The sequence below is a fragment of the Pezoporus flaviventris genome, unplaced genomic scaffold (genome assembly GCF_033815535.1).
Source record: "Pezoporus flaviventris isolate CSIRO_AGI_PZ_B2104156 unplaced genomic scaffold, CSIRO_AGI_Pfla_v1 ptg000045l, whole genome shotgun sequence".
Lineage (NCBI taxonomy): Eukaryota > Metazoa > Chordata > Aves > Psittaciformes > Psittacidae > Pezoporus > Pezoporus flaviventris.
Window position 1 is genome coordinate 27,173,740 of NW_026892593.1, and position 72,089 is coordinate 27,245,828.

At 40.8% G+C, this 72,089-nt stretch overlaps 1 long non-coding RNA gene across 1 annotated transcript; it reads left to right on the plus strand.

Annotated features, from left to right (window-relative positions):
• The first annotated feature begins 15,569 nt into the window (after nt 1-15,569).
• LOC133276382 (uncharacterized) lies at nt 15,570-27,077 on the plus strand. The gene is made up of 3 exons (XR_009745860.1): nt 15,570-15,715; nt 25,703-25,746; nt 26,736-27,077. It is a non-coding gene; the product is annotated as an uncharacterized LOC133276382 (long non-coding RNA).
• Nucleotides 27,078-72,089: the final 45,012 nt, after the last annotated feature.

Sequence of the window (72,089 nt, forward strand, 5' to 3'; positions counted from 1 at the left end):
TTTAATCTCCCTCTTGCTTGAGTAAGAGATAATGGTCAGCTGCCTGGCCAGCAGCTCTGCTTCTCTGGATGTGGTGATCCTGAATGCTGGGATCCTGGGACACTTCAAGCCCTCGAGCCACAGACATATTTCTCAGGGCAGGTCTTGGTGACTGGGTAACAATGCAGCAGCCTGTGGAGTCCTGTGAAGGATGTATTTCCCAGCGACTGGCCGGTAAGCCAAGAATCCTTAGCCTGCGGCAAACTGGGACACAAGATGTCCCCATCCAAAGGTCTCTCCACAGCTCCCATTGCTTTGTCTGACAAGTCAGGGGTGACTGGAGTAGAGAACAGCAATTTAATACAGCTGGGAGGAGTTAGATGTCCTTTGCTGCCAGATAATTAAAGCAATTATTTCTTTCTCCTGGTCTCCTGGAGCCACAGGCCCTACATGTGTGTCATAACAGCCTATCAATCATTCGGGTGTATTTCTGGACAAATGGAACCATTATGTGTACATGCTCCTCTCTGCTGCACACCGGGAGTAGTTCCTGCAGCAGCCCTGAATCTGTAGCCTACACCTTGTGCTCTTCCTCTCCTCATCTCACCAAACCCCTCAACACCACTGTGATATGGACAGGATTTACAGAGGCAACAGGACAGAGAGTTGCTGGCAACCGGATCATTTTCATCCCATGCTCGTGGTGTAGGTGGGCCAGAGTTGGGATGGATTTTTTCTGAGGGTGAGGAATGACTTTTAGATGCTAAAGCTCTCCAACAGCCCATTAGGCAAAGGTAGGTCTGCCAGGTCAAACCAGAGCTCGAAGCAAATGCCACTTCCTGGCACTGTAAGACACAAATTTTTCTTCAAGCTTGCTTTGAATCTACTAAAGCTATGCCAGTTCTAAAAGCTGCTGCTGGAGCTGAAGCAAAGTCTTGGCTTCTGCACTGCTTGAGAGTGTGACATTGTGTCTTTGGCAACCAGGAAGAATTTCGGCAGAGGGGAAGCTGACCTAACGGCCTGACCTCGGCAGCCTCTCCCCTGCTGCATGCGTCGCAGAGAGCTGCATTTTAGGTGAAATACATTTTAGGTGAAATGCACCTGGAAGTGCTGGTGGGAAGCTGTCTCTTTCTCTATGGCAACAGTCAGGTCCCAACTTCATCACCCACAGGCTTTGGTTATTTTAGAAACCAGAATTAAGTAAGAACATCAGCTGATGTTTAATGTCAGAAAAACAGTTCTTATTCTACCGATTATGGTGAGAAAATAATTGAAGAAACAGTATAAGGGTCTGGCCCTTAGTAAATCTATTTGTTCCCTTGTCAGAATGACCCTAATGAAGCACACTGCACTAGGAAATTCACCCTCTCACACATGTCAAGAAGTTTTGCTCAGATACAAGTTGCAAGAACAGACAAGTTATTTCAGAAATAAACCATCTGGTTTATGTATTTCTTGCAGGGATGCCCTGCTTTATTCAGAAGCAACGTAAAATGCATTTTAATACAAAGATTCACCAGTTAAATATGCAAGCGTCAAACAAGGCTTAACTTCTAGAATTCCAGAGCCTTTCTATCCCTGTGAACTCAAATGAATCATAGCCCTAGGATACATTTTGTTGCATGCATATGTTTAGAATATTAAAAAAATTAACCCTTGGACTGCCGTTGCTTTGACAGGCAAAGGCATCCTATATGTGAAATGGGAGTGCAAATATTTTATGCTTGTTTGTTATGGTAGTCACAGTGTTAAAATGAAAACCACTAACTAAGAGCAGAACAATTGCAGTGTTATTTCATTTTGTAAAGAATGTGTTACTTGACACAGGAAGTTCAGATTATAGTGCACAGAATGTGGAAAGCAAGAGACAAGATCTATACGATCAGGATTAGATGAAAGCTTAATGAGGTTCCTAACACATGATTAACAGATCTGCCCTTAATATAGACTCTCTCTTCTAAGCCCTCAGGTGAACCTGTGCTGCTTCCTTTCCACTTGGTTCTGTGTTTTTCTACAAATGCACTTGCTCGATCTGCTGTGCCCTCCCACGGAACTGGCACAGCAGCTCAGTGCAGAGAAGTTACTCCTTCTGCTTTCTGTGCCTGAACTGTCACTGCTGGCCCATAGCTCACATGTCTATGGTCCTTAATCTGACCCCAGGTGAGGCACAGGACATCATTCCTAATGGAAAATAATAAAGACAACCATCAAATACAGTGGGACAGTTATTTTCTCTTTCTCAAAGTTGTCCTTGATGGAAAGAATGAGCATTGAGTAGCTGACAACGTATCAGGAAGGATGAACTGAGACATGTATTATCCCCAGACCGGCTTCTTACACTAGATCCAATATTCTTCTTCACAGTCTGAACTTCTGTCTTTATTTTCTATGAATTGTTTCTCCATTATTCCAGGGGCTCTACCCATATGTAAACACCTTCCAGCTCCTGGATACTGTATGCACACTGTCATGAGAGCATGCCGAGGGTTTTGTGTTGCTGTCCTAGTCCCCCTTGTTGCTGACCGAAAGATAGTGCAGGTCAGATCACAGGGCCTACAAACTCCGTGTACCCAAATCACATCAGATATGGATGTGAGGGGTCTCAAGATGTCACACCACGTGCTTGACTGCAGCTGTACACTATGAAAGCATGGTTCTGGAGAACAAGGCAACTCATGTGAGCCCTCTCGCTTGTGTGAACTGCCAAATAACCAGACTGGGGAGAGAGGAGGCAGTGCCGTGAGGTCTGGAGAATATGGAGGCCTCAGTCAGCCTCTGCTAGGGCCATGGTCTTAATGCTACCAGATTCTCCAGCAGCATGAGTACTAGGAGTTGTAGAGAGCTAGCCCAACTCACTGAGAGCATCAGGAGCATACCTCAGAAACACTCAAACCTGCAGCACATTAACAAAACAGTCTGATTTGTGAAGCTGTCATGAGCTTTGAAACCTGCTTGCAGACATCTGCAGCCATGTCTTTCATAGAGCAGGAAGCACTGCTGTCTGACAATAGCTCTGTTTTCAATTTGGTACCTCCTTTAGTTTGGAGCTCTGAGAAAAAAAATGCCCATTGTACTGGAAACAACAAGACTTTCACAATGGCTTATGCCCTGTCCTGTCTTGTATTTGTAGGTGCCAGATTACAGATGTAGAAAGGGTGTTCCTTTTAAGAATGCTGCTTTCTGGAACTCAGGCATGCTGAATTTTTCTCTTCGGAGTTTCAGCTCTTTTTTCCCCTCACTTAATAGTCTCTGAATCACAGAACCATAGAATAGTTAGTGTTGGAAAGGACCTTAAGATCATCTAGTTCCACCCCCCCCTGCCATGGGCAGGGACACCTCACACTAAACCATGTCACCCAAGGCTCTGTCCAACCTGGTCTTGAGCACTGCCAGGGATGGAGCATTCACAGCTTCATTAGGCAACCCGTTCCAGAGCCTCACCACCCTCACAGGAAAGAACTTCCTTCTTATATCCAATCTAACCTTCCCCTGTTTAAGTTTGAACCCATTACCCCTTGTCCTATCACTACAGTCCTTAACGAATATTCCCTCCCTGTAGCTCCTCTTCAGATGCTGGAAGGCTGCTATGAGGTCTCCACGCAGCCTTCTCTTCTCCAGGCTGAACAGACCCAACTTTCTCAGCCTATCTTCATACAGGAGGTGCTCCAGTCCCCTGATCATCCTCGTGGCCCTTCTCTGGACTTGTTCCAACAGTTCCATGTCCTTTTTATGTTGAGGACACCAGAACTGCACACAATACTCCAGGTGAGGTCTCAGGAGAGCAGAGGAGAGGGGCAGGATCACCTCCTTCGACCTGCTGGTCATGCTTCTTTTGATGCAGCCCAGGATACGGTTGGCTTTCTGGGCTGCAAGCGCACACTAAAGCTGGCTCATGTTCATTTTCTCATCAACCAACACCCCCAAGTCCTTCTCCTCCTTGCTGCTCTGAATCTCTTCTCTGCCCAACCTGTAGCTGTGCCTGGGATTGCTCCCACCCAGGTGTAGGACCTTGCACTTGTCATGGTTAAACTTCATGAGGTTGGCATCAGCCCACCTCACAAGCGTGTCAGGGTCCCTCTGGATGGCATTCCTTCCCTCCAGGGTATCAACCGAACCACACAGCTTGGTGTCATCGGCGAACTTGCTGAGGGCGCACTCAATCCCACTGTCCATGTCACCAACAAAGATGCTGAACAAGATTGGTCCCGACACCGAATGAATGTTGCAGTGATGTTCAGATCTTTTTGTCCTCAGCCATTAGGCCTTTGAAATATACTGGAAGGTGAGAAGTAGGCAAAATAAAACCGAAGTTCCTGTGTTTTCCTCCGACCTCCCTGTTTTCATACTTTTCACTCAAAAAGGTAATCCTCATTTTCACTCTCTGGTCTTTCTTTCACAGATACAGTTTGGAGGGTCGGGGGGGGGGGGGCAGAATATAAATAAAAAAACCCAGCTTGGTAAAGTTCTGCTTAAACCCATGTAGCTGGCTTAGCTAATGATCTAAGTCTGAGATGCATTAAATCCTGAGAACATAAAAGTTGTGTTATATATTGCTATGTTTTTTCTAGATGTTATAGGAAGGCAAAACTCAGCTCACATCAATTTATGTCCCACTTAGAAGGGCAAATATTTTCAGCATCACCTTTCTTGGTGATCTCTGCCAGATGGGCTCTAACAGAGCCAACAGTGCTTTCAAGCGACTGCTGTCTGTGCCACGCTCCCATAGGCAGGAGCTCATCTAACTCAAATGGAGGTGTCTAAAAATTAGATTTCTAAATCACAGTTAATGACTCTCTGCTCCTTTTATAATCAGCAGAGAGAAAAAGGAACTTTTGCAGAGAAACACATCTAACTTAAACACATATTTTGAAGTGAGATTAGTAACAGGTTGTTTTACAGGTGGCTATTTCTGTCCAGTGAAAGCTGATGGACCACAGTGTTCCTCCAATGATGTGCAGCAGGGGCTGGTGTAGGTCTTCTTTACCTTACCTCTCTTTCACTGCTGCAAAACTAAATTAGGACTTAAATAAAGATACACAAATTTTCTGTACAAGACAGAAGCTTGGTAGGGTGCATTTGATTCAGCATAATTATAACACTATCTAACCTTAAGCAGGCTTTTAAGAAACTTTAAAAGTAGTTTGGTTTTTGATTTTTGTTGTAGTTGTTAAGCACTACCACAACAAGGAAAAACATGGTATTATATGCAAATTATTGATGTGCAACTATCCAGGGAAGACAAAAACTCTTCTTACATATACATTGGTCTTTCCCACTATGTTTTTTGTTTTATTTTGTTGATACGTGTTGTTATCTTACTGGTATTTAAATGTGTTTGTTTGCGAAATATCCTTGGCGGATATGAGTGGGCAGAGGTCTACTGGCTTTAGCGTTACATTGACAGGCCAGTATTTGTCCATTTGTTTCTACCTGGCTTAGCAACAAATTCTGTAAATTTTTAGAAAGAAAACAGTACTGTAGTATAAGGATAGGTCAAAATGAAATGTTAACAGTCTGTTGCAAGGACAAATGGGACCACTTTGCTGTTTAACCACATGCCTCATTACAAAACATATCTTTACAGACTTTGTGCTAGTAATTAAAAACGTCTGTTTCAGCATTTGATGCGTTTTAGGCAAAGTTTCAAGTCATGCAGTCTTCAGCAGAAATGAATGTCCCCCACAATTAAAACACTCTTTGGATTCTGAGGAAAAGTGGAGAACATTTAATTAGACATGCCTTCATATTGTCTTGTGAATAAAAGAAAACAACCCTCTAATACTGGAAGATACTGCTTTAGAATTTGATATGATTGATGTATCTCCTATATATTCATGCTAGACAGCTATGTAGGAACTACTAAGCACTAAACACCAGGAACAGACCATGGGCACAGATTTTTCATAAGAGTGCGTGGATATGCTTCTGAGACAAATGTGTTAATAATTTAGAGCTTCCAGCCTGTTGGAGTTTGGCTCCTGAGGTCTTTCCTGAGGATGGAATCCCATCTCTGGGAGATGTTTGTGTTATCTCAAGTTGCTTCTTGTCTCCTTACTTATATGTTTTGACTTTTTTTTTCCCCTATTCTTTTCTCTTTGATTTCCAAGCAGCTTTGTTTCACACAACAACTGACATTTCTATTTTTCAAAGCCTATTTTGAAGGCATGGCTGGGCCTGCCACATCTCAGAGTAAGGAGACTGCTAATATTTTAGCAATGGATAGCTACACCCAAGTTGCAAACAAGGCCGTGCTTCCCAAACTGTGGTCAATAGACCACAGGAGGAAAAAGGTGCAGTGTGCAGATTATAGCTAGTGATCCTATAGACCATATGATTTAAATCTTTCTGTACAGCTTGAAACAAAGCATGATGAGGATTGGGGAGGAATCTCAGGGCTGAAAAAGTTCAAAGAAAAGGAAAAGAGAATTAGTTATGAACTAGAATATTCATTTGCAGTGCATCACTAATGTCTTCCTCAAAATTAATTCTGTGCACTCTGTGCCTCTGTGGTACTTCCTGGGTAAACAATGTTATTTTAATCAGTATATGTGCAATAAACCATTGCTAACAGGAACTTATATCTAAGTTGACCAGTATAGAATTAACACAACTACAAACTTATTTGAAAGGAACACTGTGTGTATGCACATTCAACTGTGTAATTAAGGGTTTGATACCTTACATATGCATCTTTGAACTTTTATCTTGATTTGTGGGCCTGTTACTACCAGACTCTCTTCAGATTAAAGTATTTCAAAATTAGATGAAACTACGTTCCTCATGTTACCTTGCTTCCAGTATAATGATGATACCTTTTTGTTGAAGCCACAGACAATATACAACTCCTTGCTCAAATTGGAAGTGCTTTTCTGCTTAACTGTGCACTTCAGACATATTAATATTCCTTGCACGTTTGATCCTGTTTGGAAGTAAATAAAAAGTTTAAACTGCACTGGACATTTCCTCTTGGAAAAGTCAAAGCAAGTTCAGTTTATATATAAAAAATTTACATTTAATATTGTACATTACCATACTTTGACTTAGCTGAAATGGAAATTCTGCCCCGTTATTGCAGGTCTGGATCATGACAGGGCTTTTTCTAATATTTCATAATAATGCTAACCTGAGTTTTATATGTCTATACCAAGAATGTTCCATCAGATTACCCATCACTCAACTGAAGTATGCTTTCCCAGGGCATATTCCTATCAGCCTTCGTGCAGTCGAATTTGCATTTCCTAGAGGACCAGTGAAGAGGCACAGTTTAATTTGAAGATATCCATAAGCTCCATAGGGAGTTCTCCTGAAAGCCATATTCTCTCTGAAAAGTCCTTTCCCCTTCAGAAGCTGTTTGAGTTAAATAATATTTAAAAGACGTTTTTAAACCTTATGTGGCATGTGCAGCCATGGCTGGAAGACGCTGCTCAGGTACTCAGTGTAGCTCCAGCAGCTGCCTGATATTCATCAGTTGTGAAACTGCAACTTCTGACTCAGAGAGGCAGGATGGGGTTAAACTTTGGGCTGAGAATATGAGATGAGTCCTTACTCTGAAAGTAAGGCATGCTCTGAAGACAGAATACAATCTCTTCCTGCTCTCAAGGAGCTGGGGGGGAATATTTACCTAGACAACAAGCTATCCGTAGCCAAAGAAGCTTCTGCCTCCTCACTTCTTTGCTTCTTGTTCCCTGCTTGAGGTACCAAGGATTATTCCACCATCTTTTGAATTGGACTCACGTTTAGTATCTGCCTGTGCAGCTCCATGATGTGCAGGCAATCCTGTGGATGTTGTCTGTGGCTGCAAGCCAGCCTCAAATCCTTTAGCAGTTGCAATGGTCCACAGTGAAGTTGTTGCTTCATTGATGATTGCACCCTATTGTTATGGTGAAGCAATGCTGGAATTTCCCTTGTTAGAACTACATCCACTAAAATGTACCTATTTGCCTCCTGAAGCAACAAGAGCGAAATAAAAAATAGCATAATACAAGAGTTTTGTAGTAGATAATGAGTATTTTAATAACAACGGGAGGCAGAATGAAAGAGCCTAATTACAGTATGTGCAGGAAATGCATATTTTAACATGTTGTAGATGTGTGGGCAGGAAGCTATTTCAGCTGAGCCTTTGCATTGTGATGTTTCCCCAGTCAGAGGTCTCATGTTAGCTACTGAACAACCGAAATCAAACACAGGAAATAATCAAGGACACTTAAAAGCTTAAAAGTAGAAAATAATACCTTGGCTACATATGATCCCAGACTATAGCTCATTTACTGAACTGGTTTTATGTATCTGGGGCAAGCATGGTTTGAACACAGTCAAGTCTAGCAGTTATATTTCTTTTTGGTTTCATAGGTTAGGCCAAAGAAAGAGGAAAGTGTCAGAGTGGACTTTTTGGGCTGAATTTTGCCTTCATGTGTCTCATCTTCATAGCTCTCAACTATTTCAAAGAAAACTGGCACTCCTCTTTCAAAGAAAAGTCAACAAGCAAGCCATGGCACTTCATCAGCCACCCAAAACCATTTCATAGTTGCAATGAAGTTACAGGTAGGCGCAAGAAGTTACAAGATAGGCGCAATGAAGTTACAAGATAGGCGCAAGAACTGACCAAGGACAAGAATTAGGTGCATGGGTAACATGTTCTGGAAAATTGGATGAGTAACTAATGTTTGTCCAGGCAGACCTCACTGGTGTAAACAGTACTTGCTCAGGATATCTGTACAGGCATCACTGCCCTCAGTGGCACTTCAGGGATCAGACTTCCGCAGTGAAAGTGCTTTTAGCTGCTTCTTGGCAAGAACCCTGCAAAGCCAACAAGCTAGGGTGTAGGGATCAACAAGGGAGGCAAAGTATATGCATGGCCATTAAAAACTGTCTACAACTGGCTTCCCACGCGGAGTCTTTTGTGCAAGGACATCTCAGGAGAAGCTGGAGAACTGGGTTTGTCATGCTAGCAGGTGACACAGTAAACCTCTCTGAGACTGGAATCTCACATCAGATAGAGAACCGACCTCTCTTGTTTTCCTGTACACATGGAGAAAAGATGAATTGTTGGTGCTGTGAAACTGTTTCACAGCTCTTAGCTTTCTCCCTTTACAGTTATAAAATTTCACAATATAACTAGATTCCTGAGGTCACGATGCAGAAATAAAAGCCACTTAAACAGAAGTAGACAAGAACTAAGCAAGACAGCCACTGAAACAGAATCTTGTTTCTTAAAGTATTTGGCTTTAAAAAAAGAAAACCCAAAACAGGGATTGACTTTGATTTATGCTGTACTACTTCATGTATGTATAACTTCTTTGTTTACGTATTCATGGGTTTTTTTCCCTAGAAAAATCAGCATCAAAGTCATGCCCCAAGGACATGTAGAAAATTTAAAACCAGCGCAGACAAGAATAAACAATATCCATGTGTATCTGTCAGTCACTTGCAGGATGCTCAGGAGATGGTGTCTGTAAATATTCTCTCAGAAGAGTAGGATTTATCCAAAAAGTAGCTAAAGAATATTGTCCATAAGTGCATGTAGCAAATGGGTATGCTCTAGCCCTTCCTGGTGTGAGCTTGGCTGTTCTTGGGAACCGATGCTCTTGCCTCTGAGGCATTCCTCTGAAAATGCTCCTGGGAAAGAAGAAACAGCAGCTACATTGAGTCCATTTCGGCTGGAGCTAATGCGTTGATCTGTCCTGGCATCTCTGGAGGAAGGGCAGCCTTTGGAAGCCCTCACTGCAATGGGGCCCTGCCACTGGCACGGAGGAGCCCAAGGCCTGGCACCCCTCCAAGGCTGTGTTATTCAAAATCAATGCTAATGCTTTTTTCCAGGTAGTGCTTTCACGTGAGTCAGGACAGGGGAGATAATTTCATGCTTATGTCTTTGGATCAAAATATCACCTTAACACAGATCTGCACAAAACTGTGCCTTACCAAAATGCTGAGTGTGCAATAGCCCAATAAGGTTATTTGCACAGATCAAAGTCTCTGCATCAGACCCATAGAATTTATTTTGGATGACTGTATGAGAAGTTTACTGAAAAAGTCTCTTGTATCTGTACATAATGGCGTTCAACCTACATTTACTGCGATTTTTAGTCTTGAAACATTTAACTGTCTTCAGAGGTAATTATTCTTAAGTAAGTAATAAATAATCTGCAACTCACTGACCAAGAAATGAGTGCTGTTTTGTAGGGAAATTCTTAAAGAGCTCCTGTAGTTACAAAGAAGAGGTTGTATTGCCCTAAAAGAGAGGTAGCATACAGGTATGGCCTGTAAATTTGCCATGTAAAACCACACTCAGTCACTTTTCAAATACAGATCAGACTGTTACTGTTCTGCTATTGTTAGGCTTAATTCTGCACTTCACTAGGTCAGCTTTATGACACTGTAAATGCACTGAATTAATAGTGGTATAGTGGTGGTACCTCAGCATGACATCAGAATAAAGGAGTAGAGAGTCACAGGGATTTAAGACTGGTTTTACCAGATTAGACCAAAAGTCCACCCATAACATAGTCCCATCTGTGACAGTTTCCAGCAGCAGGATATTACACATAGGGAAGTGATAAAATATCTCAAACCTCAACATTTTATTTGATACAATTATTTCCCAAAATTATTTCCTAAGACAGCCTTATAGTTTATTAACTTCTAATGCTTCCAAATTCAAGTGAGATGTGACAAAGTAGTTCTAGGCATACCAGTGATACACATGGTACTGGGAGGTGGTCCATAGGCCTTTCATGCAGGCCCCAAAGAGCTGACAACTCTTACATATGATTGCCAACAACAAGTGCTGCAGGATGCATTTAGTTCAGGGACTTCACAGGCTCTCTTAAGGTCTCCAATGAGATAGACACACTTCTGGACACTTGTGACACGTGTAGACACTCATCTATTCACATGCCAAATCAGGTCCCAAGAATCTACAAAGTGCTCCAGAGTCCTTCAATTTCACTCTCAGCATCCACATGGGCATGTTTCAGAGGCTGGTGGCTACACCAAAGTACAGCAGAAGATGCTCATCTGTGGCTTCACATACATTCTATTCCACCAAGCTGGTTGCTGACTTCTCTAGAGCAAAAGCAGCAGCTGGATCCCCAGCCTAGGGGTTACCCCAGCAGAGTCATAATCTGTATTTCAAATAACTCTCTGTGGAACACTGAAAGTTTTATAGACACTTAGGGTCTATCAACTTTATGACTTCCAGCTGAAAGTCCCATATGAAAGGTATCTTTTCTCTCCAGACAGCTTTCTGTTGAGTCCTTGATATTAAATAATTGATAACCAAATAAGGATGGACAGGATCCTAAAGCAAGCCTGCACATCAGTTTATTGCAAGTACTCTATTTGATCAAGTGCGGAAAGAGGCACCAGCAAGAGTGTGAGGAAAGCAGACAATGAGGCTACAATGCAAATTTCCAGAGCAGAGTGTCATAAATCATTCAGTTTAATCAGATGTCTACAAGAAGAAACACTTGGATAGCTGACTTGGACATGGGTGTCTGCAAAGATGCTTTGTACCATGAGTAATAGTAATGCATATCAAGTACTACTTCTGCTATACAAGTGCATGCTTGCTTGCTCTGGAAAGGTGACTAAAACCACCAAACATTTTTTCCCTATGACCTAAGCTGGACAAGGGAACAGGTTTTTGGATTTGGAAGAGTGATGAGTTTTCTACACACTTTTTTCCTTCCCCCAGTGCAAAGGGAAGACAAACCTCATCAGATCAAAGAAACAAGCTTCATAATGGATTTGATATCAAGAGAAAAAATCTTGCATCCCATGCAAAGAACAGAAGCAATTCTGTGTTAGTGTTAAATCTAGTGATAGAAAAACTTTGGCTCACTAGAGAAATTAAGAACAGAGTCCAGTGATTGAAGGGAGTAAGTATTCCACCTTTACCTCCAAAGCCCAAGAGACAAGTAACACTTGGCTGCACATAAAGGAGCCTGTTGTAGAAGAAATGAAGAGTGAGAAATGAAGAGTGAGAAAATGAAGAGTGAGAAAATTGTGGTCTTCTTAAAGACTGCAGTGGTCTTCTTAGATGTGCAGCTAAACAGACTTCAGCATTTAACATCTCAATTTGCATCATTATTGAAATCATATAAAAAAAGACAAGCCTGGAGAAAAATACTGTGACAAAACATTGGTGATGGGGAAATGAGAACTGAAGAATCTGTGATAACCTCTTTCAGCAGTACACCATTAAAGGAGCAAATTCATGCTTCCCTGGCCAAAAGATGTCAGTGGAATAGGCAGAAAGAGGTATGCCTAAGTTTCCTAAGAGATATCCCATGTTATCAGAGATAGAGCACCCCAAGAACTCAGCCAGATCATACCTGATACAAGAGGAAAAGAATGAGAGCAGTCAAGACCGAGACAAGATTATTATACATCTTGTAACCAATACTAGAGTGACTTCTTATAAAAAAAAAACCTTATTTTTCCCTACAATTGTGAAAAAATGAAAGACAAAATACATGCAGCCAATTGTATATCTAACAGTGCTGGTTATAAATAAAAAAATCCCCAAAATATGTAAATCCTATAGTATGAATGATTGGTGTGGTTAAACTGTTTAACTCCCTTGACAAATATAACTTAACCTATCAGCACTTTCAGTTCCCACTTCTGTAATCCTCACAGAAGTCCAGATTCACAGAGTCTAAATTCCATTTTTGTCTTATTGGCTGGTTTTCAGCCTTCAAAGCTGCTTGGATAAGTAGGAAGGAGAACTTATGTGGGATGGTAGGGCATGTGAATCTGAAGCTCTTACTTTTTTTAGTCTAAAAACTCAGTGAGCATCTTGGAATTTTTGGCCTAATATAGTGTTAAAATATGAAAGTGATGCTTCAGGCTTTGCCTACCTTTACTTGATTGACTGTTTAGAAATTGAACTAATAAAACGTGTAGAATAAATATTACTGACACAGTACAACCCGATATTATCAGTACAGTATATTTATGTTAGTTAAACCATTTGAAAACCTGCCACACATTCACCAAAATCATCTGCCATGCTGCATCTTGACTGCTTAAATTATAGCCCTTGACACAACAAATATTGTGGGAGCTATCAGAAGAGTTTTTGATATATTTAATAACCTGTGGGCTCAGGCTACACTTGTTCTTGATGAGTGGACCTGTCAGCAGGGACTGGGTCTGTTCCAAGCCTGAGGCTGGTCAGGGGTACAGGCAGAGGTAGGTGATGGGAAGTCTCCAGGCACAAGCCCCAGGGGCTGAGGTTACAAATGTGGTTCCTGCAGAGGAGAATGAGTGGCAGCATCCCTGCACAGTCACATGCTGCAGAGAAACGTCAGCCCTCTGCATGCCAGAAGGAGGTCCTACAGTCCATGATACCTGTTTTCAGTGTACGTAGTACAGAACAGATTATTTGGGTCTTGACTTTAACCTTGCTTTGCAGAGTCAGCTGAGTTAGGCTGCCGGCTTTCCCCTCTGTCCCGCTAGGAAAGGCAGGACCTTTATAAGACAAGTCAGCCCCTCTCAGATCTCTGTTTCCTGCACTGACACAGACCCTTGGTTTCTGTGATGAGAACTTTCAGGCTTCAGGATAGGTTGTATTAGCACCTTTACAGAATTGGCGCTTTATAACCATACAATGCATGAGGCCTTGTTTTGTTTCTCCAGTGTTTCATTTATTCATGCTTGAAGAACAACACACAGGTATCTGACAGTGTATAGGATATAAGAGCTGTATATGCATGTCAGTAGGTACATTTGAGAACAAGATTTGTTGATAGTGTTTTTAACAGAATGTTCTGGAGAAGACTTTTTTTAACTCTGTGCATTTGTTTAAGGATTTCAGATATTTTATTTCAACATGTATTTTTGCTCTAAGTGCACCCTGTATGAGGTTTTACCTGGTCTAACTGTACAAGTGCTAGGGAAACGTTTTATTCCTGGTCACTCTCTAAAGGAGATGCATGGCTGTTAAGCTCCACATCCTCTTCCAGCCCCATCAGGAAGATAGGGTGTTGTTTTCCCTAGCACTAACAAGCCCTGCCTCCCACTGCTAACACTGATTTGTCTCGAAGAGAAGAGAGGGCACTCCCTGTGATAACCCGGTGTTAGGCCCTCTGTTCAACAGCTGTGCTAAATGAACCTATACTTGATTACGTATTAAAACCCATCAGTCTTGCACAGGGTTTCCAAACCCTCCACAACCTCCTCAGCAGGCATAATGGCAATCACCGTGTTTAAAGGTCATAGTTAGGAGCTTAATTTAAAGCTCTTATAATAATGCAATTTAATTCTGGAAAATGCCATCATATAGCTCTCTGAGGACTCCTGTCAGACAGAAGACACTGCTTGCACACAGCTTCGATTTATTTTTTCCTTTGAATAATATCTACGTTAACTTTTTAACTTACCAATGTTTCCACATCCTAGGTGGTAGGCAGACTTTCATAGCAGCAGTAAATTTCAAATTTAAAGCATCAGTTGCATTTTAATTTCTACTGCGGAAAAAAAGTTGGGTTTTTGGTTTTTTTTTTTCAAGCAAAAGCAGATAATGCACATGCTGTGTAGCTAAAAATTTAAAGCAGTTTATCACAACGTTTTGTCTTGCTTTAAAAAGTACTTTCATGTCAAATGAAGCATAAACCCTGTTCTGGGTTTGCATGGCAAGGTTTTGGTAGTGGAGGGTCTACAGGGGTGGCTCCTGTGAGAATATGCCAAAAGCTTCCTGTATGTCCAACAAAGCCAATTCAGCCAGCTACAAGATGGACTCATTACTGGCCAAGGCCAAGCACATCAGTGACATGGTAGCACCTCTGGTATAACATAATTAAGAAGAGGGAGAAAAACCTCTTTCAACAACCTGCAGCAGGAGAGAGGAGTGAGAATCTGTGAGAGAACCAGTCCTGCAGACACCCAGGTCAGTGCAGGAGGTGCTCCAGGCACCAAGTAGAGATTCCCCTGCAGCCCATGGTGAGGCAGCTGTGCCCCTGCAGCCCATGGAGGTCCATGGTGAAGCAAATCTCCACCTGCAGCACATGGAGTACCCTACACCAGAGCAGAGAGATGCCCAAAGGAAGCTGTTACCCCACGGGGGACCCACACTGGAGCAGCCTGTTCCTGAAGGATGCATCCCATGGAAGGGACCCACACTGGAACATTTTATGAAGAGCTCACATTGGAGGAGTTCATGGAGGACTGTCTGCTGTGGGAGGAGCCCCATGCTGGAGCAGGGGAAGAGCTTGAGGAGTCCTCCCCTAAGAAGGAAGGAGCAGCAGAGACAACGTGTGGTGAACTGACCAAGGCACCAAATCCCCATCCCCATGTGCTTCTACAGGAGGAAGAACTAGAGAATTTGGGAGTGAAGTTGAGCTTGGGAACAAAGGGTTGGGGGAGAGTGGTTTAAGATTTGTTTTTATATTGCTGGGTGATCTCTCCTTCTCTGTCTCTCAACCCACAGGCCTTTTGTTCTATTTCCTCCCCCCTGTGCAACTGAGAGCAGTGACAGAGTGGCTTTGATGGGCACCTGGCACCCAGCCAGGATCCACCCACCACAACCCCCTAATAAATAGATTTGCAACATGTGGTTTGTTTTGATAATAGTGGCAGCAGCTAAATAAAGCTGAAGAGGTAGTTTAGTGGTGTAAGCACCACGTTTGAAACACCTAGACTCTCTGGAACCGATGGCTTAAATCTCAGCAGGGTTGACTCAGCCCTTCAGCTCCTCAGGCAGACACCGAGTTTCGTGTGTCTACCATGCAGAAAGGTGAGATTTATGAACAAAAGCCCTTGGTATTATGCACAAGACTTGCATCACTTGTTCTGTTTTTAGTGCCACTGGTGTTAACTGCTTTTCTCCTTACGGGTATGAGGCTTTCTCGGTGCTGGCGGCTGCTGGGCTCTGCTCTACAGCAGTCTGCAGGCTGGCAGGGAGGTACAAAGACAGCTTCAGTCATCATGCAAGACTGGAAACTCTGGACAACAAAACCCAAAACTGATCCTTGACCCAAACTTATCCTACATAAAACCAGATTATTAAGTCGGGCACAGTGATGTACATCCTTGGTGGGGCTCCCAGAGCGAGGGGAGTACAGGACCAATGACGCTGCATCACTGTCTCAGTGCATCTGCATGGCTTCTGCACACTTGTTGCCCATCCAGGGGACTGTCTCCTTCTCCCACAGCAATCACAGACCTGGCTGTATACATCTGAGCAGAGTTGAAAGTAGGCTAAGAAACTACTGTGAAACACTGGACGCATCAAAGCCCAGTGTGTAGGGTTAATCAGAGCTACTCCTCATGCCTTTGAGATGCTAACAGGTACCTATGGCTCATGCTGTCATTTGTCCTAAATCAGAATGCTGTCACAGGTGATGGAAAGCTCAGGTACAAATTTCTCAAAGCTTTGAGGGAAAACTAGTGGAGTTTGGTGAGGCATGTGCCATTTTATCATGTGGAGGGCTTGAATTTTTCCAGAAAGAATTTACTTCTGTATTCCATGACATGGAAAAGGGAACAAAAACATCAGTAAATACATTCACAGCTAATTAATCACAGTGAGAAACATAGGGTGTAAAAATGCCAAATTTCTAAAAAGATTGTTCTAGCTCTGATGTGACATGCCATTAAATCTGTTTTCATTGCATTAATATACTCTGGAGCAAGAGCCAGGTGGCTTTTCATGGGCCTTCAGAAACCTGCCCATTGCAACAGAGCGACGTGGCAAGTTACAGCACAGCATGGGGGAGAAACGAACAAGCAGCTCTGGTGCAGAACTGCCAGGCCACCCGACAGCTTCAGCAGAGTTATTTGAAGGTAGATCATTGCATAAAATTCGGAGTAGACAAATTGCTCTGGAGGGCTTCAGAGGACTGTGGTGGGCCTGATTCAATACCCTGCAATGGCTCTCTGTTGTGTCCTGTAGTGTTATCCTATTGGCTTAAAAACAGTGTATCAGAGCAGAGTCAGATTCCGTATTATGCTCATCAAAAAGAGTGTTAAAGATACCCTTATTTTATTGTGATAGAACCTACACAATTCAACTATTTCCTATTTCTTCATACAATATTTATTATACTGACCCAACGTCCAGTGAAATCTGCATGTCTTCCCATTGACTCCGTGGACTTTGGATCATACCCCTAAAGCCTAGAGAAGTACATGAATAATAACAGAGAACCACGCACATCAAAAACCATCTTTCAAGTAAGTATGTGTTCCCATTTAAATCCCTGAACTCAAATTACAGGGTTTTTAAAGAGCAGTTTTCTTAAAAGCCAGGAACAAGGTATTTATATTAGCTACACTGAAATGAAAAGGGGAACTTACAGAAGAAAGCTACACTGTTCATCTGCTATTTAAAATCAAAATTACTGCTATATTAAAAGTTAATATCTTTGTTAAACTGATTTAAGTAAAAAATACATCTCTCAGCATTAAAAAGGCATCTTTAAATAGAAGGTATAATGATCATAACAAAAAACAAAAAAGAAAAAAAAACAAAAAAGAAGGAAATGGAGAGCTTTCTTTAGCTGTGCTCAACTGAGAAGGTGTGGTACAGAGAATAGGAAATCATTTGGCTCTCACTGATTATAGCTCTTTGTATCAAAATACTCGAGGCTGAAATTAGTGCAATCCACAAGAGCAGGTGTTTTGAATTTTAATCTAAGATATAATTAGAGTCTGTAAAAAACACTGTGATGTAGTAATTGAAAGGGCTAATCATGGGATGCTTTATTTTTAAAAAAATATTTAAAAATAGATCTACCAGACATAAAAAAATTCATATTCCACAAATCTTTATTTTGACTACATATAAAGCTGCAATCCATTATGGCTTTGATTTGAAAGATTTAAACAATTCAGTTGTATCTTTAAAAGTGATATGTAATTATCAAGTTCTTTATCTTGCATTTCATGTTGTTTATATAAACATTGTTAAAATCTTTAATGCTTGCACAATCACTCTGTGGGAATAATAGACAAGGACAAACATTTGTTTAAACACCACATGGATTATAAAATTATATATGGATTGAGCTAATACTTTTCCTTTTATGCTTGCTTATTGTTTGTAAATGATATTTCTTTAAACTTCAGCTATCTGACCTCTTATTCTAGCGCTTCTAGTGAGACAGTGTCAAAATCAGAAGCTCTTTCTGTTCGTAAATATCACGATACAGCGATATGGCTTTACCTTGTCACTGTTTTAGAGTCAAGGCTGCTAACCGAAGGAACTGATGCTGGTTAAAAAGTCATTTGATGGCTACCATCTTCATAGCTGTTACATCTGATTTTGAGCTAGAATGGCAATGCAATCAAGCAAGACAGGAATGAATCAATTAGATAGTGATCACAGTGAAATGAGTGAGTGCTTAACTTTTCAGTGCACAAACTGAGACTGTCTTAAAGAATTTGCATCGAGTTGATCATGCTTGTCCTGAAAATTTCTGCAAGCTGGTGCACTGCAATTCAAATTAAGCCAGCTGAAATAAGGCATCTGAAAGGACTAGTTACTAAAAAAATGCCAGCTGATATAACTGTGATGCGCTGTTCTCTCTTTACCCTGGAAGCCGAGAAAATTAATGTGGAGCACAACTCCCTGTGGGCCTAGCACTGTTTGAACTGAATGCCATAACACTTTATATTGATGCTACTTTCTCCTACTGAAATGCATAAATGAAGATGAGGCCCGCTGTCAACTAATAAGGAGCAAAATCCATATCTGATAATATATCTCTATTAACATTTAATTAGTATTATGAAAATTATCAAACCAAAGTACTTCAGAAAGCCTGTCTTTTGTGTAATCATGCTTGTTCAGCTCAGATGTTAACCATGAGGTTTGTAATACATTAAACAGTTATCTCCCAGACAGTCTGAATGCCAGAGAAATGTGTATTTTATTAGCACAGTGAAATGTTTCACTTTACCTGCAGTTCAGGTGACAACTTGCCTTCAGGTCTTCAGGACTGAGATAATGACAGCATTCCTCAGATCCATTGCCAGTATGTCTTGTGGTGGAGCAGGGTCAGAGGGCCCATGGGCATGGTAATTAATGCAATGTCAATCCTGCCACGGGGACTCTGCCAGCAACCTTACAATGGAACCAGACAGCTCAATCTCAGCGAGACTTTCCTTCCACTGCAACGTGCTGGAAGGGTTTCTTCTCTGTTCAAAGAGAAAAACCTTTCATTCCAAAGGTGTTTTGAACTCATTCGAAAGTGCAGATGTTGTTTATATGCTATGTTATAGGGGAAAATACTTTTTTCATGTTTTCTAAACTTATTGAAGGGGGGAAAATCAACCCTGGGCAAGGTTCAAGTTTGCTAGGTGCCAAATTCTTCAAACTTTGTAATTTAAATCATCATCCCACGTACGTATTGGAAAGCCAGATGCTTTGTATCCTTTTTATCTCCTGTTCTATCTGTCAGGCACAAAGATTTCTGCCTGTCGGAAAGTAAGTGCTGCTTCTCAGCATGGCATTGCAGAGAAAGAGGCAAAGAGAGATGTTTTCATTAGGCTCCCATTCCCTTGTTCTCACAGCTTTCTTGTTTTTCGAGCAAAACTTGTGATAGGAATGCTTTCTATTTTTACTCTTGAAGACTTGTTTCTGCTATCACAGCTAGTAGTTACCTATGAGAAATGTGTTAAATGAAATCTCGGTTACTTCAATCGACTTCTTAATCTGATTAATTGATGAGCAAAGAAGATTTCACACAGATACACGTGTGTGTATATACTCCACAGCATTTTATTCTGATTTCTTAGTATCCTGTCAACACTAGTCACTGACTCAGACGTGAAGCATCTGCTGTAACTGTGATCTTCCAGACCTCCATGTACATAACCTTACAGCTTAACTTTGAACAAACGGCAATGCCAAAAAAATGACTATTTCGGTATCAATATAAAATTATACCTAGTTGATTGGAATGGCCTGCCAAATCTTGATTTTCAAAAGAGAAGTACTAATAAGTGCAAAATGAAAAATGAAATCTTACTACAGGTTTTAATTACACAGATACATATTACCTTCTGCACAGAAGCCATGCTTCAAAGGAGCAACACAACACAAAGTGCTTAATGAATGCGTTTTCAGCCTTGCATTTAAGCATCAAGGCTCCATGAAGAGTTCTGTCCCTTTACATTAGCTAAACCCTGGTCTGAGTAGTAAATTGCTGATTTCCTCAGAGTATTTTCTAATGCTTGGAAAATGATTCCTAGGCAATTTATAAACAAACTTTAACCCCTACCTGTGTTGGCATTATTTGCGCCATTTCATAGATGCAGTATTAAAATGTAATATTTTCCGAAGTTCCAGATAATTTTGGGTGCTGAGCAGAAAATCTCTGATTTTTTGGAGCACATGTCTACTCAAGGCACAGCTCCCACTGACTGCAGTGGCAGCTGCAGTCTGAGAATAATTCTGGTTAGAAAGCACCATCTGATCCGCCCCCTTGCTCAAGTTTGAAGTTTTACTCAACTTTGAAATCAGATCAGGTCTTCCAGGGTCATATCTAGTCAAATCTGAAGTATCTCCAAGGATGGAGATTTCAAAACCATATGAGTACTTAATACTTCTGCAAATGAGGACCTGGAAACCCAAAACCAAAGCACCCAGAAAAAGCAATTCTCCAAGTTTCTGCTACACAGGGAGCATGGATAACTCTGAAAAGACAATTCCATGTCTTTTTGGGTGTTGAAAATTGTGGTCTTCTCATGCTGCTTGTAGGTGATGTACGATGAAGTCTCCTTTTGGCTCATTTCTTTATGCGCAGCTCACCTGGCATCTCAGCAGCTCAATTTCTCATAAGCAGAAGACAGCCCATATCTACATTTAGTCCTGTGCCCTGAAGAAAATGAGTCTCTTCCAGCACTTCAGGGCTTTTAGCGAGGCTTCGGTGTCTTTGAACACTTGAAGGCTGTACAGCCTTGTACTTATCCCCTGTAATGGAGAATATGAGCTGTCTCTGGGTGACCGAGGACAATTGAGTTGCTGCCATCTAACAGTAGGCTGCAGTTCTGAACTCTTCCATAAACCCTTCTTCCTACAGGAGCAACGCCATTCACACCTGAGGGACACTGCCAGAGAATATTTTAAGAGCTACCATAGCCTTGAAATAAGTTATGACCTTGCATAGATACGTTCCCTACGTTCCTTCATGTGTTCTTGGGTTCTGGCTGGCATTGGGAAGGAAGAAACACCTGGGGAAGAAGAGGAAGGACAGCACAGACTGTGATAAGCTAACTCATAAGTGTCTATGTGTTTTCAAAGTGAGTTTAATTGCAATGTATGAATGAGCAGTATTTTAAGTGATTAGCCTTTCTTTTCTGTGATCAATACATGGAAAAGAAAATGTGCCAGCCATGACTGCATGGACTGGCTGGGGAGTTGCATGATGGCTGGGAATTATGCCCTTGGACTGGTTTCTCAGGAACTGCCTTGTCTGAGGGAGGACCTGCTTCATCCCACTGTAAGGTGCTTAGGCACGAGGCTGCAAGGTGGAGCTGTATGCTCCATTGAGAGCTTCTAAGTGCACAGCCTTTTATGGCAGCACTTCTTCAGCCACAGGACAGTGCTATAGCTTCTCTCTCTCTCTGTGATGCCCTGAGTTGGGTGCTGCTGGGTTTGCCAGGGCAGGCAGGGGGCCAGCTGCAGTGATTGATGTCCCAGGAGGAGTGAGCTCATTAGGATCACTGCACTCAGGGAGGGGAATTTGGCAGGTCTGAGACAACAGTAGGGAGTTAACAGGGCCACCTGTGTACCCTGCCCTGGCAAAAGGCTCCAGCTCTGGGGACCTCCTAGGGTGTTTTGCAAAGTGGAGGGTGAAGGAGCACTGGCTGTGCTGGCACATGTGATGGTAGCTCCTCGGGTGCCAGGGTGCTCCCAAGGCCTCGTGCTGGTGGGTGCCAGCACAAGTGAAACCACACTGGCAACCATCTCACCCTAAGCACTGTAGGCATCATGCGGCAGTCCTGTGTCTGCCTCTGCACTACCACGAGGTTGGATTTCCACTCTTAAGATAGGGGGTAGCTTGGGGTACGCAAGGATTGGGAAAATACTGACCCTAACCATCCTAAAGATAGCCTAAGCAAAGAATGAAAAGGTCAGTCAGTTAAAAAAGTTACTGCCACTGAGTCGCAAAAGAGAGTCAAGAGCGGTATGTATAAAGTAACAGATCAGCAAAGATTTTGGTTTTGATATGTAAAAACTATCTAAAGTTTTCGATTATTTTTAATCTATCATTTAAAAACAATCCCAAACCTTGAGCTTTCTGTTGGAGAAAAGCAGACCTAATACAGAAGGGTGTGCTACAGGCAGCAGTCCAAGAGCACGCAAGAGATTTGTAAAAGTAATGCTTCAGGAAGCTTGGTCCAAAAGCATGTTCCAGCAAACGATTGCACTGAAATTAATCACAAAGGAAAGCTACAGGATCCAGCTAGCACTTCAGCATAAACTGGCATTGCTTTTTTGGAATGACTAGAGCTGTGCTGATTTATACCAGCTGATGGTCTGGTCCACAAACTTTTTCTTATTCCAACTTTAATTATTTCCCGGAGTGTAAGGGTGTCTATGACTATCTCTGTTCATTTAAGATTTCCAGATGCTAGTCTGGAAGTATGCTTACAGCAAGCATTAAATTGGTCAGTTTGGATGGAACACAGGCTTCCTGATATCCTCTTTGGATACTTTTATTTGAACATACAAGTGTACCGGTTGATTCTGAGACTATTTCTGGTTTTGTTTTTTCTCTTTGGTAAAGCAGTTCTCAGTGAACATCAATGAAAAGGGCCTGTTCTCACAATCCACAAGGGCAGGCTTCATTAATGGTAGTTATATTTGTACGTTTGAATATATTTGTACATGAAGGTGGTTCCTTATATTTAGATTTGCAGTCCTAAGGAAAAATAGCTCCCTGTTTATGAGCTACCAAGACCTTTGATTTCAAACAATTTAAAGTGGCATTTCTCAAGTCCTCTCTTTATGGATACACCCTCTGAGTCTTTTTCACTGCACCTGTACAAACAGCAACAAAGAGAAAACATGTGAGTGTGAAAAAGGCCTTCAGCTTCTCCCACCTACTTAATGAAACTTCCTTGCTTTTTTTGCAAGCCAATGAAAGACAATAAATTGCGTAAGATGCTTTTCCAATGGCAGCAGGAGTGATAGGAGTGTCCTCATTTGATGCTTTAGGGGATAAGACTTCTAAATGGTGCCATAAAAAGCCTTTCTGGGATGTGAAAGCTTGCAGAGAATGAGGCAGTTCAGCAAGTTCTGTAGCTTAAAACCAAAGTGTGCTGTGATTGTCATGTGTCTGATTTGGTTTGTCATGACAAAGAGTCTGCTTAAATTTTTGTAGCTCAACTAGTTTCAGCAGAGCAACACAGATTTATACCAGCTCAGGTTCTGGATAGAAATCTCTGCATTTCCATTAGAGTCAGAAATACTACCAAGAACTGTGCTACTGTCAGAGTCTTTTAATATCCCAGATAGCTTACAGTCTTTTTCACCACATAAACTTTAAACCAGATACAGATCATTCTACTAGATGCAGTTTGGATTGCTACTTTGGACACTAGAGAAGAACTGGTTGCACCAGCTCAGGAGACCTGTACTTCATTAATTTTAAATTAAATGTAAAGATAAAAACAGGTAGTTCTAGTTGAAAGTGAAATTATCATTTTCAGTTTCAAAAATGCAGCTCGCTGGACTGGGAAACTCACGGACTCGAGTGTGAAAGAGAGCTTGAGTTTCTGAATGACAAAGGTACAATGTTTCTCTGGGCCTCTACTGAAATCTGGAGAAGGGATATAGACCTAGCTGGATGATTACCCAGCTCAGAAATAACCTAGTCAGAACAAACAGCCATCTTATGTAGAATGGAAAAAGAGAGTAATGTTCAGCTAACGCGATTAAGTCTTAGAGGGCAGGATGTGTATGGATAAAATGAGAATTGCCAAAAGACAAACTAAGTTGGATTTTTCAAACAAAGCTAAATCAAATAGAGATTATTTTAGCCACACAAACAAAAAGATGATTTATAGGTGCTGTGCAGTGAAGATGGTGAAATTAAGGGTGATACAGATATGGCCCCAAGATGAATACTTTGGCTCAGTTTTCAACAGGGATGATGATGTTAAACAAGGCTGTGTTGCTAATGGGAATTTGAGAATGGAAATAGAATTAACCACATCTAAGGTGGACGCCAAACTCTAAAGAGATTAATGTGACTGAGTCAGCTTGCTGTGGAGGCACATCCTAGAAGAACTATGAAAGGTCTGGTTAAAGAAACTGCAATTCTGCTAACAAAGATTTTTAATGTGTTTATCAGAGATGATAGCTTTTCCTTCAAAAGGCAAGTGTTGGATCTAACTTAAGGCAAAAAGAGGAGAAGTCTAGGCAACCACAAGTCTCGCTTCAAGAGTATGTGATATTTCAAAATATACATAGGATTAAAAACAGGTAAGGACATGAAGATGGAAAAGAAATTAAATTTCACTCACTTTAGCAAGAGTAGATCATGTCTGAAGACCTGACAAATTACTTTTATTAGTAAGAGAATGAGATGCAACTCAGTTACCAGGAAAGCTTTTGACACGGTGCTGCGTAGGAAATTGCTTGTTAAGCTGGAGAAAATTTGGATTAGCAGAAGAATTGTGAGGTGGAAAAAAATGAAAGATCATGTTGAAAGGAGAAATACCAAACTGAAAGGAAGTTACTAGTGGAGTTCTTCCAAGATGTGTCTAGGGACTGATCTTATTTAACATTTTTAACAACTTTGGCAGAAAAAGTAGTGCTGTGCTCATGAAATTTTCTGATAATGCAATATGTAGTGTGAATGTGGAGGAGGACAGTATACAGGAAGAACTGGATAAGCGTCGGGACTGGGATAATAGAAATAGGATGAATTTGAATAACCCAAAAGGTGAGGTCAGGCACTTTAGGACTCGTAATTTTTCCCCAAGCAGGAAGCTTTGAAAAAAGACCTGGGAGTGGACTATTTGATCACCGGATGGAATGATATGTGATGTGTCTGTGGAGAATAGAAATGTAGTCCTTGAATGTATCAGGTGGGGAACCTTCTGCAGAGATAAGTACTGGTGACGTTTTGTGACACAAATTACCTGGAAATTAGGAGGTTTCTAACCAGAAGAACCATACATTTCTGCAACAGTCATCCATCAACCCAAATATGCTGATAATGAAGAACCTTATCAGTTTATGGAAACTGGTACAGTGAGGCAGTTGGGGGAGACTGGAGGCAGCAGTCCAGGAGAATACTTCTGGATCGGGCTTCCTTGAGCTCAGATACTAATCTTGGTAGAATTGCCTGAAGGATAGATTAAGCTTGAATTCTACTTTTGATGGAAAAATAAACCCAAATTTGTTAGAAATATCAGTAGCTGTTAATCACTTGACTAGCTTACAGCCTCCAAATACATATTTGTCTCTGCAGAGGCAAATGATCCCCACTAATAACGTATCCCCTATCATCACCTGTAACAAATCCTGTTAGTGTCTTGATTTTCAGCAACGTCAACAGAGCATCTGGCTGCAGTTAGTAAATGTTATTGTTAAATCACATTTTTTCTCTTTATAGGTTATTTTCACCAGATATCCCCCAAAACATTCTGGATAATTCTATGGAATCTTAATCCCTAAGATTTTCATGTAGTACTGTCAAAATAGATGACATATTTTCAGTAGCTGGGCTTTCAGACTGCTTACCACCATTTTTGCTCTATGTAGGGGCCTCTGCAGCTCCAACCCACAGATGGTGGAAGGCCAGCAGGGTAAGTCTATGCCCCATCATCTATCCCAGAGGATCAGGAGAGTCTCGCTTGCTATGATTTTTATTTCTGCTAAACTGATTTCTCTGCATTTCATAATCAAGACAAAAGAGCCCTCATTTGAGAAGTACACTCTATTTAGCTGTGATGAAGTGCTCAGGTGTAGGTTTCTACTGTGTTCCGCTTAGTGTACATAGGACTGCTTCATGAACCTATTAACTTATTGTTTAGACCCTGGATGGGCGCATTTCCAGTAGATGACTGGATGCTCACATTTTTTATTTGCTAAAGATTTCTTTGACCTTAGTGAAAACCGAAAGAGAGGAAATAGCATTCAAGGAGGCAGAACTTAAAATGAAAAACACATGAAAAAGGAACTCCCTGAGGAACGGAGGAATGGAGCACTGGCTGAACTTGGGGGTGTTTGCTGTTTGGCAGCCTTGCCAGGACATATGCAGAACAATATCTGAAGTTTAAATTCTCCACGCGCAAAGGAAAGGAAAAAAAACCCAAACAAACTAAAAAGTTTAACCATGGGGGTTGCATCCCTGAGATGCAAAAAGAAAACCTTTTCTTTTAATAACAATCTAAAAAATGTGGGCTATTTGGTGAATTCATTAGCAGAAGCTGGGTCCACATATGTCTTTCATTTTAAGACACCAAATTAAATCACAATTGATTTCTATGGTCACCTTATTTTTTTATGAGAGTGAGAGTTTGCTTAGTGAAAAGCATGCATTTATGACTAATTTAAAGTATAGAAGATTTGTTACAGTGGCCCACACCTGCCACAACCATTGATTTATGCGTGTACTGACTTGCTATGTTTGCCTATGGGTAGCTTAAAATTACAGACCTGGTGCACATAGACCGCACGATTACAATACCAAAAAATATCATCAGAAAACATTAGAATTTTCTACATGCCACAGTCCAAAAAACTTTACAGTGAGGGAGCTTTCAGCTCCAGCTCGCATTGCGTTTTTGTACAGGCACGTACAAATTCTCTGTATTCTCTGGAATATAAGGCTTATTTAAGAAGAGAAAAAGAAATATTTTGCTGAGTGGAACAGTGAATATGGTTCTGATTTGCTGCTAACATAGGCTCATCCTTCTGAGGCTTAAACCAATTTCAAGTCAGGAAAGAGAGGTGGTGGAAAAACCTTTTTAGAATCTCTGGCAGAGAGCCCAGAACACAGCTCATCACATCGCAGCAGTATGATGGTGACAAGGTTGTCTGCCACTGACTCATGCCCCACAAAGGACTGTCTGCAGAAGACAGTTTGGGAACTGCTGCTCTCAGTCATAAATATTGTCTGTCTATGGTCTTGAAATAAAAAAAAATTCCCTTTGTGTGGATAATTTTACACAGTTTTAATGATTTTAATTATTTTCTGTAAATAGTCTTAAATTTGACTTCCTGCAGGAGAAGCAGTTAAGTTTTGCCTCCAGTGGTCTTATCAGGCTCTAAAAGTGTTCCACCTTAGCTGTTTTCTGTCCTGTGGGGAGGCAGACCTGTGGATCTCATACTGATGATAATGTGTAAGGCAGGCAGCAGAGATGGGACAGAGCCAGGAATGGAGACTGGACACGGGATGTGCAGCCTGACACTGCTGGCAACATCAGGCCCTAACTGGAGCGCTGTAACCATTAATGCCCATGATAAATCCTTACATGATGCAACAGAAACCAATCCTGCCTCATTTCTTCAGTGTAGTGGAGAAGAATACAGGTGATCCATCCCTATTTCCTGCCCCAGCCTCTCTGCACCCTCCAGACTGTGGATCCCACAGAGACCAAGGAACAAATTAGCCCATTTACTGGGCAACTGGTGCCTGTCTAGAGACCCACCAACATCAAGCAAAGACAGAAAGTCACTGCTAACACCATCTCTGCTGGTTTTGGATTGGTCAACTTATTACTACACACTGGTCATCCTGGAGAAGAAGGGTATAACATAAAATATTGCATGAAAGTAAAAATTCAAAGCAAAATAGAAAACCCAATCTTTTTTCTATAAAATATGTGGCTTCCTGTTGTAAAGATTGCCATTTTTTCTCAAAAATGAACGACCAAGCTTTATAGGACTAAACAGACTTCCAAAACATCACTGATTGATGTGGGGGTGCTATTCTGGCTTGTATAAGTGCCGTGATCTGCCTTTTCTGTTTCTCCCATTCCCCTCTCCGTTGCCTTCACTCTGCTTCATGGACATACAAGGCTCTTGAGACAGGTTTCCTTACCTTTTTCTACAATAGCAAACTCCTATTTTCTTACTCTTCCATCATCTTTCTACATGCAGGTCATAGAGGAAGAATCCTCAAGGTCTCTGGCAGTTTATTTAGTTCAGTCCTAATGGGAAAAGTACCTGGGAATCCTTTTCCCAGGTTTAGATAATTCCCTGTACATCATCTGCAGTTTTCTTGTTGCTATGACACGTGTACAGAATTCAGATTTTTTTAGACAGTTGCATCATGTTATTTGATACATACATAACATCTGTAATGTAATTCATAAAACAAGCTGTGGCACCTCATATACCTCTGTATTTACTGAACCTCAAAATACAAAGACTTGTCTTTAATGCCTTGTTTACTTTTGTTTGCATAAATCTTAAGAAAAACCTCACAAGATTTTAGATATCAATACAACACTTACTTATACATGAGTAAACATAAAGCAACACCCTCTACATCTTTATCCACGGTAAAATCTCAGATGTATCTAAATAAATGAAAAGCAAACAATTTTTTACCGTAACTAGAAGTTTCAAACTAAGCAATATTGGGTATCTTGTTTGAATGAGTGAGTCTGGAAGCCAGTTAGAACTTTCATTTGGATTTTTTCTTTTGTATCTCTTCAAAATGTTCTTATTATTGAATATCGTATGTCTTGCTGTGTTTCTAAATTCATGCACATTTCCTGCTAAGAACATATGGAAAAGAGTAGATGGTTCAGAGTGAAATCTGGATGACATAATAAACCGTGAGAGAGAAGCTTGAAGGATTAATGCAGATCCAAAGACTGAAACAATGTCTACTGTTAAGAACACACCACCATTTTTTGTATAGTACAGACTTTTATGAGGTAGAAATAGGAAAATGTAAAGGCTGTTACAGAATGTTAGGATTTTGTATAGGGATATTCTAGTTCTAGTGGCAATTTAAAAATGACAATTCTTTAAGCATTTCCTTGCCTTAGTCAATTTTAAGAGTGGGCAGAGCCTGTGTAAATATGTACTGTCATCTTGGTCCATTATGTTCTCTTTTTCTAGAGTCCATTTTCTTCTCAACCAAAGGAAAACTACCAGTGTTCCACCTCACTAAGGTAGGTGAAAAATGCAATGTACACAGATCTGTTGCTGAGAGCAGTATCAAGAAGGCTGGTGAACAGTGCAGCCATAATCATGGCATACTAATCAATTACTAAAGAGAGGTGGTGTTGATTCTTACATTAATGCCCAGAAAGACACTTTTGGCCAGACCCACAACTAGTAGAACATTTTTCATTTAAATGTCTGATTTCCATAGAGATGTAGAGATTAACCCTAACTTAAGGGGCCGCAGCTCTTCTCACTGTGTGTCTATGCAGAGAGGGTAGACACAGGCTCACCGCTCAGCCTTCCTCAGGCAGACACAGTCACTATGGATGCCACCCTGTCACCTGGGGCTATTGCCAGGCTCACTTCCAGAAATGTGTAGCACGGAACTGTACAGCTGGTACAGGTAGTAGTTAACACCCACCCTTCACCTGACACACTGGTCACTGCCATGTCTGTTTTCTGTGATGATGTAGGCAAATCACAATGGATTCCCCTCAGCAAACTAAGAATGTTTCCAAGCTATTCTGCAAGATATATACCAGTCACCATTGTCTCCTTAGATGGTGTATGGAAAGCAGGCAATCTGTGGGAGCAGTTTTAGACTCCTCTCTTCCTATGAAGTGGTTCACCATCAGGAGGTGCCTGTTTCTCTCAACAGCTATCAAGGAAGCATAAGGCTAGAAGCCTTGTCCTGATCCAGGCCATACATCTAACTTTCAAGCTCCTCAACCAGAAGAGATGAATCTTACTGAAAGTTTTCCTAAAAGAGTAATATGTATTGAAATTAATTAAAATATGCACTAAAAAAAACAAACAATAAAACAAAACAAAGAACAAAAAAAAAGGTTTTTGAATAGAGTACTTCTAAGTTTCCTTACTGATATGGTTCTCCTTGTTGTGAAGGCACCTTATGGCTGCATTGTTCTGGCAGAGGCTGATGGCATCCAGTAAGGATCTAGAGGCTGATTGCTCCTGAGAAGCAAGTCAGTTAGTGCAAGCCCTGCTAGGAAATGTGAGGAGGATTTTCTAAGACAAGCTCCTTCCTCAGCTGGAGACAGAGTAGGGCTTGGAGAAGACATGATGTGACTTATTCCCAAGAAGAGCTGAGGAAGCTGTCCAAGAGGATTCTGTGGGAAAGGCCCAAGGGAGATCAGGAAGGCACAGAAGACGTAAGCATTTGTCTGGATCATGGTCTGTCAGGAGCTTGAGGATTAAGGGTTGTGCAGAGTAAGCAAGAGAAGTAAAACGCCTGAGCTATATGAGACAATCTGCAATCAGTCCTTCTGTGTGAGGACTAGGAGAGCATGGCAGCACCCCATCCCTTCCTTAGCCCATCTAAAGAAAAACCCAGGGCTATGTGAGCAAAGGTCTACCTAGTTTAGAGAGGGAGAAGTCATGGTGGTCCTGATGTCACCATTTCATTTTGTATGGAACAACCTATGTGAAAGAAGGCTTTTTCTCTATGTTGAGAAGGCTAGACCACATGTGACGATTGCAGGTGAAATTGAGATGTGATCTGAAGGAGGAGAGAGGAGCATGGGTAAGGAGAAAAGCTGAGGCCTTATATTGAAAGGGAGCTTGCGCCAAACAGAAATAACTCTACAAGCGAATTCAAATCTGCTCTTGAATGAGTGGACATCCACTCAGCTTTCTCTATGTTACGTGTTTTAATGCATGCAATCACATCACTAGGAAGAAAGACAAGACTGATGTGGCTATTTCGTGTTGTTTCTCAGGGAGTTAGTGGTGTTTAACAGCTCCTCACTGTAGGAATAGTAGTTCAACATCTCCTGTAAACCTGAGAGACTGAGACTTTTAAAGTATTTAACTATTCACTTTTAAAAATGAGAACTAACCATGCATCTCCTTGTAATAAATGGCTTTCTTTCTGTGCACATTCTAGGCTAAGGATAATAAGGCTTCTTACAAGTGAAGGCACTACAGACAGAACTTGAAGCTGTTACGAATAACATACTGGAAAATTTCCCCAGGCAGCTGATCTAATTTTGATTGTCAAAAAAATCTGTGTTCAGCATGAAACTGCCTGTAATTGTAGCCTTAGTGATCTTTTTCACAAGTTATTAAAATGAGTTTTTAGTCACATCGTGATAAAGTTGGCAATAAAGACATTGGAGAGAAGGGGAAAAAAAAGATCATTCTTATGTGGCTGTCTTCTTAGATTTCCCCAGTCAAATTCTAACACAGCAGCAATAAAAATACCATATTATTTCCTGCTGGTCGGGAAAAGGAAGCTGTCCTGCAGAATCTGCTTCCTGACCATCAGAAAACACTGGCATGGAAACACATCTAAGTTTGCACAAGAGAGGATTGATTAGTATAAATCTCTGCAGTTCAGCAGTATTGCCCAAATCCTTTACTGAGTGTTGAGGTGTATTTCACAGAGTTGAAGTATAGAAAGAAAATATTAAAAGGTTGTGTGTCTTTAATTGCCAGTCTATTTTCCTGAATACAATTATCCATTATTTTAACTTCCATTCCTTGTGCCAGAGCTATGTCAGCATGGAGTCAGCCCTCACTGCAGCAAGACGTCTGCTTCCTTAAGTGGTCATTTTGCCTGAGGAGGGTCTAAAGGATTGTATCCCTGAAATTGTTTATCTGTGCTGATTACACTAGAGAAACAAAAAATAGCCATAAAATCAGGAGTTAATCTTAGCCAGGAAATAAGTTATATTGAGTCACTAAACCTGGCAAAGGTGGTTGTTTAACAGAAGCTACTCTGAGCCAGTTCCTGCATATACTCCACTGAAGCATAGCCATGGCATTTAATTTAGGTGCAAATGCCAAATTAAACATCTAATTGACTTTTCTTTTACACTAACTTATTCTAACTTTGGCTATACATTGCTATAGGTACTGCTACAGATACTATTAAACCAAGTATGAAGATGGGACAGTGCTAGTTTCAGTGGGAAAAGGGCATCATTTCAATGCTATTCATTCTGCTGCAATAAGAAACAATAAAATAAAAAATCCCCATTGAGATCTTACAGAATTCTTGTTTCTTTTCTACATCGCGGGGTGGATAATCATACAATATTTGGTTAACTGTCATTGTGGTGAAAATGCTTTTGGGAACATGATTTTCTATCACACAACAGACTTTCAAATCTGTTTTAACATTTTATTCTTGGATGTGTAAACAAATTCTGAGAAGCAGGCCTACTAAACCTTTCATTCCTCTGTCATCCTACTAATGCATCACAGAGAAGTTATTCTCAGCTTTCACTGAAGCCATTGTATTTCTAATCCACTTCAGTCTGGGAAAATAACACCCTGCTTTAATTAAGAGAGCAATGAATGTAAACTGACTTCAGAGAAGAGCTAAACTCTTCTCCCCCTCTGAAAATTCATACGCTGAGTGATGTGCAGCAGAAATCCTTTATACCTGAACATGTTAGCACTGACTTATGAGAGGATGAGAGTCTGATGTTACGGATGCCAACTCCATTCACTGTGATTTACGCCCATGACCCTGAGAGGAGAATCTGGTCCCCAGTTTCTCCACTGCTTCTCAGCTGTTGTCAAAGAGAATACATTTTGTTAATCGAACATCTCAGTTGCATTTCTGAAAAATGTGTTCACAGGGTTCAGTCTGTTTCTATGATATCTATTTGCTTTCCCTCAAGATCTCACAGTTTTACAGTACCTGAAATATCGTTAGGGCATAAGAAAGGGTTTGCACATTTCTCAATTCTCTAAGCCTCTTTTCTGCAATGGAGTGGCTGCCCATTTTGTGAGACAAGAAACTGAAGAAGAGGACTCCTCATAAGGAAATCTTAAGCAGACTTTGGACAGGCAGGATGCAAGCAGAGCATGGCTAGGCCTCTGAAGTTGCTTTCCCTAGTCTTAAAAAATAAACACACAGAAGTGAAGTGGTCTGATAACTGTTTCATGTTTCTCCTGTGAGATGCTTCCAGGAGATCATGGTTTCTTCTAGCCCATGAATTTGGTCCAGAAACATTTTGAGCAGCAAAGGCTATAAAGTGAAGCTGGCACAGACCGTGACAGGTCACTTATTAGGTATCAGAGTGCAACAAGAGGCACTCTGTGGAAGGGGGAGTGGGTGTTCCTTGGCGTATTTACAGATACCACTCTCAGGTGTGGCCCCCTCATCAGAGATGGATGCTGTCTGAGGAGGCAATTCAGGAAGGAAGCCTGGAAGCATGTGGGTGTGAGTCCTGCCCCAGGGAAATAAAGGGGAATTGTTTATTCCAGCAGTAGGAAAAGAGCTGGCTCTCCATTAGGGTTAGGCCATTTATTTCCAACAAATAGATTATTCACTGAAAAACACAATTTTTGTTGGCCTGAAATTATGCCTGAATTCAGCCCACATCTGCAGAGCTGTTTAAGCTGTTTGGTTTTTTCTGTCTCCAGAGGTCCATGTGTATAAATTTATTTCCTCAGAGCTAGGTGTGAGTCTGTGGATGGGGATGGCCTCCCCAGTCACCCAGCAAGCTGAATCTTCATTGAAGCTGTGCAAAACTCAGCTTCAGCTTTATATTTCCTCTGAGGAGATATGAACATATCAGTTCCACCAACCCAGTAATTGATCCTACCACCATGCTCTAGGGCAGGGATTTCTACAGAGCTTACCACTCATAGTGCACAGGTTGCTTCAAAGTGACAGAAGCAGAACCTGGTCCAATAACACATCCCCAGAGAAAGGGGTCTTGGGGTATGTATACAAACCAAATCTCTGGAAGTAATGAGGAAGGGGCTCCCAGCAAATCTCTCCTCTTGCTACAGGCTCCTTTCACAATTACAGGTTGAGCGAGGATGGTTGCAGTGCCTATGGCCTTTGGGTATTCACCAAAGAGTCAAGGTATTTATAGTGCAGGCCTTGTGCTGGTGGCTTTTTAGGGTGTTCCATACAAAATAAAATGGTGACATCAGGACCAGCATGAGAGTTCCACTGTGGTTTGGGAGCTGGGTGCCCTGCTGGGGCAGTTTGTCCCATCCTGATATGGGGAGGATGCAATGAGCTGGGAAGTGAGGCAGAGGGACGCTGCTGTCTCTCCTCCATTATGGTGCTATAGACATTTTCAGTCTTGTCCACGGGTTTTCCCTTTCAGAGAAGTATTGTTAAATTCTGTCTTACTTACTTACTTATGTCAGATTTTGCTGACATAACCAATACTGGTGTCACCAGAGGGATGCAAGCACGAGTCCCCTCAGTTTAAGAGAGTAAAAGTTTCAAATACAATCTTCTGACCTTTAAAGTGTACTACAAAGACTGTCTATTTCCTAAGGCTTTTTAGGAAGAATTGAGGGAATGAGTGGGACAGGATATGTTTTACTGCTTTGAATTACTAGCTGGCTAAGTTAATTCAATTTTCTTTTGCGTGAGCTCTGTTGCGTTGTACTTGTATTTTAAACAACTAGTAATGTGCCGAAAGCTATGGATAGTCATTGTCCTTTGTATTTTAGTTGTACTTAATAAAATGAGAACAATGGGAGCAAAAAAATGAGCCTCAGAGGTGAGCCATAAATAAGCATTATTTTGTTTCCAACAGACATGTTTTAGTTTCCCAGCTATAACAGGAGACATAAGCAAGGCACTTAAACATCTTCTGAACAACTGAGAAGCAAATAGCTCTGAGTTTGTTACTGTCTGAAATAAAGACCTTATTTTTTTTCCTAAGCACCTAACAAAAACCAATCTTTACTCTTCATGTGATGTTTATTTTGTTAATAGGCTAGACAAAAGAGATAATTACAAATTAGCAGGGTCTCCAATGGAAAATATTGATATGTGACAGCTGGTCAGCTGAACTCAGAGTTGTGCTTTGAGCCAGCCATATGAGCAAGACATATCATACTATATTTGACAATAACAGGAAAACAGAGAAAAACCTCAGTGAATCTTCAAAGGAGAACTTGGTTTTTAAATTTTGCATTGAGCCAAAGAGCATCCTGTGATTGGTATAATGTGATTGGATGCAATGATTGTGGTAAAACAGCACCAATAATTTCCTTTAAGCTTTCAGTTTGGAGCCTAATAGGTTGTGGGGGTGGGTTTTAAGTGTTTTCTGAAGGAGAAAATACTGACACTTCCACCTGTCAATACTACAGTTTTGCTGACAAATTTTATGTGTTCCCATCTGTCATTCCTATCTCCAAGCAGCTTAGATTCATTATGGGATGCTCCATCTCCCTCAGATGTACCGTTAACCACAGCCAGCTTGCCCTGACCTCTGTAAAAACCCTATCGAGTCTGACAACAGCCTGAAGTCCTGGCATCTTATTCTATGTTTGTTGTACTTCTTTTTCTCAGTAATTTTTTGCCCAAACAATCTACTTTGTTGAGTCCCATCCAAGCTTGTATGATTTATAGAAATAGTTTTCCTGTATTGGTTTGGAGGATCCTTACACATACTTATTGCTTGCTTGATCAGCTATGCTGCTTGCTTGCTTGATCAGCTATGAAGAAGGGCCTCTAGAAATCCATGTCTAGCACCTCTGAGAGACTTCTTTGCACCTCTGTAATGATTTCTGGAGCAAAGTCTCACATTATTTGTGGTCTGAAATTATTTGTGAATAACATATGAGGACAACCAACCTATTGTGTGGCAGGAAGTATGCAGTCTGCATAAATGCCCTCAAGTTTTCTGGTCTTTCTTTTCATCAGGAGCACCTGTATATTGCTAAACAGCACATAAATCTTAGGATATTTGCATTTTACCCACAAAGTCTTCTAATGAGTCTATGCTTTATTTTTATAAACATTTTATAAGCTGCCTGGAGGCTTATATGTGCTGGCAGACATAATTTTTGGTTGAAATCATCTCACATTTCATTATAAAAAAAGTTCTCCATTGATATTCTAAGAATGAATTTTTGTCTTTGTTACATGGCTCATCAAACAAATGGTTCCAATTCTTCAGATTTAATGTTATACACATGTCCCGTTAGACAGATGTTGCCACACTTTTTGGAATCCTACGTGTTAGAGGATATATTTTTGCAGGCTGTACTGCACATCAGACAAAAACCTTGCCCAAAAAGATGTAAAATAACACTTCTGAAGCCTTAGTATTCCAAAACCAGAGATGCTGTTGCACACTCTTGGCCAAAGTTAAATGAGAAGGCAAGCAGCACACTGGAGCGGTTGGGATTTAAGTTCCTCATTACGAGCTCAGGACTGCAAGTTGATTAGCACTCTGGCCCCAGTCCAGAAAAGCACTTAGACTGAGAAAGTCTATAGGAGTTGGGTGTTTAATTCCTTCAAACCTATTTTGAAAATCTTAGCCTTGAGCATTTATTGCCGTAGGTGTATTCACATGTCTAAATTAAGCAGGTCGCTGGCAGGAAGCTGGAAAGTTTATCACCACCTAGCTTCAAGTTCCATTCATCAGGTTCCTCTTGCTCTTGGGAGTGATGGCAGTGCTGGGCACTGCTGACATTTTCCTTGAAGGCAGAAGACCTCTTCAGGCTCAGCAAGGTGGCAGGAACTGATGACAAGCGCTGAGCACTAAATGACATTGTGAGAAAAGCTGAGAAGCTAGAAAGCCAGGCAGGTGAAGAGACGGAACAAGGGCTGCCCAGAGACAGGACTCACCCTCAGAACTATACATAGCCCCTGCCTGTCCTGTTGTGGTCTTGACAAATATACTTGACCTTCTAAAGCTCACCCACACTCTCCAAGACAAGGATGTAAATTTCTTTCTCTCTATGTTTTCCTTTTTGTCTTCAATCTCATTTCTTTGCTGTTTCCTCACATGGATGGAGTTCATCAACTCTGATGACTTCTAAACTACAACCTATTGCTCCCGCACACCATAGGATTACCAGTCCTCAAAGAAATGGGACTTTTGCAGCTCTTAACATTTCTTCACAGTGGTTTGCTTGACAGGTAAAGACAGGATTGGTTAAGATTACATCTGATCACAGGCTATAGTTCTGCACATGCAAGTGGGTCTTTTCCTACATGTGAGTGTAGATGCACCCTGAGTGCACAGGCAAGTTTTCCTCTTTGTGTAGTGCAATGCATGCAGTGCAGCGGGTCCTTTTAATAGTGTCATACTTTTCAACTGGAAATAAATTTCTAGAGGGTACATCTAGAGAAGGTAGCTCTGGTATCGCTAGGTGATATTGTGCTCCACTGAAGCTAATATATTCCTCTTCTCCCTAGGACTAATTAACTCAGATATAATTCTGAGCTAGCAGATATATGTAGCTTCCAACACTCAAGTTAACTCTTTCAGTTGTTTCTCAAGTATCTCTACATAGTGCTGAATTACACCAGTGAGACATATTCTGAGATCCTAAGCCATCCTTTTAAAATAAATTCAAAGCAAGGAAACTACGGAATGTAAAGGGTATGAACTGCTGCACATAGCTGTTGAATTTTGTCTAGATAATTTGCCCCGTACCTAACTCAACTTTCATAAACTAACATCTACTTTTGAATTAGTCTCTTTGTGGCTTATAAAATCTGTTCCAAGCTGCAAGATCTGTCTTTGTGAAACTGAAAATTAAATAAAAATACCCACAGGAAACTTGCAGGTTTTTGCTAACATCTTAATTAAATCCCACAGGTTGAGGAAAATTAATTGAAGAATTTTACCACTTTCCCCACTAACTTTTCCTACTCCAGGGATTCAAATAAATGGAGTTTACAAATTCATCCACTGTTCTGCTTTAAAACTTCATGAAACTTTGCTTTTTAGTAGGAAGTTAATTAGGAATAGTTCTTATTATACCTTTAATGTGGGTAAGACTCCTGAGGCACTGTAAACATTAATTAAGCCCCATAGTACCCTCTGAAGTAGATAGATAGTACTTATCCACAGTTATACTGAAAATAAAGCCTCTCTCCTCACTTGAACGTATAATAAACTCTATCCCGATATCAGTAGACCTACTTTAAATAGTAAGCAGTGAATATGTTGAAAAAAAAGAGGGAAAAGAGCACTATAAAGTATTTTCCTATGTTCCCATTTTTGAAGGCCATGGAATCAGGATATTTGGTTCAGTGCTATTTGCAACCTACTGTTACTTACATCTTCACTGTTCAAAAATTTGTTACCTGTTACAGGACATTTTATGTGTCTATATAAAATGTAGGCATACTTCCAAAAGGGAGTTTGTATCGTTTTCAGTGCGCCTGCCAAAACTTAGTTTGGATGGTCTAGACGTTTTTGGTCAATAGGTTACAAGCTGAATGGCAGAATGTTTCTGAGAATTAAATGTGTTTGGACCATTCAGGGATTCTTTGAAGACCTTGGTACAACTTTACCCACATGTCTCTGCTAATAAACTTCAGTGGAAACAGGCATGAAAAAGTTTGATAAATCTGCATCACAAGAATATTGTACTGGAATACTGGTACAGCAGTGCTGTAGTAACATGATGCAACAGACAAATCACAGTGGCTATGAGATTTTCATACGGTTCTGGCGTATGGAAGTCATTAACATCAGTTGCAGCTTCTAGGGCTATTGCTTGTGAGCATTAGGGAACAACGAATAGTGCAGTTGGTGCCTTTAAGCATTGTAAACGTTGTAAAAGCATTATCAACTCCAGTGCTTCATTCCACTGATAAGGAAAACAGATCCAGAAATGAGTAATCACTTTGAACTCCCACTTTTCCTGTCCTAAAAGTTGCTTCCATTAAATTTCTTTGATTTTTGGCATTTCTTTGTCAGTGCCCCACAAACCATTTGTTAAAATATCTGTATGCTTCAGGTAAGTGCTTTTGCTCCTCACTAATAGTTTTTATGTTCCTTTAGGATTTTTGCAGCTTCAAACACCAACCTGACTGGGCTGATCCAAATCCCATCAGCATAAAAGGAAAGACTCCTTTTGCCTTCAGTGAGTTCTCAGCCCATCTTCTATTTTGCAAACAGTAATTGCATTTATATTTACAGGCTGCATCTAAATTGGCAAATCAAATGCGATTTGTATCCAAGCAAGAAAACTCTCTTGCCTGTCTTTCCCTCTCCTAAAGGTGGTATCCACATGCCACCAGCTGGGTGCAATCCCTGGCTGGTGTTACTCATGTTCCTGGCACAGCTGGGGCCAAAACCAGCCAGGGCCCCTTCTGAAATCACTGCACTGCTGTGCCATGGCCTCTGCCTAGAGTCTGCTCAGTTTAGTAATGAGATGTGCTCTGCATGGGGAGTGACTATAGACACAATGAGCACATCATCTGTCTGATACTGAAATCTAGGTGTGAGTGAGGAAGAGGAGGAGCTCAGCAAGGTCACCTACGGGACCAGTTTCAGAGCTGGGTCTGGGTCGATCTCAGGAGCTCCACTCACTGCTCTTGCTGTAAAGCTCATAGGTTTATTAATGCATACTTTATCTGACAGACTGGGGGTTTAAGAACACTTGCCCATAACACTGCAAATAATTTCACCAAAACCAAGCCAGCCAATGAAGGCATTCAGTATCAGATTAGGATTTTTTTTTCTGCTGAAAGCGATAGGAATCAAGCTGCCAAACTTTGGACTCAAACCTCCCACCTCCTGGCTATGTTCCACCAGTTATTTCACTGATTTGCTTCATACTACAGTGCAGCAATAATAAAGCTATACATGTGGGCATGTTAGTAAAAGAAATTAAGTGTAGCCAAGTGAAAAGTGGGAAACAGCTTGTATAGGACGATTTCAGTTTCTTTTGACATATCAGTAATCAAAAATATAAGTATGTGCCTGCCTTCAAGTATTTATTGCAATAGATAACACTTGCTTATACAAATTATAAATTTCAATCAAACACTATAGCTTTGGCCAAGATTCTCTGAAGATTATAGGGCTGTAAGAATAACCATAAACTGGATCAGATCAAGGGTCCAGCAGCCTGTATCCAAGCCTTTTAAAAAGAGAATTATTAAGAAAAAGCTTAAAAACAGGATGAGCATACAACAAAACTACCATGGCTCAGTCTTAAGCTTCAGTGATTTGTAGTGCAGGTGCTTCCTAAGCCAGCAGTAGTTTCTTTCTATTAGTGCAAGATGGATTTTTCATCCATGAATTCATCCAATTTCTTTGTGAACTTATGTAAGTCGATATCCCGTGCAACGGCCTGTGGTCGTAAGTGGACAAGGACTATCGCTTTTTGTTCAGTTTGAATCTACCACTTAGCTTCACTTAGTCCTTTAGTTTTGTTTGACACCCTGTAGATATTGCACTGGAGAGGACAGTGAATTTTTTTCCCTGTTAACCTCCTGCATCTTACCACTGTTTTTGAGGAGCTTCTGGAAAGACAGCATGGGCATTGTCCTGTTTTAATTGCCGGGCTCTGCTGTAGGGCTGCAGACATGTTACTGCCTCCTTGGAGAGGGCAGGTGAGAGCTGGCATTGCCCACCCCACAGGGCCCTCTCCCTGACCCACCACTGGGTGTGGGGGAACAAGGACACCCATCCACTAGTGCTATGTGGCAACTATCAGCAACTGCAGTTAATGGAACCTGCCTCCTGGACCAGGCATTACTACTGCTGCTAGTGCCTCAGTTCAGAAACCCAAACTCTTGTCTCGATACACCACTCACCAGACTGTTGTGCTTCCAAAGCAGGATGCTCCTAATCATCACTGCTGGACAAAATCTGGCATAATTGCTAAGGCCCACCACCCTCAAAGCTCTTTCTGTGAAGGTTCCACCAGCAAAGGATAAGCAGTGTTTGGCACAGTGTCCTTGCCATGATCTCTGATACAGCTGCAGGAGGTTTTGCGCTCTGACTAGGAAAAGGTAACTGCTGTACTTTTTTCACCCACATCAGCATTCTTCCCTTTCTGTGTGTGTACTGCTTAGCCACAGAAAATGACAATTACCATTGTGAGAGGATTTAATGAAAGTAACACCACCAACAGTCTTTTATCTATGCTGACTGAAAGTTAATCCATATATGCAAGAATCTGATGCTTCAGCTTACCGGGAGAGACAGACACATAATAGAATCTCTTGAGCGTTATCACTTCGCAATAACAGAGCTTTGTCATCTTTTGTCTGACTCTGGCCTATACAAGTCTTTTGGTGAGGTTAAAATTCCGAGCAGAAGCTACAGGAATCTACCTCAAAGTGTTGTAGAAAAAAAAAATAGTTTAGATACAGATAAAAAAATTCTAAACAGGCTTTGAGGTCTCAGGGAGTCGTGCTCATTAATTATTTGAAAGTGATGCTCTGCACAGGCTGAAAAATAAAGAATCTGGGTAAGGATGGAGTTTTGCACTAAATAATGCATATATATGCAGAATGGTTGGCTCTTTGTCTCCTCTTTCACTGTAAACCTCATATTTCTCTTTTATGAATCTGGCCAGTTGTAGTTCACCCCAAATTTCTGTTCCCTGCTTTTCATTTTGAATCTTGGACCCTACCAAATCCGTACACCCAAAGTGAAACCTGGTGAAATTTCAAATAGTCTGCCTTTTCAGAAAGACGCAAAGCAAAAGTCAGTGAGTCTTTGAAGGAAGTCCTTAGGCAAAAGGAAAACACCTTGTTGAGCATGGGGGCAGACAGGGGCACAGTGAAAGTGCTTATTCTAGCTCCTGTTGCATCTCTGAAGATGTAGTGAGGAAAGACATGGCCTTTGCTGTGTGGTCTGAAAGCACGAAGCAAACAAATTCCTGCCATTTTCTGAAATCTCTGTAAAGAAAGAGGACCCAGTTAGTCTGTATTGGAAGATAAGAGACTGGAGGGAGAACGGCTGGCCCAAAGCTTTCCATTTTCTTGTCCAGAAACATCTGTAAAATGTGAGTTAAACATTCATTAAAATGGGTCTTCTGATATGCTTAGATACATGCCAGAGATACATTGCCTTCCTGAGAAAGGAAAAATTGAGCAGATTAGAAGAAGAGAATATCTGTGGTTCATAATTCAGCAGTACTGGAGATTTCTTTCATAAAGCCTGCATTTTGGCAGTGCCAAAAAGAAATATAGGAAGCCTTAACCAGAGGGTTTTGTGTCAAAGAAGATGAACCTACAGATTTTTAAGCTCTAGATAAGCAACTCCAGTTGGTTCGAAAGTAGCACAGTGTTGGCTGAAAAAACATGTGAGATTTTCAGTTCATCTGACCTGAGTTTCAAGTTTGCAGTGAGATCATCTCCCAGGCAAATGGGGAGGATCTGAAGACCTGAAGCTCTGGTGCTGGTGGGCTGGTATGACCTTTTCCACCACGACGCATGACACTCGCCAGAAAAACGTACTCACTAATTTGTGCTCTTGCTCAGAGCTCCTCTTTGAAGCGCTGTCATTTACCAAAATTGATGGTCCTGGTCTGCAGGAATTTACTCATCCCTGTGCACGTTACTCTAGTAGTTAATCACTCTGGCAGCTAAAGTTCAGAGTCTGATTTCTAGGCTGAATTTTGTCAACATTCAGCTTCTAGGCATTGGATCTTATTATAGCTTTCTGTCCTGCTAGCTTGAAAACCTATCAGATTCTGCTGGATATATTCCTAAAATTAATTAAATTAATTAGTTAAAAAAGTATTTAGCTCATACCTAGTTTCAGTCTTCAAGCCCTTCCATGAAGACTGCAGGATTCTGGCAGTACCAATTTGCTCCTGTCTCACCTGCCCTTTGTAGAGTCTTGCCAGCAGGGTCTGCCTCTTATACTGAGAAGTGCAACCTTGGACGTTAGGTTTTTCATAGCTACTTTTACATAAAGTTAATTTTTCTAGAACTCTTCCGTAACGCAGATGATGATGCTGTTTCCACCTCCTTGCTGTCCCACACGGATCTTAATGGTTCATGACATTCTGATTTCAGGTTAGCAGATACATCAAAAATACAGGAACTTACTAAGCTGCCTAAATCAAACAGTCCCCAGTATGTATTTTATATTAGCTGAGACAAAACTAATTGTCTTTTCTGCATATCTGCACTCTTGCACTCACATAAGCTGTGCCCACAGTGCTCTTTGTGGGAGGCAGTTTCTAACTGAGCGTGTATCAAGCTATCTTTGATGCTATCTATGCCACACTGGCTGCAGCATTGTTTAATGACTATTAAACCATTTACCTCAATGTCCAAAGAATAGCAATAAAAAAATCAGGTACCCAAAGCGGATACCAAGAAATAGCTGCAGAAAATCTGATCTGAAAAATGATAAGAGACACCTCAGAGCAGAAACACTGAGGAGGGAGGTAACAAAGATACTGAGCAGTTATAAAACTTCTTTAGATACCAATCCTTAAAGCAAATACTCTCTGGGAACCAGACTTGTGTCTGGAACATCTGGCCGATGTCCAGCTCTATATGTACAGGAGATACGGCCATTGATTCCAGTCATATATTATATCTCATGCTTTATCTTTAAGAAGTGGAACAGTGTTTGTTTAACTCCACGTGTGGGGGAAATTCTTATCATGCATTATGAAAAATTATAAAGCTTTTTTAGTAACTCTTGTAAGAGAGACACAAAATAAATTAGATATTAATGCTAAGCTTAGCAATACAGAACAGGGTCAGCAATACAAAACTGGATCACCTAGTTCTTCATTGCTTTCTTTTGATTAGTACCACAGCACATGCTACTTGAGGGCAGGTACAGTCGCTGCCCTTACCCACCTCAGATCTTATCTGTATCAGCTTGATTTCTCCTTCACCTTTCAGCACTGATCACTGACCTGATTTTCCTCTAGTGGGACCTACAGCAACAGTGCATTATAATCCTCCAGCCAGGCAGGATCTGACATGGAATTAATGGGAAAGAAAGGGTCTTTTGGATCCCTAATACTTATTGGAGGCCTGCTCTCTTTCTAGGAAAGAATTTCCCACTTCCCCCTTTAAAAAAGACACAGGTCATCTTTTTCATATCTTTCTTTTCTCTTTACTTAAATGTTGGTGATGGAGAAACAGCCTATTCTTACCAAAATAAGTAAAACCCCAAACCTGATCTTAAATACCAGCTTTTGTGACTCTGTCATGAGTTTGATCTTGGGCAGAGCTTGTAATGTTTCAAAATTAAGTAACTGATGACACATATTTTGATCTTGAAGTTTTAAAAGGAATTGAAGCATCTGTCTTGAAAGGCTCTTTTGGCAAGGACAATTAATTTTTCAGGTATTAACAATAAGTGCAGATAGCACTTCTCCAACATGAATAAAATTTCTGAACAACTTTTATTGTCATTCATCTTGAACATTCTTCAGAAAGACTTGGCCTTCCTCTCAAACAAAGCTCTTTAGATATATATCTTTAAGTGTTAAGAGAAGGCACAGGATACATTTCTGGGGATGTAGAACAAGAGATTTATTTTCTGATTGTTTAGTGAAAGACATTGATGGGCTTGTTAATTCTTATTTCAGTAGCTCCTATGCACAGTATACAGAACAAAACAGAGCACAAGATATTAGAGGCCACCTAGTATTTTAACTCTTACAGATTTCCTATGTTCTCTTTGTTTGCTTCAGCATCCCTACAGTGTTTCTTATCTTATTGAAGTTGCTTCTGTCCTTACAAACCTCAGTTAATAATGCAGTGGTCAACATTAACGTGTATATAATTACCATTTGCAAGTGTTTAAAGTTGCCATGGTACCATAGCATAGTTACTACCATGGTAACTCTCATCAGAGAGAAGGCAAAATTTTATATACCTTAATGGTGACTGCTATAATTGGTGTTATTATAATGCTTTCCATTTGTAGGTGTTTACAGACATGAACTGGTTAATCTTTACAACGTATTTTTGAGATCAGTATCAGGGTCTCATGTGGCTCAGTCCAACATAATATATTTGGGGGATAGGGAGAGTTGGAAGAAAAATAGTATGCAAATGAAGATGTATTTAAAAGGTGATTGTTTAGGACATTAATAAAGAGCACTGTAAGCCGCAAAGCTAAAAATCATCAGTCTCTCAGCTCTTAAGGTCTTATACCCTTTTGGGTAGGAACATGATCATTGCAGCATGCCTGTCTCTACAGAGAAATTATTTTGACTAAATACCCTTACAGAGACTAGGGCAATGTGCCTCCAGTCGTTTTCCCCACAGGCCATGCCTAAATAGGCTGACATTCTCCTGAAAACTTTTGCTGATTCAGCCATAAATTTCTCTCAGTAGCAACTGAATGCGCAAGGGCTAAATAAAGAGAAATAAAACAGGTATACTGACATAAACAATAGCTGTGATACAAATACAGATATAGGGAAAGCTGTATATTTAGGAACGGACGGAACTTACTCAGATGAAACTAATTTATAAAGTGGCTGACTTGAAATATGCAGCAATATTGAAAACGAAGTTTCTGTAGCAAAAGGGAGATAGGAAAATAATCTAACTGAATAATGCTGAAATTTTTTGCTCTCTATGGTGGGAATAATAAGTATCATCACTAATTTTTTCTGGTTGCATCCCAATAGAAGTCAGAATGTCTTTTCAGTTATTTTAACACTTCTTGAAAAGCAAACAGCATCGGGAAAAAAAACCCACAAGCTTTTCTTCCTGAATATGGACTTTAAAGAGGCCTTCTTGAAAGAGGCATTTATTAATGCTGTGAGTGCTCTAGACTGACATCACCACCAAGAGAAAGTTCTCTGCTGAGGTGCTCAGCACAGTTTTTGATCACAGCCTTTGCTTGCCAGGGCTGGTTTCCTACGGAGGAGGAGGAGCAGAATACCAGCGCAAGAGAGAGGCTGCATTTTAGTCACAAAGGTCAGGACAGATGTGGGGTGTTCAGTGCTCCAAACCCAGTTCTGGAATGTTTTCCTGTTTTCCATAGACTACCGCTGCACAGCCTCCACTCCAGCCCATTCTGACATAGGTCTGCCTCTCCCACCCAGCCCAGCTCCCGCACGAGGGCTTGACCTGCCAGCCTGTATCCTCAGGCACAGACCTTTTGTGACTAGCAGCTGCAAGGTTTTACCAGGGACGTAGTCATGGGTTACCCCTAATGTTCTTCACATCTTCCAAGCTTATCTGCTACTGCCCAGTGCGTGTGATAGAGAGACACAGTTCCAAACAGCCATCTCTTGGGCAGTGGTGAGCTCCCAAGGGCTTTTCCCTAGGCACTGTGCCTGCCTGCTTGTTGCCTTGGACAGCCTGAGGACTGGGTGATTCATTGCATCCGTGCTCTGGCATTGGGAGCATTTGCCAGGAGAGGGGCATGCGTGTTTCCTCTCCCAAGGCAGAGCCCAGGGTCCACTGCCTGGATGCAATCCCCAGCCTGCAGCAGGAGTCATGCTGCAGTATCTCACTATGGCATGCTCATCAAGGTCCTTTGAAGAAAGTCATGCAGACTGTCTTTTGGAAGCCAGAGATACCTGGAATTTGCTGCTGGTTCCTCACATCCTCAGGTGAAGATAAAACTTGGAAGGACTGGATCTCCTTTGAAGAGTTCATGAGTTCTTCTGAATTCAGGAGAAGAAAGAAGCTGAACGTGGTAGGAATATGTTTTCTGAAGTGCCATCTTCGTGCAAAGCAAACGTAGATGCAATGAATCAGCCCTTTCCTTCTTGCCTCCATTAGCTCTGACACAACATGCCTACAGTATCGGTGAGGTAGAGTGTGTTCCACCCTCTGATTTACTCTGTATAAACACTTTGACTTGGCTGCCTGAGACCTGTTACTCATTGCCACTGATCACACGAGAAACAAAACTGGTCTGTAAGTGTTCACAGGATGGAGTCATTAAAGTGAGAATGAACTCATGATTTACATGAACTTATGTTCTTCCTGAGAAACTGACATGGATAGATTAAGTGTTACAATTCACTGTAGATCTGCCATGTTAGTTTGGTGTGTATCTACAGCATCTGTCAAGCTGCTACAGTTTTATTGAGCTGGATTACTTTTTTCTCCCTTGACTTGAGGATTAAAGAGAAAAGGTTTGGATTATGTGATGGTTAATCACAGGTTAGATATTTGCAGTTCAAATGCGTAGATAAGATTTTAAAAGTTGTTATCTTCCATCCCAGTGCAGTATTTCAATACTAAGAAGATTTATTTTTTTAATGTCATTATTTCCACCTGTCCCAGGTTAAAAATGGAGACCTTAATTTTTCTTTTTAAAGCTCATAATAGTGCTGTTGTAATTACAATATGCCAATATGGTGTACATTTGGTCATAACCAAGGTTGCATAGGTAACCTTGGTTACATAGAAGGTACCTGGAGTGTTTTCTGGACTTGGAAAGAATGTATCCCGAATCATGTAGCTAACTAAAAGACACTGGAGAAGATAATCAGTTTTTGTTAACATCCTCTTTTATTGAAATGCTCCTGGTACTTCTATGTTTTAATTTCAGGGGGAGCGTAGCTGTTGCATGACTTTTGGTGATCCCTGCTTGGGAAGTGTAATTACATACCTGATATGGATCTGTTCAAACAAGGTAATTCATAGTCTACTTTAGATCCTGTAAAGCTGCCAAATATAGAGATGTCTAAAATTACCCTTTCCTTTTTCTGATCAAGAACATAATAATGTGCAGGTTATTTTGTATACAGACTATTGTCTTCTTCCTTCTGAAGAACCGGATGATGTATTATAAGAAAATCTTACTTGACAATCATAGTGGTTTATGCATCAGGTTTTAGAAACCTGTGAAGCTTTCTTCCTTAGCACTGAAAACATTGGAAAAATAAGGCTCATGATAGGTTTGTTTTGGATACAAATAAATGTTAAAAGTCCTCTAAGATTGCCTTAAAAATATACCTTTAATCTCTTCTGCTGATAAGAACTTTTCATTCTTATTTGAGTATTGGCCAAATTGTGATTTTCTTACACAGTGACATATGGGTTTTTTTGCCAGCACTGGGCCTGTTATTATCTACAGGATTACTCACGGTATAAAGCTTTTTACTTACTCATCTTTGTCTTCTTTCTTCTTTTTGCCTCTGCCTTTACTTTGGGAACACACACATCTGGCTGGGGACGTTTCACCAGGTGGATAGCCTAAAACTTGGATGATTAGTGTGGGATTTGTCAGATTTTGGTTTTGATCCATTTGTTATTTAAAACTAGGAAATGCTTTCATATTCCTTAAGCGGGGAGAGGGAATAATGAAAAATTGGTCTTAAACGAATAAACCTCAGTTCCACTTAGAATATTGCAAAATTAAAAAGGTTGAATTTTAACTATTAGTTTGTTATGACAGGTGAGTCTGTAACTGTAAAACAAATGAGAGTCCCCTGCGTTGGATTTACACAGCTGATTGTCAGTGCAGTGTCTGCTCTGAAGGCAGAGCCTGAACTGAGATTTCTGTCCACAGGGACCCAGTGGTATCTGCCAAAGAGGAGTCCCTGCTGTTGCATTGCTCTCAACAGTCTCCGCTCACCTTTAATCTATAGCACGGTTTAGCATTGGGTCAGTTACAGAAGCACCCTGACTGATGATGTTTTCTTTCGTTGCACTACAAAATCCCATCGGAATGATTTCAGGTGTCTATTTCAGGCCTCATGGGCCAAGGGATCAGAGTACTTCCCTCCTCCACTTCCTTCCCACAGTGTGAACTTTATTTTAGCTCCCTGCTTTTTAGTCCAGCTCTTCCAGTAACGAATTCTCTGGGTGATGGCAATGGAGCAGGATTCAGGTAAGACTTCCAAGTTTGCTGCTGTGGTTTAGCAGGCTGCCACCGGGACTATTTGACGTCTGAGTCATGTTTCGGTGTCCCATATGTTCTCCATCTCCTGGCTCCAGCAGCTATGTAAACACCATGCAGTTATTCCTGAGAAAGGTCTGGCAGATTGAAAACTCAGAAGATGATGAGGCAAGGATTCCTTGCTCTCCAGCAGGCTCAGCCAGCCCTCTGAAGGCTGCATGCTTGCAGCTCTGCCTTGAATTTGGGGCAGACGTGTTGTCTTGTCAATCAGCTGAGGCAGTTGATCGTGTTCTTGTTACAGGACATCTGCTGAACATTAAATAATGGAATTTATTCTTGTTTCAAGCACTCCTATTGTTCTGAGAAGGAGCTAGTTGATGTACGCCAGCATCCCAGAGAAAACTATCAGTGTCAGATCTTCAGGGCACAGTTTGCTGTTTTGTTAAACAGGACAATGCACAGTGCAAGCTGACCCTCAAGCATGGCAGGAAGGTGTTCCTCAGTGCCCCTGCAGTTGTCTCAGTGAGCTGTGGGGTCTTCACTGGTTGTGAGTGTGCACCCTGGCCTCTTGTAGCATGGCTGCCTTGGATGTTTCCTCACCTCGCTTTCCTTTCCTCCCTTTCACCTCTGGTCTTTTCTTCTCCATTGACTGACAAGCAGATGGAGAAACCCCCAGTATTGATACTGGGTAGGGGATGAAGGGATTGAGAGCAGCCCTGCAGAGAAGGACTTAGAGGTATTGGTGGCTGAAAAAGGAAACATGACCTGACAATGGGAACTTGCAGCCCAGAAAGCCAACTGTATCTGTGACCAGCAGGTCGAAGGAGGTGATTCAAACCCCCTGTTCTGCTCTGGTGAAACTGTGTGCAGCTCTGCGGTTCTCAGTACAGGAAAGACATGGACTTGTTGGAGAGGGTCTAGAGGAGGGCCACAAAAATGATCATATGGATGGAGCACCTCTTCTGCGAGGGCAAGCTGAGAGAGTTGAGGTTGTTCAGTCTGGAAGACTCTGGTGAGACCTGATAGCAGCCTTCCAGTACTTAAAGAAGGCTTATGGGAAAGATGGGAGACAGGCATTTTAGTAGGGTCTGTAGCAATAGAACAAGAGGCAATGGTTTTAAAATAAAAGAGGAGAGATTCAGGCTCAATATAAGGAATTAGTTTTTTATGATGAGGGTGGTGAAACATTGGAGCAGGTTGCCAAGAGGGGTGGCAGATTCCCCATCCCTGCAAGCATTCAAAGCCAGGCTGGATGTGGTTCTGAGCAATCTGATCTAGTTGAGGATGTCCCTGCTCATTGCAGGGGGAGCTGGATTAGATGACCCATAAAAGTCACTCCAACCCAAGCTATTCTACGATTCTTCCCAAAGAGGCCAGTGCCTGTTGGTGTCTGTTATCTGTGTTTCACATTGGCCACAGACAATTTGGAGTTCCACACAAGACATTAAGAGGAAGAGTCGGGGCTTATTATTTATATGTTTTTAACTTATCATCTGCTTTTAAAATCAGCAGAGGGAGAAGGAGGGATCTCTATAGAGGACAGCTGAGACTGCCGAAGTCAAATCTTGATGTGAAATTACCCCCCCAGAAGAACACTAGGGAGACAGTTTAATTTGGCTAAATTGGCTAAGTACATTTGAGAAACAGGAGTACCATGCTGCTTTCACTGCTTCTCTATGTACAGAAACCTTTACAGTTTGTTTAGGAACAAAAGGGCACACTTAGGGGACCCTATGGGAGCAGTGCCATCTTGGAGGACCTTTGAGTTCTAACAACATGCTATGTATAGGGAACCTTCCAAGATGCCATATGGACAACATACCTGCCAGAGAGGCATGAGCACCACACTATGCTTGCAAAGATGACCTGGGAATTAGGCATTCCTGGCCTCTGAATAACCTTTCCGTCACCATGGAGCTGCATCTTCCGAATGTAGATAAATACTGACATGGTCTCAGAAGAACGGTAGTTTCAAATGATTTTCCAACACTACATTAATAAGCAACTTGCAATCCAGTTAAACAAACTGTCAGTAGTGCCAGCCAAATAATTTACATGGCAACAGCATGTAACAGATTTTAACACAAAAAAATTCTTTCCCCAAGATCAACAATGTAATTTACAGGCAGATCTAACTGCTTTTATAGAAGCATATGATGTGTATCAGACCATCCAAGTCACTTTCTGATGCTATTGTGGTTTTATATTTTTTTAATGAAGGAAATACAACACTTTTTATTCCGTTGACATTCTGCCCCTTCTCCCATTAAAAAAAACCCTGCCATCAACAAACAGTGGTAAAGCATTCCCAAGTCTAAAATGAAGATACAACACAAAAAATTTTCCAGGATGAAACACATAATTATAAAACTATATAAAAAGAGAATACATAGTGCTTGTATTTTTTTTTGTTTGCTTGTAAATGTTATACTAAATTAATATCTTGTCTTGATCTACATGGAGGAATTATCTCTAAATACATCTCCTATGGTTATCAGCTGTCTCAGCTGGTTAAGGACAATGTCTTTAAGCTTTTCTCAAACTAAATTCCAACTGAGTTCAAAAGCATCTGTTCTAAAATTTGGTTGTATGCTCTTCAGAAGTTATATACAAACCACCTAACTTAGATAAGATAGGCTCCTTATTTTCCTAAGTCCTACCTAGTGGGGAGACATTTAGCTCTTATAGAGCGTAGAAGCTTAACAGTTATGTATTGCATACAACCTGATCCTCTCTGTTGGTAAAAGGAGAAGCCTAGGAGACAAGTAAATTAGGTGCTTAAAATTCAGTACAGCTAATAGCCTTGCAATGTGTTCACCCCTTGTAAAACACCTTGCACAGCCAAAGGCCACATTCTGCAGCTTCCAACAGCAGGAAGGCTGCAGAACTTCAGCTTGTACTTCAGTGGCTGTGATCAGCGGCTCAGTGGAATTCAGAGCCAGTAACAGCTCCTGGTTGTGCAGGGGATGAAAAGCCTGCCAAGGAATATCTGTATTGCATGACCCAGGGTGTGCATGCTGCATGTAACATGGTAATAAGCCCACCAAGCCCCTCCAATAAAACTGTATGTGTTTGAATTAGCATTGCTTTCAAATATATCTGTCTCCTAAAGTCAAGTTTGAGAGTTCACAGTTCATGACCATAATGTGTTGTTCTCTGGTCTCAAAGCAAGTATCTCTGTTGTGCGGTATGCTGAGAGATGAATATGAAACATTACGTCCTAGAAACAGCAACTGAAGAAACATGATCAAAGTCATAGAAATCATTCCAGGAGGTCTGAGTTGAACATCTGATAAAGTATACAAAAAGTATGTTTTTTTCCAGGAAACACAACAAAAGAATTTAGGTCAGATTACTGAACTGGAAATCAAAGGTCCCAGTGAGTCCTTAGACTTGGAGAGTCTTCTTGAGACAGATAAAAACAAGAACAAATGCATTAATCTTCAAACTAGGTTACTCTGTGCATGAACGCAGCGCCAGCTTAAGAGGAATTGCTGTATGGACATCTGAATGCACACCATGGTGGCCTGTCCTCATGGGAGGCAGCTGAAAGAGCTCCTCAGGCCCACAGTAAATAAGCACTCAGCAGTCCCACATCTGCAGGTAGAGCTAAAAATGACTCATACCACGTCTGATGTTATGTGGAGGGATATGGTTTTGGCTTGGACTCACCTGAACTCTGTGGGTTCCAAGTGAACAAATGCAAACAAATTTCATGAAAGCCTCTATTATTGGTGTGTGGCTTTGACATTTTCTGGAGCCCTGAGATCCAACTTGGAATTGTTAATTGACATCTTAGTTGCCAAAAAATTTCAAAGCAGCATGCTGAGTGGATCAAAAATCACCCACTAAAAGGACATTGGTGTCAAGAGGAACAGCTAACTTTAACAGAAAGCAGCAAATTAATAGAAGATACCCTAGTGGCAAAAAAAAAGAAGAAAATGTCCCAAAAGGTGTTAGAAAAAGCCTGGTTCATAGGAAAAGAGAGGACAGTGAGAAAGGCTTCAGACAACACGGAAGAGAAGGTTTCCTTCAAGTCACCAAAAAAAAAGGTTGCCTTTTTCCCCTTTCAGGCAAAATCGTGGGCAGCAGCTGACAATATGAAATCTGCCTGGGAACCCGAGCCAGGAAACTGGGAGACAGCCAAGAAATTCTAAAATGCTGTCCTTTAATAAAGTTGAAGAAGTTTAAGTCAGGGGAACTTTAATTTTACTTGCAGAAAATTTATAAACAACAGAGGCTCAACTGTCATATTCACTGTACGTTGTTACTCAGCTCCAGCCTGGAACTGTGCAGTGAGCAGAAACCACAGCACAAAGAAACTAAATACTTGATTTCCAAGCGTGTCCAGCCTAGCGCAGTTTGTGCTACTTTAAAAGTCCTCGCACACACCACAAAGCCCAGCTAACCAGTGTCAACAGGAATTTCTCAGAGGACCCTAGGCAAAAGGGGTCTGGGGGTTCACTGAGGACACAAACCCAAAGAGTTCTGCTAAGCAGTGATGATCTAAACGAGTTTCTACTGCTAGATGTGGGTGTAACTCCATTCACTGCCACTATTTCACCATCTTGTGGCTGCGGATGCACATTATGCAGAGATGTATCTGGTGTCAGCAGGGAGATAAAAATGAGATAATGCTACATGGCACCAGAAGGAGCTTTTGCCAGCATGGCAGTGTTTATCATGAAGGGCTGGGAGGTTCTGTTTGGTAAATACAAATGTATTGCTTATCTAAGCTAGTAAAAACCTAAAGGCAGGCATTATCATACTGGCAAATGCATGTCAAACAGCATCAAGATAACTTGTTGAGAGACTGGTGAATGCAGCACATACATAAACAGTTTGCCCTGATAAGCTGCACCTGTACTAAGAGGGATTCCAATCAAGTGTTTTCTAATTTGCATCTTGGCCAAAATGTGGTTTCCAGAATGATGAGCTTGTTAAATGACAGAGAAAATGACTATACCGCTGAGGATTTTTGCCCCTTAGAAGCATGGGTGACCTCCTATTACAGATTTGCTCCCTGCCTGTAACTCAAACTGGTTTTAAATGTTTTCTTGATATTTATTACACTTATCACATCTAGATATTTGCCTGTGAGGGTGCAGCAATCCCAGGGGTTTCTGTGCTGATCCACGTCTGAGCAGCTCCAGCTCCAAAAGTAGAAGTGATGCTGGGAGGAGGCACTCTGCAGCAACAGGTTCCACTCACTCCCACTGCTCACTCATGAACTCGTACAAGGGCCTCTCACCTTTCACCCATTTTTCTCCTTCAACATCTGGGTTATCTGTTTGAAATGGTCTTTCTCTGCGGGGAGTTTAGTGGTGTTACTGAAAAGTGGGAATGAAAATGTGTTACAGACAGCATTGGTCAAGTGGGGCAATAAACAAGGTTCGGTTTTGCTCAACCTTAGATTTCCCCCTTGGTTTTAACTGTTCCCCTTTCCATTTTTATACTAAAATAATCTTTTCAGAGAACTGGATTATCCACGCAGTTGAATTAAAAGGACTAGAATCTGGCTTTCAGTTCATTGCTTAGTCTTGAATGTATTTCACTGTCTGCTGGAAAAAATATTCTTTCAAACAGTAATTACTTTCAGACTGTCTTACTGAAAGAGCACCCATAGTTAATCTTATTATAATTCATAAGATGCTTTCTCCATATCTTTTTTGCTTATAATAAAAAAAAAAAGCTCACTTTTGAACAAAGCCAGGTTCTGTCAAGCGGAGCTTTGGATCTTGCCTGCATTTTTTTTGAGGATAGATTGTAATAACTAAAATTATCTAAATTGTCTGAATGAAACCCTTCAAATTTGTCAGGATTTAAAGAGCTAACAAAGCAGTGATCACTGGATAGGGAAATAAAAGGCTTAAATTTGCTTTAGATTATAGATAGGAGTATATTTATTAGCTTGCGTAAAATGGCTTTAGTAAGGGAAGTCAAGGAAGTTGATTCTTTGGGGTTTTGATCCTGTAGCATGCAATTCTCTGTGATCAGGATCAGCCACTTAATGAGACGGAGCATTCCAAGACAAAGCTAGAGTAATTGAAAAAATGCCTTGGGCAGAGCACATCCATATTTGTTTTTAATAGTAAAAAGTTCTAATGGCCAACATGAATTAGCAGTTACTGAAGAAATAGTTTTACTTTACAGTGGAGTTCATCATTTCATCCTTAACAGCTTATAATTCTGATTTAACAGTTCTATACAATTAATCCCTTGACCCTACAAATGCTTCTTCAGCTTTCTTGTCCAGCTTATTGTCTTTGGGCTTTAGACACCTTTGAGACAAACACTGACAATCTGAAGGTGTTGAGAGTTGGCTTTCCCATTTATTTTCATACAGAGCTAAAATCCAGCTGTGGAACCATCGCAGCAGATAGGAGATTATAGGTCAGAATGCAGATGCATGTTTGTGTGTGTATGAGTGTAGAAATACCTCCTTGTGAAAACAATAAAGGGGGGGACGGAACTTTCAAAACAGAACACAGACACAAAAATGTAGTCTCATATAAAAAGCACAGTAAATTCTTCTAGGAAGCTACAGAGTGTACACCAGACAGCTAGCCAAAACCAGGGGGAAAAAAAAAAACCAAACACCCCACGTTTCATCAACCTATATTAAAAAAAAATATACAAATTCATGCAAAAATGAATCCAGAAAATATACCAAAAAAACCCAAATAGACAGTAAATCCCAGTCCAACTCCAGATTTTAATATTGCTCATACAGCAAAGGATCCAGCACATAAGTTATAGAAGAAAACCATTGTTACTTGATAGCTAAATTCTTATACGTGTTAACAAAATTTCCAAGTTGAGTTTACTTCATGAGATTCAAACCAGACCTTTAGTATTATGTAAATTTTAGGAATACTTCTCTAAAATAGCTGAATTCTTTTTTTGTTACTAGTTATCTGATAAAAAAGTAAGGTTTATAAACATGAGCGGTTTACTGGGGTTTGGGATGGAAATAACATGAAATGCTTAGAAAAGCAAGCTTTCTTTTTCAAAAAATGACACTGAAGAGTTTCTTTTTTATCTGAAAAATTTCATGCAGCACTATGACATATATTGTAGCAACAAAGGGAAGAAAATCACGATTTATACTTGTCAGGAGTGAACAGCAAGAAAGCTGAAAGTAAAACTTCTGTCTTGTTAATGCAGACCATGGTTTCATCACTTCCTTCATTATGTGATTGCTATCACCTGGTGCTTCGGAACAGCCTTTACTCATTAGTCAACAAATAATTATTAGCTACTCAGAATTCTAGTGGTATCCTGTAAACTTTCACGGTATTCAAAAGAAAGTCACTTTCAAGCAATTAAAGCTTACAAAATACCACCATGAACATTAAAAGACACTATGTTCTGTTAATATACCCATTGGGGTGCAGAGAATTCTTGTGGTTTTTTGCAGATGAACATTGAAGCATTATAGACTTAGTAGAACAGTTTTTTGCACAAACTACCATCACCATGGGGGTGAGTGGGATGTTCATGCAGTTATTCATGATTTCCAAACTTGCAGGTTCAAAAATTGCCACCTGAATGAGGTGAGATTGAAAATCTGGCGCATAAGCAGTGGAACAAAATTCTGGGCAGAATCTTGCTAGATTTGACAGCTCATTGGCCTCACATAGATCCAGCATTAGATTTCTTGAATCATTTCATCTTCTTGAAGGTCACATTTTAGGCATGTACTGGCGCAGTCTTCAACGCGTGCACTTACATTATCAGTAACATATTAGCTACTGCATATAAAGGAACAGTCACCATTACCAATTCCCTCTGCAAACATTACGGAAAGAAATACACTGATTTTGTGCAGAAGTTTGGGTGTGCAAAGAGAAGATAGGGGTTTTTTTTCAAACCTGGGCTCTGTAAAGCTTGTACCCTAGCTTCAGCTCTGAAAGAGTCCCCTGAAAAATAGGGAGGGAAGCAGATAAAATCCACATTCCTCATCTCATCCTAATTTAAGAAAAGTAGACAGAGTAGCAGCTGGAAATGTAAGCTGGACCTGTTGTTTATATACCCAGCATTCTCTGACCAGAGGCATTGGCTGATCCAGCAAATGATCATGCATAGTTTCTTTCCAGATTGATTGGGTTTTTTTGTGCTTCAGCAGCAAGTTTCTCTTTTGCTCCATATTTGCCTCTGTCAAAAGACAACACTGAGTTACAAAGGCAGGTATTGTGTCTCCCTTCTTCTTGACATTACCTGCTGGGTTTCACAAACTCTGTTTACTTCAAATAACGTTCTTCACATTCTTGTGTGGGCAATAAGGGCCTTGGGAAGAGGAAGATACTTTCACTATTGTTGTTTTTTTCTTTCTTTTGTGGTTGTGTTAAAATTACAGGGTCTCATCTCAGAAGTTTAAAGAATTTCCTATATCTGAGGTTATTCGGTCAAACAGAAATTTATGATTGAACTTCTCTGGATCTTCCCGGGTTCTACATGAATTTAATCCTGAATCTCATACATGCTTAGAGAGATGTAAGATCATTAAAAATCACTAAGGATCAGTAAGAATCCTTAAGATCAGTAAGAATGCTTAGAAGTGTAAGATCAGAAAGGGAATTGTTTCCTTCAGACCAATGCCTTGGAACTGTGCTTTGTTGTTCAAGCAAACTTCATTCAAAAAGAATCTAGCTAGTAGATTTTCAGGAGTCTGTTTTGGGAACAACCTTACCCCCTTAAAGGACTAAGGGAGTTGTAAGTAGTAAATATATACATGTGTTTTCCCATAGTATCAACCCAAGAGTGTTTTGAGAGGAAACCGGTTTAGTTATCCCAATGGAGCACTGTGGAGCAGTGGAGCACAGTGGAACACTGCTATGATTTTCTCACCTATGCCCACTGACAAAAGATACTGAAAACCCTGGGTACAGAAGAAAAAGTTTATGTTTAAACTCAGCCTAAGTTGAGTGACTCTGTGGAAGCTATGCACAGGCTTGACAGCCTTACTGAACCAGAGCCTAGTAAGTATCATAATTAATGGTGACATGTAACTATTTCAGATCATCAGCTTTATGGACTATAAGAAGCATAAAGTATATATATAAGCACCTTGAAACAAGATCTATTTTTGTTGCTTACATGCCAATGTTTTAATCTCCTTAGACAGTTATAATGCATCTGGATATAAGGATAGATATACCCGTAACACATAGATTTTTAAATCCAGCAGGATGGCAACACACACAGGGACCAATGCTGCCCCTTTTGTAGGAAGCAATTTTCATGTTGTAAGCAGCTAAGATGAAAGCAACACGCAAGTCATTTAGGTAGTGCCACAGACAGCCTCAGGTTAACTACAAAGGGCAGCTCGGCATGTCACCCACAATCTCCTGAATTCCTTCAGCTGCCTGTCTGCAGCTGGAGAGGCTTTGTAAATTACGGATTAAAATAGAGAGAGACAGAGCACTCTGTAATGCTCAAAAAACCACTTTAATAGTGCTGGAGTGAAAAAAAAAAAAGAAAAGAAGAAAAATGAAGAAAAAATTAATGATTTTGAACAAAATTGTCTCTGGACAATTATCTAATGCGGTTTGTTGGTTGTATGTCACTTAAGATATCTCTACTCCCTCCCATTTAAATTATGTCTGCTGGTACAATAGAAATAGTGCCATTTATTTCATGGAGCCAGTACAAAACACAAATCCAAGTCATTATAGTTTGAATCTCATTCAAGATAGTCTTACATGCTGAATTCGCTTAATGTGAGAAATATGATGCCAGCTTTAGCATAGTTCAGCTATATTCCCATTCAGTACAGCATATGCTAACCATACATCAAACTTTCTATGGGGCTTTGTGCTAAATACTTACAAATGTACGATTCTTTAGCTACACATATTTACTGCTACTATTTTAGCAGGAAATGAATTGAAATTTCCTTAAGAAAAAGTAGGTTTTGTCAAGCAACTTATAGCGAAGCTTTCCAGTTGCTCCTGCAAGATACTTCTCTCCTGCTGTTGTCACTGTGAATTTAGGCTGAAATTGTGTGGGTTGAGCTCCAACCACATATTCAGTCAGGCTTATTGCGCCACAGAGCAGTGAGTCATGACTGGGGCTGATAAAGGCAGATGCTGTGCTTTCCTGTCTGTACTGATATTAGTTTACATTTTAATTACATTTTGACAGCAAAGTTGGCCTTTCATTAGCGTTACAAGGCTGCAGCATCACCCAAAGGTGGAACCAGTGCAGAGTTTCCATCACATGTGGGTTTTCTTTGATACTGTCCTGGCAACACCATGAAGGAATTGCTTTCTGCATTCAGGTCGTAAAGGAGCAACCCCGCTGGGCTTCATGGGGCTCGTCTTCTGACAGCCGACTGGTACTTCCTTCTTTCCATTAATGGGATGAAAAATGCAATCTAAATGTCTGCACAGGTTATTCATATGCAGACCATGCTGTGGATAGATGCTGGAGTAGTCACTTGCTTCAGCTGCGAAGGGGTTTTGGGTCATCAGGTGCAAGAACTGGTAGAAACCTGCTGATATATCACCAGGAAAAGAAGTGCAGCAGAGCTGGTGGGGTGGGGTGAATTATTTGATGTTACAGACAAGTAGCAGTACTTCTTCCTCTAGGTCCACAGAGAAAGGAAGTACAGTGCCCAGGCCCCTGTCCCTCCCTTGACTACTACTGCAGTGTGCCTTCATGTCATTTTTTCTTGGAGTTGCTTTAACCTTAAATGATCACAGAAGTCCAACTCCACCCGATCATCCACACTGATGGCTGCAAAGAGCAGTAAGAGTAGCATAAGGTTGTTTTCAGAGAGAAGAATGGTTGGCCATATATATATATCCCAGCTTTACAAATCCCAACCAGCTTAATTAGTAAAGCCCACTCAAAAATCTTGTTCTGTTTTCCACATGTTCAGTAAAAATATCTGTACCCTTATACATTTATAGGATTTTCCTGCTGAATAATGCTGGTTTTAATCTTCCAATAAAATCAATAAATATATAAATCGTAGATATTTTTGGTAAGGCTCAGGGGTTCGGATGTGGATACATGACACACAAAATTATTTTCCTTTACATTGTACTACAAACTACATTGATTAGATTAAATTTAAGTAATTTAACTCAAGTAATTGAGTTAAAAATCCATTCTGTAAAAAACCCATTCAATGCATCACTCATTTTGCTCTCATGAAATAATCTGCCATCTGTTGGATGCGTTATTAATGACTTTGGATTTGGGGTGTGATTTTTAACAATCGGTTACAGCAAGTAAAATCACAGCAGAAATTCCCCGACGCAACCTAAACTACAAGCTAGACAATGGAAATCCGCATCTAACATTTGTGAAGTTGGACATGGGCCTGCTATTGTCTGGCTGACTGCACAAAGTTTGTGCTAGGCATGATTCAAACCCTGTTTGTTACCAAATGGACTATTTGCAAAGCTGATTCTTTTTAAAGTATCCCTTAAAATTTAAATAAGGAGTGTGGCTGAATTGGAAATAACACTGCATTTCCATGAAAGGTTTGTAACAGTGCGAATTACAGCCTTTTTCAAAGTGCAGTGGTTGCCAATTAAAATAAAGATTTGTATGCTCAAAAACACCAAATGCTTTTCATTCTGAGAATGAACTGATACATTAAATGGGAGAGAAATCACACATCACACAACCAACCTCTGCTCTTCTGAAATCCTGCAAACTAGTTAATGCAGAAGAGCTGAAACAGTCTAAAGTGAAAAATGCAGCAGGCCAGTGTAGTGAAGGCTATACCATGGACGCTTAGCTTCTCCCATGTAGGACATTAAATGGCTGAGTGAGAGGGAGCAGTATGTTGGAAAGAACAAATCTTAAATTCATGATGATATATATGTAATTGAAAAATATTTGGAATACCTCTAAGGAAAATAGGAGCTGCATGCTTTTCTTCAGTTGTCAAAAGAGAAAAAGTTGAACAGTAGCCCCCCCAAAATGGAGGAAGATTAATTACTGCAGAGGGAGTCCATAATACTGAAGGGGGAAAGCATCTGCGAGAAAAATCTGTACAATCGCAGAAATAAACCCCACATAATTAGCATCTCCCTTTACTTGCACTTGACACTTGAGACAACATCAAACTCAAAATTAACATGAGAAATCAGTCAATCTTGTTGCCTAAGAAGAAAAAATGTGCAAACGAATGACCAGTTGAGTATCGGGGAAAACAGGGAAGATTTTCATCTGTTATTTATGCAAGAGTTATGAACCGATGACAGATGAAAGCTTCAGCGATACTTTATTCTCTAAAAAAACCAGCAAACAGCACACTCTTTTCTGTACCCACTGTCCAAGTACACAAAACATGGCTAACCCTACAAAAATGGGAAGAGAGCCTCCTTCAAAATAGCGTGTTGACATAAGGAAAACGATGGAAACAAATGCTGCCGAGAAGTAAGCAGAAGGAACATCTGAAATGAATCATTTGAAAGCTGAGCATATGTAGGTGGATCTGGCCAAATTAGACTTTGCTAAAGGAAAAAAGAAAAAATAACCCTTTGGGAAAATAAAGGAGAAAGCAGAATGAGATAATTGTTAGGAAAGATAGTACTGTAATACTTAAGGGGAATGGGAATACTTCGGCTTACAAAGCAAAATGCAGAACTTACATAGGCAGAATAAAATCTTCATCTGGGCAAAAAATCTGCTAACTCTTTATCTCGATTTAATTGCAATTCTATTTGATTTTTTTTTAAAGCATATCCCAGCTTAGACATTCTGTTTACAGTATGTTTCGGCTTATGAAAAGATTTACAAATACACATTATATGCCATAAAGGAAATTCAAAACATATTGTGCTGTATACAGGAATCATTTAGTCACCTGTGCTTGACTAGGTAATTGCTTATGCTGTGCTATCACAGCTCCCTATTGCATATCGCAAGTGACCATCACAACAGCTGGAACCCCCAATGCCTTCAGCACCAGCACAGCAGTACTGTATTTGACTTGAGATAAAAAGATTTCCTTTCTGCAATAATTTACAAGAAAACTGACCTTATTTTGGTTTCTAAAAATGTTTCTTGAGTTATTCTGAGGAAAAAGTATTGGCGGACTATATATAGACATGGATATATCAGTACGTAGATTTTTTTGTCTGTGCAAAATTTACTCATAAGGTATCAGCTAATATGAAATTTATTAGAAGGCCAGACACAGGATTTTGTAACGTTTTCATTCAGTGTAACCGAACTGTATCCTTTTTTCATGAAGCTTTACATAGAGATTAAGCCAACTTCAAATGAACTGTGCTGAATAATTTACTGAGTTGAAGTAGCAAATCAGTGCAAATGACACAAATGCAGATCTCCCTAAGAATTCAGTTTGAATCACTGCATCTGGTTTCCAGGATAATGTACTCTGAAAAGCAATAAGGTTCTCCTTATACTGTTTCTCGTAAGTTCTCTGAAGTTTGTTTAGTAAATTCCTTTCATATTGGGCCTAAAGGTTTATGATGTCTGTAATGTCTCCAGGAAAGCCAAGATTGTATTAATCAGTGTAATTTCAAAGAGGTTCTGCTTATATCAGGTATTTGAAAACTTTCCAAAAAGTTGAATAACAAGTTAAAAATGAAAAGTATATTACTATATTTATCTGTTTAAATATTGATAGGAAAGTGTCTGCCTTCTGACCTGTTAATAAAAAGTCCTCTGGAACGTACAAAAAAGACATGCAATTTAAAAGAGTTATCTAATAACATAATTACTTTTTATTCCCACATGTTGTGATATACAGGCAGCATATGACACCAAACCAACCCCCTGAAATGAATGGAATTAGCTCTCATTTTCCAGACATGAAGCATCTGCTGTAGCCCTGATCTTTTCTACATCTTAAAATGTAGAGTTTTTATCTAATGGACTCTTGAACTCTGCTATCTGTCAAGAAGAAACGTGGTCCTTTGAGTTTTCTTTCATTCTAGAATAAGAGCTCTAGATGTTATCTAGCAAGAATCATATCCCTACCCACCCCTTGCAAATCTGGATAACAGATTTCAGGAAGGTGTCTGGTGCCAATTTCGTTATTACAATGTGAATTACAACCATCTGAACCATCTGCACCTGTTATAAATCCTAAATATCAGATTTTTTTCTTTTTTGGGGGCTTTTTCTTCCACCTGCATCATCTCACAAGTTTAAAGTGCATGAGTTTTGCCAAGGTCTTCTGTGAAATGAAGAAGTTAATCCCACTCATGCACTAACTCTCACTTCACAATACCCAGGACTTGTCACATAGCCTAATTATTTTATAAAGTGTGAACTGCACTTTTGCAGCATGTGATAGTTGTAAGACTTCCCAGATTTTCCAGGTCTGAAGTCTTTGATCCAATAAAAAATATTGCTCCTCTTGGTGATTTCCAGTGAGATTTTTGGATTTGGGGTAGGATTTTTCAAAGCTGCAATGAGACCTTTCTCAGCACTGTTTGAAATGGTTGATTCAGCATATTTCAAAGCCAGGCTGGCTCCACTAAGAATGGATATTTACTCTTCTCCAAAATCTGGACAAATGCAGCTTTTTTTTCCACAGGGAATCGTTCAGATGATCACAGCTCATTGTCTTGAATAGCTGTTATGGTCATTAACTTGCTTCTAAACATCTGCATCACAGCTTTTGTAGATCACAGGAGACAGTGACTACCTAAGTTTGCTGGAGCAAGCATACATTCAGATGCACATGATACCAAAGCTTAGGTATTTATTTTCCCCTGAAAAGTCGGTTATGTCTGCAAACTTCATGCAGAATCACTAGCACTGCACAGCCATGTGGAAGCATTTTTGAAAGGAGAGGACTGTCTTAGGGAATGATTGAGCAGTAGATAGCAATCAGGACAAAGTCAGCTCCATGGTGCAATACCTTGCTCAGAAAGAGAGATGACAAATAATCAAAATTTATATATGATCAAGTAAGTTAATGGTGTGTCCTGGACTATCAAATATTTCCAAAGAAATTTCTACACTTGGAGTTTCCAAAACTCCAAGCTTACCCTTTTTAAGAAAAAGTGTTTCTTATTTCTTGAAGAGGCAACACTGCTTTTCTCTGTCCCAGATGGAGCATTAAGACATGCAAGATGGTCTTGGACTGCTTTGAAAAGTACTTTTTAACTTGAAAAGTGTGTCTAAAAACTTTAAGCTCCCCTAAAAATGAAGCAAGACTATAAGTTATATCTATCCAAGGAAATCGTAGCTTGCCAACCAACTTTGCTTGCAAACAGACCTCACCACAGACATTGAGTTTTCCTCATTCAGTATTGTTATTTCTCTTACATATTCATATGTTTCTTTTGCTATTTAATCATGGCAATACCTCTACATACAGTACATGGCAGAACCACCCTGTTGTGATGGCTACTGTAAAATTATACTGTCACAAATCCTAATCCAAAGTGGTTTTGATTTAAAAACGACAGTAGGAAAAGTCATTTAAGCAATAAATGTAAGCTTCATGCATTGCACACATCTGCATCCGTGGATTGCCAGAGTTTCAATGGCGCCTTATGGTTGCAAGGAAAGACATGAAGGACACTACAGAAGTAAAAAATATGGAGAAACAAAGAAGGGAATTAAGTACTGGAGAATGGGAAGCAGAGTAGACAGAGTGAATGAGGCTGAGGAGCCAAAAGCTGAGAAAAAACATCCAACAACCATGTTCAGTGCACAAGTGTTATAAAGATACAGAGGTTTTTCATGCCCAGAGGCACTAAATGGAGTAGTAATGCAATGCTACATTTGCAATGTAAATGGAAGGATCTTTCAGGTAACTCGGACTGACAAAATGTGCAACAGGTAGAAGCATGTCTGTTTATCTTCCACACTGTCGTCTCCACATCGATGGCATCCTTTAGCTGTCAGTGGAAACGCAACCATGCATCTAATGCTCTGTGTCCTGCATTCTCATGGTTTGTCTATATCTCGGTAGGAAGCTCACCTCAACTTCTTGCATTTCTTGCAGTTCTGCTTTTGGAACATTGTGCTGTTAATGTTTCATCCAGAAGATTTTTTTTCAGAATCTCTCACATACTTTCAGCAAATGCTTGTGTACATTGGCTGGCTTCCTGGAATAGTTTTAAATGTGTTCCTTCTGAAGGGCATCTCCTTACCACTGAAAATGTGGCTTAGAACAATAAAAGTGCAATCTCAACTCTTACTTTCCTAAAGTATCAAATGTTTATCTCACTTTATTGACATCTAAATCCCAAAAGGGCAATTCCAGAAGGCCCAGCTAGCCCTAGAACTGTTTAAGAGATCATTAATGTAGTTAGTATTGGTTGCTCAGATCTGCAGCCTTACTTTCCAATTAAAATGTGTGTTTCAAATTTGCTCTTCCTGGTTAAACATAACTGAACTACAGTTATTGCATGACAACAACCTGGAATACTTCCAGCTTTCACTCATCCGTTGGAAGACTAATTATACTGTATTAGAAGACATATTTAAGCAATGCAAAATGGGCTGCTATGAAGTCTGACATCAAGCTATGTGGTTTGGTTGACAAACTGGAGGGAAGGGATGCCATTCAGTGGGACCTTGACACGCATGAGAGGTGGGCTGATGCCAGCCTCATGAAGTTCAACAAAGCCAACTGCAGGGTCCTACACCTGGGTGGGAGCAATCCCAGGCACAGCTACAGGTTGGGCAGAGAAGAGATTCAGAGAAGCCCTGAGGAGAAGGACTTGGGGGTGTTGGTGGATGAGAAAATGAACATGAGCCGGCTTCAGTATGCGCTCGCAGTCCAGAAAGCAACCGTATCCTGGGCTGCATCAAAAGGAGCGTGACCAGCAGGTCGAAGGAGGTGATCCTGACCCTCTACTCTGCTCTTGTGAGACCTCACCTGGAGTATTGTGTGCAGTTCTGGTGTCCTCAACATAAAAAGGACATGGAACTGTTGGAACAAGTCCAGAGAAGGGCCACGAGGATGATCAGGGGACTGGAGCACCTCCTGTATGAAGACAGGCTGAGAAAGTTGGGGCTGTTCAGCCTAGAGAAGAGAAGGCTGTGTGGAGACCTCCTAGCAGCCTTCCGGTATCTGAAGGGGGCCTATAGGGATGCTGGGGAGGGACTACTCATTAGGGACTGTAAAGCTAGGAGAAGGGGTAACGGGCTCAAACTTAAACAGGGGAAGTTTAGATTGGATATAAGGAAGAAGTTCTTTACTGTGAGGGTGGTGAGGCACTGGAATGGGTTGCCCAAGGAAGTTGGGATGAAGTGAATGCTCCATCCCTGGCAGTGCTCAAGGCCAGGTTGGACAGAGTCTTGGCTGACATGGTTTAGTGTGAGGCATCCCTGCCTGTGACAGGGGGTTTGGAACTAGATGATCTTAAGGTCCTTTCCAACCCAAACCGTTCTATGATTCCATGTATCAGAGTTTGCATTTCATATGAAGTGCTTGATCTGTCAAAATCAAATGTATTAACAAAATGGCCTGCTGTCCGATGATTCATTCCCTCTCAAATGAACCCATTAAATTGCCAGCATGGAGGTTAGTTAAGCAAACACCCCTTCTGGCGACAGCCAGACTCCCCCTGATATCTCTGCTCTTACTCATTAAATGCTTTGTTCATTCACAGCTTTTTGGACACAGTTATCTAAATCACATGAAGTCAGTTGCGAGTGGGTTGGCAGCTTGTCCACCCCCTTATGGAGGTCTGCCAGGGGAGCCTGGAGAGCAGCCCTTGCCAGAGGCTGTGCAGTATTAACTGCTGGAGGCTTCTGGGGCTGAGGCATGGAACAAGAGAAATCTCCTGCAGGCAAAGAGTAGGTTGTCCATGAGATATTCTGTGGGTGGAAGGCAGCTGAATCATGACCTGCACTGTGATTATGCCTGCTTTCACAGCTGCCTGTAAACAGGACTTGAGATATAACGTAAAGAGCCCTACATGATCTCTGATGCAGATGCATACAAGTAGACAACCAGAATCTCATTGCACCCAGGACTTTGGAGCATTCTCAAAATGATCAGACTTACTGCTATGTACTGTCCAGCTCACGCTCCCATTTCCTGCTTTATTGAGGAGCATCTGGGAAAGTGGCCAGGAGCAAGCTGACTTCTCCAAAAGAGACATTGAAGGAGCTCACTCCGGCTGCCAGCTTCCACAAGGGCTCCTGAGACGCAGACAGGAAGAGGGATGAAGGTTGCATACCTTGTTGCAGCCCTCTCCCACATAACACCTTTGTTAAAGGTGTTATATGGGACCCATCACATTCCTGGGTCAGGCTAGTGCCTCCAGGGAAAAGTCTGTAGGAGTCCTCAAGCTAAACCATGCAGCAGAGGTCTTTTAAAATACAAATTACATGAAAATAAAGGGCTGAATCTCAGAAATCGCAAACCCAAGTAGAAAGCATGGAGCTGTTGAGATTTAAGGCTCTCCTCCAAATCTATGATTCTATGATTCCGAATCTATGAATCTATGATTCTAAATCCTTTCCATGATAGCTCAGTTCTTTGGGAACTGTGTTTCAGCAGACTCCCACACCGCTCTTGCTCTATTTCCCCAGTGGCAGTGAGCATGAGTCTCCCCTGAGCCTTCGGTTTTCCAGGCTGAACAAACCCAACTTTCTCAGGCTGTCTTAATAGGAGAGGTCCTCCAGCCCTCTGATCACCTTGGTGGTCCTCCTCTGGACTCCTCTGACAGGTCCATGCCCTAAGTATCTCAAACGTCACCATTTCATAGTTACTGCAACAAAGGCTGCCCTCCAGTTCCACATTCCCCACCAGCCCCTCCTTATTGTTGAGAACAAGGTCCAGCATAGCACCTCACCCCATTGGCTCCTCCATGACTCCGAGAAGGAAGTCATCATCAACGCATTCCAGGAATGCTCATGCTAGACATCCACGGTTACTGACAGCAAGGTCTAGTAATGCAGCCCAGGAAGGGCGCACATGTGGATCTCACTAGCGGGAAGAGGTGAGTTTCCTGCAAGCTTAATCAAAGGAGGAGAAATCACATGATGTGATACCTATTCTACTTGTGCTCTGTGAAACAAGAAAACACATACGCTTTGTACTCAGCTTGGAGAATGATGTGTGTGAGTAGAAACAACTGTGCTGCAGCTCCTTGGTGTCTGCTCACCAGGACTCTGCTCAGCACAAGATGATAACAAGCTAATAGGAATTTCCTGCTTAACAGTTACAAGAATAAAAAGCAGAGCAGCACATGCCAGACATCAGCAATATGTGTCCAGCTCCCAGCCAGGGAAATGCACCCTAGCAACAGATCATAAACCAAACACAGGAGCAGCAACACCGGTGACCAAAGAGAGACAAAAGCTTGTGTAAGTAAGCTCTGCATACTCATGTGGCAGTCAGCCTTCAAGATGGCAAGTATCTCCTCTGCAGCTATCAAACCAACTGACTGAAAAACAAGCACAGGAAAAGACCTTCCGGGTTTTTTAGGGAGAAGGACTGTTATGAAATAGTCCAAGTCCAAATGACCACAGATGTGAGAAAACAGCTGCACTAAGAAAAACAAGCAGCTTCCTCTCAGCCCCAAACCAACTGGCCCAGCACATGCTGTAATTGCCTCCCAGTTCTACCATCATGATTTATTTTTTGTATTTTCACTGCATCAAAGAAGTGATTTAAGAGGTAACACTTGTTGGAGCGATTGCTGCCAGAAAATGTACTGACCAAGTCCTCCTCTCTCTTGGACTAATGCTAACGGATGCTGCAGCAGAACCTAAAGCAGTGGTTTATGAGAGGCATGAGTCGCCTTCCTTATGGCTGTTGAGTGGAAATGTTTGGGATGTTAAATGTCATTGACTTGTCACTGCTTAAATTCTGCAAAACAGCAGAGAGAAGATGACTTGTAGGGAAGGAAGAGCAATCATTGCTCTGACACTTCCAGGTAGGGAGAAGGAAAAGCTCCTTTCCGGGTCTGTGAATAACTTCAGTTGAAAAAACTTGAACATTTTATTTCAAGAGGCTAAAAATTAATATTCTGATATTTCATTCTGAAATAGAGTGTTTCATTTTGAAAGAAACATATATCTTTAGGAAAAGAAAAATGTGAGGAGCACATCAGTAAGAAAGCCAAGCAGTATTACAAAATGTTTCACTTCAGTCTGGGAAAAAAAATTACTACCCATCTTTTCATTAACATGCCTGAACTGATGGTGATTATTCCTTTTACTTGGGAAGAGCAGAAAAAGTCCTGAACGTTCGTCAAGTTAAGCTCAGTTGAAAAAATCCTTTCAACCATTTCCTTCTAATTTACCTAAAAGTCCACTTTTCTCCTGATTTTAATGGAGACCTGAACAACTGAGTGTAGTGATGTAGCATCCAATGTGCACACATTTGGAAGATAAATCCTGGTTTTCCTCATGTTTTAGGTTTTTTTCACCTGACCTTTGCCAGCAGAAAAAAAACAGCGGACCTTACAGCCTCCCCAGTGCAGTGCAAGAGCATGCCTGCTCCCTGGCCAAGCCCAGCAACATAACTCAGCTATCCACTTTGTCTCCATCCCTCTTATCCCACAAGAGGCTGGTGTCAGAGCTGGGCAGCTCCATGCAGAGGACCTGTGACAGGGGAGCAGGCCAAGATGGGCTCAGCCCCCAGCTTCATTTCCAGGAGGAGATGGAGCAGGAGGTCACATCAAGGGTGAGGAGCAGGAGGTCACAGCAAGGGTGAGCAGCAGGAGTGGGGCAGCAAGATCACAGAGCCACCTTAACATGCCAGAGCTGCATGATCCACCCTGTGTCAGGGCTCCTGGGCAGGACTGTGTTTGGAAAGGGAGCTCAGTGCACTACCACTATCTTTCCTCCTCGCTCCACAGCTAAATTTGCACTGTTAGTAAGGATGATGAAGAAGAAAGTAAGAAAAACAGCAAAATAAGCAAGTAAGAGCAACCAAAACCGAGCTGATGCTCTCCCATCAGCCAGGAGGATCCCTGACCTATGCTCTGCACTCTCATGTCCAGCTCCTCCTCTTGTGCTGTTTGGTCAGAAACAAAGCCAGTGGAGAGGTCCCCAGTGGGATGGTGGAAGGACACTACTGAAGTTACCAAAACAGGACTTTGGAGACAAGAACCCGCCATTGGCTCACTCATAAGCTTGTGAGTGGCTGCAGGCAATTTCCCAAGTCTCACTTCATTAAAGTCATTCCCCAAGAGCTGAACTTAATTACTTCAGTGGGATTCACGTATGTTCTTAAGTATTTTACTGAATCAGGACCTTAATTGCTCTGTGCCTTTGCTCCAGATCTGCAAGATAGGTTTAATGTTGGCTTTCTCCCACTCTGACTAGATTTACGTTCTCCCAGTCAAAGCCTGTCTCATGGTCCCTGTCTGCTCAGCACTTTGTCTGATAAGTCTGAGGTTTCACTCCAGCTATTTTTGGACCCTGTCACTTTTCACACTTACAGAAGCCACGCTCGAAAACCTCCAAACCTGGTGGCCTTTGTGCAGCTTTTCTGTCTCTAACAGTGTCAAAATAAGTTGCTTGTTGATATGGGAGCAAAGCAGCAAGCAGTATGTTTTACTTTAACTCCATCACAAATAGAATAATTACATGGCACTTTGAGACAATTTGCTAAAGATGCTCACACATTTCAAGAGGGTAAAATTACTTTATCCAAAGCAATTACAAAATAGCTAATTAGTGAAACTGACTGTGAGTTCTTACAAATGTGTTATGTGGAGTTGTTGCTTCTAATGTCAGACAACAAGCCTCCAGTTTATGAGTTATTTTCAGGTAACGAAGGAACTCTTCCAATGCAATAAATACATTCTTTTCAGCTGAGACTTTCTTAGCCAAGATGTGCATAGATCCTCAAATTAATAAGTCAGTGTTCGTGCCACATGCCTTCCCTACAGCTTCATCACACCGTAACTTTGTCTTTATCAGGTGAATAGCAAGATAATTACTAGAGCAGCTGAGCAGCAGCTCCATGTGAGGAAGGGCAGCCAGGACATTAACACGCTTGTCATAAAACAGACTTTGGATACTTCACAAGTAAATGCACTTTCTGCTATGTTCTCCCCAGAGGAATTTCACTGCTTACTCCAGGACCAGTGGCCACAGAAAGCAGCTTTGAAAGAGCATTCTAAGGCTGATATAAGGATTAATCACCAATTAATTCTTTCCATCATCTCCCTGCAAGCCAACAAAAGACCTGTGGGGGAAAAAAGCAGTTATCTTGACCCAGCTGGTTGTTAGCTGGTTTGCCATGTAAGGCAGTGGGCTCTGTGCAAACAACAGCGACTGCATTTCAGGGATTCACGTTTAGATTGCACTAGTTGATAAAAAATGAACAGATTATGAGCAATATGTCTTTAGCAAAACCAGTTTAAAATTTTATGGGGAGAATGGTCATGTGTGAAGAAAAATGCAGTTTCTGAGTTGTTGGTATCTTCCTTTTATTTTCAAACAAAGAGTATCCATTATGTATGAAGTAATTGTTGCAGGCTGTGACATTAGTATTAAACAGAAGTGATGGACAAGAGTGACATAGCTTTACAGAGTTAATAAAATACAAACCAGAGATAAAGCAAGTCCCTGGGTTTCTTTGCTGGAGAGCTGTTAAAGTAATTGCTGGCAGAACATTATACCTCACTGTAAATCTAGGGATATTTTGCAATAAATAACCTTTATAAAAAATCCAGACTGTGAATTTACCATAGAATTTTAAACCATCTGTGCATTGTCATTCTAACACTGAGATCTCACTTATTTGTGTATTTTACCTATACGACCTGGTGTAAGTGGGAATAAAAGGAAACACTAAAGTCTCCATAAAAATCAGAGATAACAGATAAGCATTTCATTCTCTGTAGGTATAATTTTTCTTTCATTCTATTTTGAAACCACATCCACATTGAGGTTCCTCTTCATCTGTGTCATAAAAGTTAGAATTTATTTTTATAAAGATGCAATAGCTTGGATATTTTTTACATTAAACTTCACAAAGTGGAAAATGAACAACTCTATTCCTTCTGCCCATATGACTAAAGAAAAAATTATGCAATATACAGGTGTTTTCTTTAGGTATAACTTCTGTTTTACAAGTTCACTTGAGTTTTTGATTGATCCTTCTCTTAGAAATGAATGAAACTGTAGCAAATCTGTTTGAAAACCAAATGCTTTCATTTGGCTGTCTGTTACTCTACACAGGTTTTTGATAGCACTGCGTTAATGCCATAGCCAAAATGCAAGAGTGTTATGCAAATCTAATATACAGATATGTAAGAAACTCAGAAACTCATATTCTTAATAACTGAGGACTCTAAACGTGACCTCCCCATTTCCAGATATCCAAGTTATAAGTAGTTGATAGATCTGACGTGAATTCTCTGTATGAAAACAGAAATGAGCTAAACCCATGGATTGCTAAGCATTGTGCATTAGCTCTTACCACTGATATCTCACTTTGCTGGTTCAGCTGCAGCTCCAAGTAGTAATATAGTAATGTTGCCTCCCTTAAAACATTCAGTTACCTCAGATAGACTCTGGATGTGCTTACAGTTTTTATATCTTAGACCAGAAGGGAATGATTTTTGCAAACTGCCTGCTGGTTTCATAAAGAA